Source organism: Hippichthys cyanospilos, chromosome 3 (assembly GCF_059441005.1).
Source record: "Hippichthys cyanospilos isolate Australia breed blue-spotted pipefish chromosome 3, RoL_Hcya_1.0, whole genome shotgun sequence".
In the NCBI taxonomy this organism is placed as follows: Eukaryota; Metazoa; Chordata; class Actinopteri; order Syngnathiformes; family Syngnathidae; genus Hippichthys; species Hippichthys cyanospilos.
Window position 1 is genome coordinate 9,377,138 of NC_142371.1, and position 60,948 is coordinate 9,438,085.

Genomic DNA, 60,948 nt, shown 5'->3' on the forward strand with positions numbered 1-60,948 from the left:
CAAATGCTCCTTATTAGTGCACCGACCACAGCCTTGCAACCCGAAGCAACCCACTCTTTTATTTATGGTTTCAATGCTAGATATCTGTTGATCTTTGTCATTTTTTCCCCATCTGGCCTCTTTCATTTCATCTCTGCAACTTGAAAGACTTACATTGTTGCAACTCTTTTACACAAGACAGAATATCAACTTCAAGATGTGATCCGGCATCAGGCCACCAATATTGCAGCCCTTGTTTCATGCTGATTCAACTGAAGTGATTATTCCCATCATGTTTCATAAACAATCTTATTTATTACCCTGTCATGGAATAACATAATTTCATATTTCAAAGTTGGCTTTGGCCTTGAGTGAACACTTCATCTGCAGTGGTCTAATTTCAGTGTTATTTTGCCACTGTCCTTTGACATTGTTGGTACAAATAGAAGAATATGTTGGAGACTTGAAGAGAAACAATTCAGTACAATTACAACCAAGATTTCCAGAAAATGAGGTTCAACTGAAATCCCATCACAATTAAACTTCATGTTAAATTACAAGATTACTTTTTGGCCCTTAATTGACTGTCAACCAGATTATATATTTTGATTCTTCTAATACAGTTTCAATTAATGTACATTTTGAAAATTAGATTACCATGGTATTTTATAAATTATTTCATAAAGCAACAGCAAGGGCGACAACATCAATTTTTTCAATATCTTAATCATACGTTAAGTTTGCCAAACCTGAATTAAACAGCATGAAAACAGGAAACAGGGTTATAGAAAAATTAAGTGTGGGTCATTATTTAGCGCAGTGCCATTGTAATGAGATCCTCTAACAATGTAAAACTGTTTGTCTTGAAAAAACTCCCTGCTTCTTCATGAGGGCATGAACTAACAATTCAGGCTTGCGTGCTGAATGTAGGTTTAATTAGGCTGTGAACTAATGCAAGCTGTTCCTGACCCTAGTAAGAAGGCAGACAGCATGTCATGAGTCACAAGAGGTTCCACTAGATGGACATGTAGGAAAAGCTGTGAACCTGAACAATTTGGCACATGATGTTTCTGTTTTTATCTCACTACACCTATAACAGAATATATTGCTCTCAATGGTCACATCCTGTCGTTCTTGTTGGAGTGCATAAACAAAGGTTAGGGAAAAAACCTAGTGGAAGATGCTTGTGCTCTAAATACAGCTACAGAAGTGTCCATGCACTTTAGTCCATCCATCCATCCATCCATCCATCCATCCATCCATCCATCCATCCATCCATCCATCCATCCATACATACATACATACATACATACATACATACATACATACATACATACATACATACATACATACATACATACATACATACATCCATACATCCATCCATCCATCCATCCATCCATCCATACATTTTCCATAGCTAGCTTGCCGGTTCCTATCCCAGCCGTCTTCTGGCAGTAGGCAGGGGGACATGCTGGACTGGTTGCTAGCCAATCTCTGGGCACACAGGGACAAACAACCATTCACGAACCCAATCACACCTAAACTTTAGTCCATATATATATATATATATATATATATATATATATATATATATATATATATATATATATATATATATATATATATATATTGTATTGTGTTGGTATTGCAAGTCCAGCGTACCCAGCAGTTTTCAGAGGTAAAATGAGCATTGTACTGCTGGGTACGCTGGACTCGCAATATATATATATATATATATATATATATATATATATATATATATATATATATATATATATATATATATATATATATATATATATATATATATATATATATATACAATGCTCATTTTACCTCTGAAAACTGCTGGGTACGCTGGACTCGCAATACCAAAAAATCTATAGGTCCCATCAGGAAAGTTTTAAGTCCCAAAAATGGTGCTACACAAAGGACAAAGTAAGTCCAAGGATAAAATTGCATTTACAAGACATGAGCAAAAATCATCAAAAGATATTAACCTACACGGTAAAATTATTATAATAATAAAATGAACTTACGTGTAGTATCCGTCATCAGCTTCTTAATATCACAACCACTGAAAGAACAGTCCAATTTGGAAGAAAAATCCGCTTTTTACTTTGAGTGTTCATTTGTCTATTTTGTTCCTCTTCTTGAGCCTCTGAAGCGTGTTGTTTTCACTCTTTACTTTTTGGCTCATTGTTACCTGATTGTGTATTATTTGACTTGTCACTGATACTAAAAAGTAATTTGCCAAAGTTACTTTCAGCCCTAAAGATAGCATGTTTTTAGAAGGTATTTCAGAAGGCGGGGGGGGGTTAAAAAACATATCCCAGAATCTTTGTAAGGACAAACAAGTCCACTGTGCAATTTGTCTTTGAAATAAATTTGAATGGTTTAAAAATTTTGCCCACAACTTGATGATAGGGGAAAAAAAAACAAACAACAAAAACACTGCACCATCCATAGGCGATACCTGTAAATTAACACAAGCTTACTCAAAATCATTTGCGATGCAGAGCCAACAGACCTTAAGCAGCATTGTTTCATGCTGTTGAAACTCACAGCAAATTCCCCCGACAGCTCGTACAGCAAATTAAAACAGTTGTCTTAATACAAAGAATAACGTTACCTAACTTGGCATGAATTTAAGACAAATGTATGTTGTCCAGATAGCAAGGACTTAATCTCATTGCTCGCTGCTTTATCCCTGCTGCAGGCAAATCACTTTCTGATATCCATCTCTGAGTTACATTTTAAGTCAATTCAAAATTAAATTTTCAACACGTTGTCGGCTAAACTGACTGGTTTGCCTCTCTCTCTTGCGCTCACGGAAGTATGCAATATCATCCTTAGTTGCAACATGTGAATAAATTACCACAATAATTATCCTTGTGCACATTGTTTATGTGGAGTGAATACATTAGCATGAATATGAATTATGATACCAAGTAGTATGTGGCATGTGTGCTCTTGAGTGGTGAAATTTTTATCGGGTCACAGTACTGTAGCATGTAGCCCAGTGAAATCTCTCTGGCGATGCGGCTGGTTGTAGAGGACAGACAGTGACAGACAAGACAGTAAAAACAAACAATGCTTCAGAATAAAACATGGGATATTAAGTAATGTATGAAATGAATTGCATTGGTACACTTTTATTTGGAAGTTATTCCTGGGAGCAAAGTCGTGACAACGATTTAGTTGTCATCTACTTGACCATCTTTATCTCATGCTGTGAGCAGCATTCAGTGTAAACAAAGCTGTGCTCTTCTTGATTGACGTTCCTTTTACCACAGGATCAAAACAAACATGGTGGACAGAATTGCCAAACTTGTTCATAGGTCCTCAAGTTTTGTTGAATAAAAGAATAGATAGACCATGATTAATATTTTGATATAAAATAAAAAACGATGCATCCGATGGATGTAGGTTGACTTGAAAATATGTGTCTATATATATATATATATATATATATATATATATATATATATATATATATATATATATATATATATATATATATATATATATATATACTGAGATAGATTCCGTGAGATATATATCTATATATATATATATCTATATATATATATATATATATATATATATATATATATATATATATATATATATATATATATATATATATATATATATATATATATATAAACATACATCATCAGTACGTGTAATCTAAAGTGTGTTGACACTTCTGTTGAGAGTCAAGACGGACGTTTGCTCCTTACTAATACAGTAAAATCAAACTTTTTATTGGCTGTTCAATGTGAAAAGTTTGTAAAGCAAATCCAGGTCATCGTATCTTTTAAATCCTTTCAGTTTGTTAGTTTACCACAGTCATTCTCTATGCCCCATTTTTTTATAGATAAAACTGTGTATCTATAGGTACCATATGCATTGTGAAGTTTCATCATCTGGGTGTCATTTGATTTGGCCATCGAATATATCTTTCTAGGAAACACAGAAACTTTGTGTCTTACTCATTCTAGAACTTGGATGTTTGGTATATTGGATTCAGTTTGTTTAATATGAGCAGATTTTGAAAAGGTTAGATTGCATATTTTTGTGTTGTTTTAAAGAAATAACGTATTCATGCTCACTATTGCTACTGAACCACATTATTTGACTCTTGCTGTTATTTCTTTTACCTACAATTATTTTCTTAGTTCGGTCTTTGTGGTATTGCAGCTTCAAATTAATTTTACGTAGGTCAGTTGTTTAAAGTATATATTTGTATATGGATTGTTTCGTGTGCACTTCCCGAGGAGAAACAGCTGGGTGGCTGCTGAAGTTGTATTGAACTGCTGCCCTTTAGGTCCCACCCTGCAATGTTGTGGTGTAAGTCAACCAGAGCAGTTCCAGCCCAGCTGCAAAGGCTGGGATCTGGATATTCAGATATTGTGGACTCGAGAGACTTCTTAGGCCCCAAGGACGTTTTTGTAGAGAATTCATGATTAAGTTGGGAGGCCTTTAAAAATGTTCACCAGTACTGCACTCTACCACCTGCCTTTACTGCAACCCCCAACTCCCACCCCACCAAAAACACACAAAAAATAGTACATTCAACTTTTATTTTGACATACAGTACATAGCATACAGAGGAAAAAAATTGGAGTATTGGAATATTATTTCAGACTTAAAATACCTTTGGTCATTTTTCTGATGAGAGCTCTGTTGCTTAACTCACTCAATGGTGCAAGTGAAAGTGTACTCGTATAGCTCTTGGCTTCGACTTTTATTAGCTGTTCCAGAGTCTCAAAGTACTTGGCCCAACATGGTAGTCCCCACTCTTTTCCGACTAATGAAGTGCACATTCTCATTTGAGTGCTTGGCTAGCGATACCTTGCTCATCCTTTAATGGGAATATCCCCTGTCTTTCATCACATTTGGCTACCTCACACACTGCCATTTCACTCTGGTGTGTTTGTCTATGTGTGTGATTGATCCTTTTAAATGTCAGCTATTAGCCAGAAGTATATTCAATTTATGAATCTTCACACTGGTTTGCCAACTGTTGACTGAGGGCGGAATTCGTTTAAGGATTGCATGGCTTTTGTGTGGCGCTAACAAATAATTTGTGATATACAGAATTGTGTCACTCACTGAGATACAAAGCAGAATGCATTTCAGTGCGCCAGTAGTATTTGTGCTCATTTATACAGCCATCCACGTATCCCCACAACTGTCACGGGCATGCCTGTTCCAGCTTTTATTTGGGCAGTAGGCAATGCTGCTACCCAAGAGCAGGGAGTCTAAACACAAACAACCATTCAGACACATAGATACACATTTAAGGATAATTCATAGTGTCCAGTATACCTACTATGCATGTTTTTTTAATGTGGAAGGAAACCGTAGTACCCACAGAAAACCCACATATGGAGAACAGGCAAAAGCCACACAGGAAGGTCAGAGCGAACCCACAACTTACGCATTGTGAACAGGACTTGCTAATAAGTCTTCCACCATGCCACCTGTGTGTACTTAAATCAGGTAATATGCACTTGATGGAGAAATTGCCCACCTCTGATAAACAACATCAAATTCACTAACACCAGTGCCAATAGCCACACATAGTTTGAGGAGAACAAATGGAGTAGATTGAAAGCTGATGTAAAGATAGCGCTCCTCAGTTGAAATCATTTTTGAATGAGGAGACGCATAGAATAATAAATGTGGCACAGTGCTCCAATATACAAGATATGTCTTTGGAAATTAAAGCATGTCGTCTGAAATTATTTTCGGGCCAGTGGTTATAATGCTAAGTGACATGTGGTATCCATAAGTCTCACAGTTGCAGAGATCCAATTTTTTTTTTTTTTTCATTTCAGTAAGTTGGTGAAAGACATCATGTTAGACCATAGTACTTCAATACAGGAGTATTAAACAACCAAGGAAATGTAAATTGACAAGTGACAGTCTCAGTTAATGCAACAATTCTTACTTGTCAGTTGTGCTTCATCTAATTTGTCACAATGTCTCAGTGCGAAGTGAATGGAAGTTTTGACTGCACATAGGATGAGACAGACTTCATCCTCAAATTAACCTTGAGGAGCCTCTGCTATCTGCATTTATGAGGAAAATCACCAGGGAGATAGAAGCTGGGAATATACTTTTTGACAAGGGAGGTCATGCGAAAGTGGCTAAATCTGGTCTGGCTGGCCATTTGACGGTAAGCTTGACTCCTTTGGGCTTCGACTATTGAAAAGTCAACATAATAAAAAAGGTCTCCCTTGGGGAATATGACAAATGATCATTTTTGTCTGCAGTGGCTTTATTGTGACTGAATTGACCTTTTAAAATATTAGGCAGATGATATATATATATATATATATATATATATATATATATATATATATATATATATATATATATATATATATATATATATATATACAGACATATATACATATATTTTTTTTTAATACGCAGTCTTTACCTGCATTATGCATTCAAACAATGCAGTCAGTTATTTAATGTTCCATTTGATCCTTAATGATGCTAACCCCAAGAAAATACAGTGAAGAAAAAGCTAATACATATTTCCTTCATGTATTTCAACAATATTTGAGAAGACCTGGTAACTAGTCATTGAGAATAAATTACTTTTCCACTCATGGTTTTATCATTATTGCTTTTGTCTAATGACTATATTCCTGTGTGGAGGACCAAAAAGACACTTTAGTTCCCTGTGGACAACAGTAGTCAAATATTTTTAGTTCATGAGTGGTTCTCTCTCTGTTTTGTTTTTTTTTGTGAAAAAAAAAAATAGTTCACAGATACACAGTATTGTATATCTATGAAAAATTCCACAAGATTGACAAACTGTAAAGCTTACTCTGAAGTCAAGGTCACTTCACTTCAGTTTGACCACTCTATGGCTGATTTTGACCTTTAACCTCTCCACTGAGAAAGCCACAAGATGAAATACCCTTGGGAGACCACATGCCATAATGATATCCTCAAAAATATGAGGCAGGGAAAGAAAAAAAATATTTTAAACTGAAAGCACCAAATATTTACAGACACACTGTGCCTGCTGCTGGTGTCACTGATTAGGTGGCCCATTGTCTGTAGAGCATAAGTGAGTCATTACTCACCTGGCCACACCCCATTGCTTTTTGGACTCTTATCGTTATTTAAAAAAAAAAGAAAAAAAAAGCTTGATTTAAAGGGATTGTTAAAGAATGTGACCTGCTTGAACGCTATTTGGCCTACTGTAGACTGAGCCAAAGAGAACCACCTGGATCAAGCTGGGGTCTTAGGAATGGTGTTACGCTTTACTGTAACATGGTGCTTGGAGTGTACTGTATATAGTTCAATAAATCTCAAGAATTGAGGCAAAAATATTGTTTTTTGCATGATTTTTTTGTATGACAGTCAGCAAATGCTCATTGGGATTTCTCGTGGCAAGGTTGTAAGGGTTGAGAGAAAGACCTGACAGTGTTTTATTCCGATCTGTAATTTAAATGTGAAAACTGTGGAAATTTCTGAAAATACCATAGTTGTTGAGTTAAAGGGTGGCATACTAAAGATATGTCACTGAAATTCTTTATGGTCATCATCTCACATACTTTATTCCTAAACAAAATAATTTATGCTGTAGAACAACAACAACAACAAAAAATGGCTTAAATTGGAAAAAATCTCTTGCAACAATACATACAATAAGTAATAAACAGATGGCCATGCTAGAGATCAATTGTGTACCCTCTTCATGTGGTGGACGCACTTGTATTGAGCTTTACTGTGGTCTTTTATCCACATGAACTCACTGAAACACTCTCAGCATGAGCTTTTTTATTAGATCACCCAAAGTAAACAGCTCGAGTGAGTGTTTTTGATAAAAGCAATTTGCTGCAATTCTCTTTTCCAAGTTGCATCTTGTGTTCAGCCTGTTGTAAGTTAATTTGCCAGATCAACATAAAAAAAAAAAAAGCAATCTAATGAAAAACACTACGCTGGCATTCACACTGCATACCAGTGGTTGTCGAAAGAATGGGAACTCTTTAATGTGGTGATTGCATGGCTTTGGTTTGAAAGTTAGTTTCCGTAAAAAGAACACACTCTTCTGTTGTCTTTTGCTCTCATTTGTTACTGAAAATCTCAGTTTTTCCAAGGTTCTGATTCAGGACTGTCACTAAGGTACGAACTCTTCACCAGCATACTTTTTCATCACATTCAAAAGTGTGAAAACGTGTGGCTGCAGTTGGCATCATTGTGCTGTCATCATTGCATCAGTGCAGCTGAAGTACAAGACATAAACGTCCATGAACAGTGGGAGGGAATTGTGGGATTTGGGCAAAAATAAGAAGTCTTAGGAAAATCAAAGACCATATGGCACCTGTGGGACATGTTCTCTTAACCATAGTTTTCATTTATGGCTTGCAACAGCTGGTTCGGAACTGGATGTGAGGTGAATATGGCAAGCGCCTTTGTGTTTTTCTCTCAGTATGACTGAGGCAACGGTTTCCTTCCTACAATAAAGTCTCTAACCACGTTTTGGGGTAATGGGCGCGGGGAGGTGGGGGGTTAGATATAATACATTGCATGCCAGTCCATTCAAATACATGGTTGTCACTTTTGTAGTGTATCCAGGCTTCGCTCAGACACTTGGCTGGTTGTGGTACCTCTTAACGTCAACCTTTGCCAAGTATGAGTTCACAAGGGTGACATATAAGTGCAAGTGACGTACTTGGGTCAGGTGGCCAGGAAGGGCAGCTTGTTCTGGTGCTGCTAATGCTTCAATGTTTAGGATGATGACATACTCCTGCCATGAAAAAAAAAGAAAAAACCTCATATTTTTGGTTGGGTGGAATACTTGCACGTTAAAAAACATCTGGATGACATTTTTCTGACATGGCACCTCCAATTACTGATTAGTCAAATAGAAAAAATACATTTGTTGTCATGTGAATGTTATTAAGGTTGTGAACGTCCCACATTTTTTGTAAGATTGTAAGATGTTGCTGTTAGGTGCCGATAACCGGGGCTAGATTGATATGATCCTTGGGTTTTGGATCTTGTTTCAAATGAGGAAGCTGTGATGACTCTTAAACTAGGTGTGTTCAATGTTTTCCTTGGTCTATTTGTATTTTTACATAGAAACAAGCCGGGTGTCACGCATTTATAGTGTGCAGGTAATTATTTTACACACTTGAACACAATTTTAAACACCTGAAAAAACACAATTGATCTGAAACCACTGTCATATTTACATGTGGAGAAATATGTTACTATGCCTGTTTGTGTGAGTGCGTGTTTGTGTATATGTGTGTACGTGCGTGTGTGTGTGTTCATGTACACAATTTAAAAAATGGCAGCATAAATTGTGATAAAACCAGTTCAATAAAAAAGTACCGTAGTCTTTGTTGTAGCAGAGGTCTCTACTTTACAAACACAAGAGAGGACAGGGAAGATCAACAGTAACACACAAGCAGATTATTTGTGAACTGTGGGCCTGCCTGTGAAGCCCTTTGAGACTTTTTTTTTCTGGTTAAGGGATATATAAATAAACTTGACTTGGCATAACACACAGTCAGACATGTCCCGGAAAGGACTTTTAAAGCAAAATTGTATGGTACTATTCTAAATTAAGACAGGTGTATCCACATGAGTAGCAGTCGGAGGCCCATTTCTCCTTTTGTTTGATGCCATATCACACGTAAATATGTCCAAACGTTTAACTGGTTTGTGTATACTGTTCATATATCATATTTTTGGACTTTAAGGTGCACTTGAAATCCTTTGATTTTTTTCAAACATTTACTGTCCACTTTATATATGGGTGTTGAATTGAAGTTGAAATTAAAGTTTGGCTAATTTATCATAATGTCCAGTAATGCGCATTTATAGACCGGTGTGTCTTATAACACAGCGTACCCATTTTGGATTTTTCCAAAACTATTACTGTTCATCGAGACTGTGCCTTATAAACCACTGTATTTTTTGGCCCCCAAAACACGGAGCAAATCAAATGTAAGTAGCTTGATATTTGACTGTTTTTCTCAGTTGTCGTCTTTGTCTTTATTTTGTCACATGAGAAGGAAGATATGAATCCCGAAGCAGGCAGGACAGGACAGTGAAAAAGAAAGGCTTTATACACAAAAACTCAACACACCCACAGCAAGCATCGGAAGCTATACTCAGAAACGAGAACCGGTAATAAACTCAGAAAACTGACTCGGAAACCTGACTCAGAAAGAAAATAGAATGACAGTTGGAGAGCTTGACTAGACAAATATATGACAATAGCAACTGCATAGCAACTGATATCACAATGGTTTTCTTTCGTTGGTGTAGGTGTCTGTTTGGCTCAACTTTATTCTTGTTTTTATTCCAGGAAAAATATGCCTTATCAGGAAGCCCAGTAAAAGTCTTGCTTTAACGTGTCCAGGGCCTCCCGGCAAAGTTATTCTTCGTATTACGGGGATGAAGAAACTTGTTTTGGACAGACAGTTGCCTTTGATAAACAGAAAGTAGAACTTTCAATGACCATTTCGGACCATGTTAGCCGTGATGATTCCCAGAATCAATTGCAGCAAATCGTTATGACACCAAAATAACATGTTGCTACTCTGAGGGATGGTTGTGATGGATCTGCTAAATGTTCAACCCTAACTGGGCAAAAGACGATGTTCTTCTATTTTCTTTTTTCCCCTGAATCTGGCTGGGACAGACATTGACAGGCACCCACAAGTAAATGTTACATTTCATCAAATTCATCACATGCTTGAATCAAGACGGACAGAGAAAGTAAAGCTTCCATCGTTTCTCCTGGAGCTTGTGGTTCATAGTTATTGTTATTCGAGAAGACAGCATTTTCAGAATATCGGGTGTATCTATTGCGTTTTGCTACAGGCAGTCTTGGCCAGGCCACAAAACCCTTTCACTGTATGCTGCCAGTAGAGCCATTTCTGCAACAAGTTCAATAAAGTATTACATGACTTTGCTCTTTCAAGGCTTCAGAGGGAAGGAAATGGCAGATTGAATGTAAACAAGATTAGCTTCCCTCCCGTGTTGCACGGCCAGCTGCCGCTTCAGTGCCGTGCCGTAAATCTGCCGGACAAAGCAGTGCAGCATCGAGATGTTCTGGAAAGTGAGATGTTACTGTCACATTTTGGCAGAGACTGCATGAAAATGAATGATGAATTTTACCATGTTCACCCTTCACATAAATAAGGCTTCCTGACACCAATCTCCAGAGTTGGTGGAACATTGTAATTCATTCATAAGAGTGTTACTGGAAGCATATGGTTTGCATCCCTTGCATCACCTTTGCAAGCTGGAGCTACTTTGTCCTTCCTTCCTACTGACATCGGCCTTGGTTCCTGCTGCTCCCTCAGCTATCAAAGCCTAAATATAGCAGATTTGTTGCTGCTTCAGAATATTTTCCAACTGCCAAAATACACAGGCCCTGCTTTCTTAACCTTGTGCAGTGATCTGTGTATTTGTAGTGGAAATGCAGTGAAAAGGGAAGCTGTGGTGTTCAACAAGGCTGTCTTAAAGTGTGGTAATGACACTGTCTGCTTGTGTTTTTGGAAGCTGTGAAACCACAGTAGGGAAATTGCCATAACTACTCCAATGTAACTCCATGTTATAATTCACATCAGGGATAGCAAGACGGCTGCTGGAATTTACGCCCGCTATTGAGGCAGCCTTCATACTTCATAGACCTTCCATATATTGTTCTCAGGAAGATTCTGCTTTCACTCAATGGGAAAAAAAACCCTACAGTTATAAGAGTTAAAAGAAACTAAACAAAAACATATTTTTTCTTTCTATAAACGTTGTAACATCAACATCATTTACATGGCATTTTCAAAAACATGCCTTTAATCCTTCTTGTGAAAAAGGTATTACTATAATGCTGTTTTGAAATTCTAACATACCTTTAAGTTCTTCTTTCATGCTAAAACTAATATGAGAGGATAGTCTTAACTTGACCTCAGGCAAAGGCATCATGCAAGTAGAACTGTGCTGCAAATCTGGAGACATATTTTTTTCTGGGGGAACGGCGTTTAAAAAAACAGCCACAAAATCAAAACACATGTAACATTAATCTTTTGAGGGTTGCTCCTCTTAACTGTTTTATGAAATGCTGGCATTGGTCAAATTCAATGTGAGAAGAGATAGGTGCAGATGCATACAAAAATGTATATTTTTTTGTACGTTACTGTAACTTTATATTACAGTTAAATGTCAGTCCTCTGTATTTTCATTTTTTATAACTTCCATTTATCTGAAGATATTTTTGTTTTTATCGTCTATTTCTGATTTACCTTTTTCTCGACAAACATAGTTTGTAAGGACTCAGATAGCATCTCTTACTTGCATTGTAATCAAATGAATATGTCAAATACAATTGGCTGTATTTTTCATTAAATAAGGAAATAAATAAATAAATACTGCATCACTCCATTCCAGATGCATCATCTTGTTCTAATCGACCATTTTTGCTCTCTGTCTTTCTGATCATTTCATACTTTTCTTCTGTCAGTTATTTCATCGCATCATTGCTATTCTGTCATTATTTTTGTTCTTACCTGTGTGCTTTCTGTCCTCTTAAAATAAGATAAATTGCGAGGCTAATTAGGATAAAATAGCTTGAAAGGGTGAACTTGGCATTTACAAACAAGGTTTCAGCTAACCTCTATTAAGTTTAGGTGGCCATTTGTAACTGGTAGAGGGAATATAAAACATGCTTTACCTTCGCTTTGCTTGATCTGCACCGAGCATTCAATTAAACATGGAGGGATAAATAGTAGAAAAGCTGTGAAACTAAAAAGTTGAAGCATTGAGTGCATTCCTAAGTAATTGAAAAAAAGAACACATTCTACTTGCAAATGCACATTTGTGTTTCAACGTTTGTGTATTTGCATTGACGTGTCCCAAAAAATCATTAGATAAAAATGAATTTAATAATACAAACCAAATTCATACCAAATCAATGCAATCTGCTTCATCAAGTATACCTTAACAATTTTTTTAACTCAAAGGGTTCAGCTAATAATGGACGAAATAAGGAACAAAGTACTAAAAACCCACTGGGGTCCTGTGATTGCTAATGTTAGATAGGACTGTCAGGCTGATAAAATCTTGATAGCCTTCTCCCACTTTGATATAATGTCCCTGGAGTGTCTTACACACCTGTTTAATGCAGCACAACTAAGAACTTTGCATGCTCCATCTGCTTCTGGGTAAACTTGTTAAAGACTTGTTTCTGATTTCAGGATCGTCTGTCTTGAATATTATTAATCAAACCTCAGTAAAAAGAGGTGTTAGTTATTGGCAATGCTCATCATCAGCACTTGTTTAAGAATACCACCTTGAATCTGGATAATTGTACTGTTACCTGTCCCAGCAAAAAATCTTGGCGTGATTTTTGTCTCGATTCTTTCTTTTCGAATGCATGTTAAGAACACTACGAGAACTGTGTTCTTTTTTTCACGTGAAATTGCCAAGATTTGCCCAATTCTATCTCCTAGTGACGATCAAACATTAATTCATGTGTTTGTTGCCTTGATTGCTGTAACATACTGTTTTCTGGACTTCCCATGTCTTACATCAAAAGCCTGCAGTCAGTCCAAAATGCAGCAGCGAGACTCTTGGCAAGGCCGAGAAAGTTCAATCACCCTGAAGTGGTTGCCAGCCAATTGCAGGGCACACAGACGAACAACCATTCACGCACCCAATCACACCTAAGGACAATTGAGTATGTCCTCATAAAGTGAAATCTAATTTAGCTGACACTGGTGGAACCTATTTAGCAAAACAAAATTGAAGATCATCCAAACCCAAAGACATATTCCAAGAGCCAGGAGTCTTTAATTATCACAATATGCATGTTTTTGCATTGTGGAAGCCAGAGCACCCAGGGAAATCTAGAACAATTCCAGCCCAAAATGCAAACTCGTTGGAAAAAAAGTTCTCATTTTGATCATGTACATCCATTGCACATGATTAAAATGTGGTGAACTGATGTAATTTTCCCCTCTTCTTCTCAAAAACAATAAAATAAAATATTCCAGTTTACCACATTTTAATCTTGTGCAACCTATTTACACATGTTTGAGTAAGGTACTGCATTCATAGTTCTTTTTACATTGCAGCAAAGCTATTGTTGAGATTCAAACCAAAACCTGTTGACAACAAGGCGAAAGTGCAACCACCATGTTGCCGTCAATCGAACAATTGTGTTTATTAGAATTCCAGAGTTGTCTCTGGGGTATAATACTGCAATAGCTGATGGGAGCAAATGCGCTGCAACTGGCAGAATGCTACAAGAACAGGAATGAGACATACAAACAACAAAAAATGGAAACTAGCAATAAAATGCAAACGATCGAAAAAACTGCAGTAAAAAACGATGGCATGACGATGGCAAGATTACAACTACGGCGGCCATAATGCTTTGCACTGCTGAGTTGACTGAGAAGCCTATTTCTTTGTCACTCCTGTTAATTTGTACACAAACACAACATTTTATTTTTTTTAAATTGAGCTTCATTGTTAGTTTGTATACGGTATCGTGAGCTTTTTTTATATAGTCGACCCAGCAGACAAATTGTTTTGTATTTCAATGAAACATATTTTATCCTGGAAGTGATGGCCCTCTCTGTCAACTTCCTTTTTCTTCACTCCAGTCTCCATGTTAGAAGTGTGCTGGAAAGGGCCGCACAAGAGTTATGCAACCCTTCACCGTTCACTCTGGCACCTAAACATGACTTTGTGGGTGAGTGTTTGGAAAGGCAGGTTGTGTTCGGAGAGCATTACTAAAAATACCTTAGCGCAATGCCGCAGGTCAGCTGCCATCTTCTGGTGAAATATTAGATAGTTCGTTTGCAAATCAGTATTTTCTACTTTATTTAACTGTTTTGACAGGCCAAAAAAGATTAATTCTATGTTAGAGGCTGTTGGCTGATGGAAAATTGAACACGGGCTGCATTCAGCCCCCGGGCTGGACGTTGGGCATGCCTGGCCTAAGGTATTTTACAATGCTGGTATTGATGTGAAGAAGAAGAAAAAACTGACTATGGGGTGAATGCATGACTTTGAAAATAATTTGTTGGTGTTTTTTTTTTTTTGTACATTTGCTAACAACAAAGCTTATTTGTGACAGTACAGATTTCCTTTTTTTTTTAACATACTGCATTGAACCACAACTATATACCCAAGGTATATAACTGTAGGCATACGGTAGAGAATCACATCGGGGAAATATGATGGGCGACATACGATGAAATGAAGTAATTAAGTTCAGATTTAAGAAGGAAATATGAATTGAAGAGGAAAGCAAACCCATGTGAATAATCTTTTTTATAATTATCTATTATCTATTATCTATTATCTTGCAGCATTTTTATGTTCATGTGATATATTTTTAACATGGCGATTGTTGTCATCTTTGTGTGTTTTTTTTGCACTTGCTTTGTTGAAAGTTTGCTTCCTTTTCATTTTTGTGATCAAGTCATTTTTTTGTTGCATTTTAAAATGTGATTTGCCTTCTTTTCATTTTTGTGATCATATCTTTTTTTTGCCCCGCCATGAGCCATTACCTTATTGTGGTGGAGGGGTTTGTGTGTCCCAGTGATCCTAGGAGCTAAGTTGTCTGCGGTTGCATGCCCCTGGTAGGGTCACCCATGGCAAACAGGTCCCAAGTTAGCAACCGGACTAAGCACAGTTCATAGATCACTTTTGATGAATACTTAAAATGGATGGTGTTTACCCTGTGGACCGTTCTGGAGAGGGGGCTGTCTGGGGGCTGGGTCTGCACCAATGGGGTCTGGCCAGGCACAACTTGGGTCCCCCACTCCCATGCGCTCACCACCTGTAGGAGGGGCCAAATGTATTAGGTGCGGACAGAGCTGGGAAGCGGCCAATGGCGGTGAGCTTGGCCGACCGACTCCGGGTACAGAAGCTAGCTCCTGAGCTATGGAATGTCATCTCTCTGGCGTGAGCAAGCCTGAGCTGGTGTGCAAGGCTGAGAAGTTCCGACTGGATACTGTCGAACTCGGTACTAGCCCTCTCAAGAAACATTGGACTCACTTCCAGCTGACCTATACTGACTGGCCAAGCAGAGTGCAGCTGCGGTGGTCACTAAGGCAAAAACCCGGGTGTGGGAGGAGTTTTGTGAGGCAGTCGTTTTGAGGTAATGCAAAATGGCTTCTGGACGGCTTTAAGGACATTCTGAAATTCCACCATCTGGAATCTCAGGAGGTGAAAGCACTGCACTTTTAACACTGTATACAGTGGAGATCGGGTGTCTGCTGACCGCAACTCGAGACGTTACAAGCCGGTGGGCAGAATAGTTCTAAGACCTCTCATTTCCACTGACATGTCTCCATCTGAGGAAGCAGTGTCTGGAAACTCTGAGGTGGACTCTTCTATCTCTGGTGCTAAAGTCACAGACGTGGTCAACAAAGTCCTTGGTGGCAAAGCCCCCAGGGATGCTTGAGATACCCCAGAGTTCCTAAGGGCTCTGGATGTTGGAGGGCTGTCCTGGTTGACACCCCTCTGCAACATCACGTGGACATTGTGGACAGTGCCTTTGGATGGACGGAATAGGGTGGTGGTCCCCCTTTTTAAGATGGGAGACTGGAGAGTGTGTTCCAATTATAGAAGGATCACACTCCTCAGCCTCCCTGGTAAGGTCTTTTCAGGAATACTGGAAAGGGGGTCGTCAGGAAGTCGAACATCAAATTAAGGAGGAGCAGTGTAGTTTTTGTCCCGGCCGTAGAGCACATCAACACCATCAGCTGGATCCTCGAGGGTGCATGGGAGTTCGACCAAGTCGGAGTTTGGTCCGCATTGTTGGTAGTAAGTCGAATTTGTTTCCTGCAAGGGATGGACTCTACCAAGGCTGCTCTTTGTCACCAACTCTGTTCATTACATTAATGGACAGAATTTTTGGGCGCAACTGAAGCATTGAGGAAGCCCAGTTTAGTGGTCTCAGTATTGCATTTCTGCTTTTCGCAGATAATGTGGTGTCATTGGCTTCCTCAGACTGTGACCTCCAACTCTCACTGGAGAAGTTCACAGCTGAGTTTGAAGCAGATGGGATGAAGATAGCAAGTTCAAATCTGAGAACATGGTCCTCAATCAGTGGAGTACCCTCTGGGTTGCGGATGATATCCTGCTCCAAGTGAAAGAGTTTAAGTATCTCAGGGTCATGTTCACGATTGCGGGCAGGATGAAGATCCACAGGCGGACCAGTGCAGCATCCACTGTGATGCTGTACTGGTATGTCGAGTAAAGATGAAGCTGAGCCCAAAGGCGAAGTTCTTGTTTTACCGATCACTCTATGTTCCTTTCTTCACCTATGGTAACGAGTCGTGGGTTGTGATCAAAACAACGAGATTCCGGATACAGGCAGTTGAAATGAGTTTCCTCCGCAGGGTGTCCGGGCTCTCCCTTCGAGATAGGGTGAGAAGCTCAGTCATCTGGGAGGAACTCAGTGTCAGGCTGCTGCTTCTTTGCCTTGAGAGGAGTCATTTGAGGTGGCTCGGGCTTCTGGTTAGGATGCTTCTTGGAAACATCCCTGGTGAGGTGTTCCGGGCATGTCCCATCAGGGCATGTCCCATCAGTGCGTGTGCTCCAGTGAGCCACAGTAAAATACATAATAAAAATACTCTATTAAAGCATCAAAAATAAACTATGGAATATCTTTTTCTAAAAATATTAATCATAATGCAAGGAGAAAAAAAAATGCTAAAAAGTGCACAAAGTTTAGAACAAAACACATCTTTTTGCATTCTCCCTTTTTTTTCTCGAGTTGGTGTGTCCCAATCTGTCATTGATTTCATGACAAAAGCCCCCTAACCCACATGGTTGGCTCTCACTTTCCTGAGGGAAGTTTGTTATTTTGTATTATATTGTGTGCTGGCCCTTAGATGTTGGTGCCAACACCACTAATCCTGCAGGCCTGAAACTTACTGCCAGAATTTGCAGTAAGTGGACTGAGCCACCTGATGAGACGCAGAGTGGAGTTCTGGCAGAGGATGGACCGTTTTAGCAGCTATTCAGCACATGTATCTCATGTATTGGGTCATTCAGAGCCACATGACACCGGAGACTTTCGATTGGATTATTTTTATTTCAAATGGCAACAGTGTATGTATATGTGAGCTTCTTAGGAGACAGGAAGAAACCAGAATGAGGGGATGAGGAAATCGACCTTGTAAATTATACTCAAACTCATGTTATGTTATCTGACCAAGGGGCCATTTACAATGGAGCATTTTCATTCTGAAACGAAAAAATAAACTACGTTTTGTAGACTAGTGTGAACATTGCTGTCCTTACGTGAGATATTTCAAAAGGCAACATTTTTACAAGCTCGTTTAAAGAGTGACTCTTTCGAGTATTGGGCTCCTTGTTCTTTTCTTCATTCATAGTCCTCCTCAACTTCCTCCCTAATTCCTTTTTTCCCCCTATTCCGAATGAGCATGAAGCCAAAGAATTTCTCCCTGCAAGTGTTTAACATGCTAGTCTTTGAAGCATGGTCCAAGAGACTGCAATGTCTGTACTTTGTTGTTGTAAAATCACAGCGCTTGTGTGCTCTACAGTCTCCAAACCTTCATCTCGAAGGAGGAAGTCATGTTCTGCAGTTCTGGGGATGTTGAGAGATATTTTTACAGGCTTTTAATACAATACTAATAGGTTTGTGGCTCAGTAATGTTGTGTTAATGCTGTAATATACGCACATTTATGTTGCTCTTGGAGATGTTTCCCTCTGAGACAGGAGCTGACTAAAAAGAGCGTGGGCTGCCTTTTTGTCACGTCCAATAACTGGTGACTCACTTTCTCTCCATTGTATAATTGAAGCCAGAGTACATGTTGCCAAGTTGGAGATGCGGAGAAAAGTTCTTCAGAAGATATAGCGGAACACTTGTCGAAAGATGGTCTCACTTCCAATAATTGTGGTGGGGGAAGTTACTTATGAAGTCTTACTTTGATTTTAGGTGTTTCATGTGGTCAACGAAACATAAGATTTACGCCCAGACCTTAGCAGAAACAAATGTTTTACGGGTCTTCATGATGGCCTATACAGGATAATGTCACAGACGGAAATTTAAGTATTCATCATACTAAATTTTAACTGCACATTTAACATTGTTCGTGGAAAGTAACAATAGGTTTCTTTGTATTTTTTCTTATTTTTTTCTGCAGACAGCATTAGAAAGTTAGTAAAAATGGAAGGACTACTTAGGAGTGGCAGTAAACCAGGCAGAGGAAACACACCTTTCTTTTACAGCCACGGAATAAACAGACAGTAGTTTATGGGTGGTGTGTGACTGTCATATTGCAGTTTGTACATTTGAAGCAGATGTTTCAATGGAGTTTTTTAATGATAATATTTTCTTCCTCCCCAGTCCCCGCAGACGCATTATGACATAGAACCTTATCTGCATGGATCAGTCCACTCTTTCCCTTTTAAATGATGTTTCATGCGCTTTCAAAGAAATTTTGTTGAACGAGATTAGTTCAATTCACTTCCCCAAATACCGTACCATCACATTTATAGCGCGAATTTTACTGCTTGTAAAAATATTATGACTTGGTTGAATATGTTTCTCTTTAGCTACATTCAATTTCCTTTGCATTTACTTCATTATGGTTGGAAAAAATATAGCTGTTCACAATAGCCACACAAACTTTGAAAAGCGTCAACAACTGTCAGAGGTCTGAGAAAGATGAGCCCTTCTTATCAGCTCCCTCAGTGTACAGCCTTCACCTCTGCCTCATACAGACCTCTTAAATAGCTATCTGCCTCAAGTCAAATAGCCACCCTAATTTTATGGCTTTACCACCCTTTGTGTGCGATTCTTCACCTGTGATAGTGTTCAAAGGTGCATCCATCCAAAGATAACAGTTTACAGTAGTTAATTGGTGATTAAACGACAAGATGTCCTTGTAAAATGTCGCTACCTGTGGTGTAGCGTTTAAAAGAGTTTTATTTTAGGATGTAGGACATTTCATTGGGTTTTAAAAGTAAATGTTTGTTTTAAGTTGATTTATTGGCTCATTTTGCAATGAAAAAACTTTAAACTGATTGTGGTTTATTGGACGCCGTTGCATAGCGTATGGACAAAAAGCATTAGTGCTGTTATGGAATATATTTTGAGTTGATTATTTTATAGGTCATTTCATCAACTAATCAAATAATTGAATAACATTTCATTTTGCGTTAAAGTGTACTAAAAAACAGGTTTTCTCATTTGGATTTATTTACTAATTTTTGTTGTTTATTTTGTGTTGTACATGATTAAAAAAACAATTGGTCATTATTACAAAGGAGAGATTGGTCATACTCACTAACCTTTTTGAAACGGATTCAGTCAGGTTCAGACTGGTTCAGTCATTGTTTTCCCAAAAATAAGATCAAATGTCTTATTTTGATAAAGCATAGTCGATAAACAACTTTTAGGAAGATCTACAGAAATCAGGATAATTACTCTTGAGGGGCTAAATTTTCAGGCTTTCGCTAATTTTGAGTTAATCAAAAGGTCTTAACAATTTGAATTGATTACTCAAATGTCAGTATAATGTCAGTACATGTCTATATATATATATATATATATATATATATATATATATATATATATATATATATATATATATATATATATATATATATATATATATATATATATATATATTCGATTAATTATAAATTAAATTATTAATTAAATTATGGCGAGGAGACGCACTTTGGAGATTCCCTGCATATCATGTATTTATTGGAGCTTCTTAGCAAAAGCTTTTTCAAAAGTATGCACTTGAGTGTGTCTAAGTGACATTAAAGTGAATCTGAAAGTGAATCTGATCCGATGCTAAACAGTTGCTAGACGATGCTAGACGAGTTAACTGTAAATGCACATGCCACGGATGTTGACCTACTTGCAGTACACATATTTACTTAAATCTTAAAATATTAAACCGTGTACAACAACTGTATTGTTATCCCTTCTCATTTCCATCCCTTAGCTGTAGTCGGGGACACGGAGGACCAGAGCTGCCCCCATGTTTGGTCAGCTACTGGCTCCATTCCAGTTCGACGTCTGAGGGCTGTTACTCCGAGGGCAACTCTGGTCCGCCGTGTTTTCCAACTACAGCCTTGGGATAGAAACGGAACAGTTACTGTATAAGGTTTAATAATTTAAGATATAAGTAAATATGTGTACTGCAGTAATCTTTTTCTCAAACATGTAGAGAATAATGTAAATACTTTTCACTTTTAAAGAGTCGCTGAGTAAGATTTAGACCGTTTTTCATTAAAAAGGAATAAATTAAATGATTACAAATTTCAAAAACTTGCAAATAAATTTGTTCTTAACAACCAACTGTATGTTTTAAATATAATCGTTGATCAAGTTATCATTAAATGACATTACTTGGGGGGGTGGCACTTCTCCAGAGGCTGCCATGTTTGTTATAGCTATGGATAATGGTAAATGCAGCACCTCCTGCTGTCTGAAATGAAAACCTGTCAAATCTTACACAGTGTCCCTTTAAAAAAAAAATCTGCTGCCTACATACACATGCATGCTAATTCCTGGTGAGGGCTAATTTGCACATTTCACTTTTCTCGAGGGGTTTTTCGGCCCCCAATAATTGTGAAAATGAAGGAACGCAGTATATTGTATATATTACAGATTGGACACAGGTCATTCATTCAATGCGTTTATTTTCATGACTATTTGCATACTAGATTCTCACTGAAGGCATCCAAATTTTGAATGAATGTGGGTTTATTTACTTAACAAAAAAGGAGAAATAATTGACAACATTTTATACTTATTTTATACTTTAGTTTTTTAAAAATTGCTACCCTTTGATTTGATTACTGCATTGCTTTCTGCGCTCTTGGTATTCCTGTGATGAACCTTAACAGGTAAGTCACCTGAAATGGTTTTCAGTTCAACGGTTTTATTTATCAGGGTTAATTACTGTACCTTCTCGCTGTATCAGTTAGGTTTTGACCATCAGTCGTGTTGTGCATAATAAAGTTTTATTATTTCATTAACTAATATGGACAACTGTTAAAATTAATATTATGCCAAGAATCAATCTGCAAACTAAAGAACAATGAGTGGCCATCATTATTTTAAGAAATATTGTAGTTCATTTATTCATCATCAAAGACAGGCAATAAAAAATACTGCATTTTTTTTCTTCTCATGTTCTTGGAGAAGTAAGCATTTTTGCAGTACTATTACTCTCAAACTATATTTGGATTTCATTCTTGTATTTTTTGTACTTCATTCAATTGAATACATTTCATTGTAGAAAAAAATAGTTTTCTATTCCATGCAAATGTAATAATCATGTCCACAATATGTGGTCTCTCCCTGGCTGTCATCTTGCGCGTCATTCAAAAAGTACAGCGGGAACTGGTCAGCTATTGTGAGATTTGCAGTCACCCTAGCCTGAGCCAGTGTTCTAAACCCATGTAATTACATTTTAAGCAGCACTGGCTTGTTGAAATACCTCCAGTAATTAGTTTTGTTTTTCCACCCTTCATATAATCTTCTCCTTTTGCGTGAGGCTTGGACCACATGGTGGAAAAAAAAGGGGGTGAACCGAGCAAGTCAGAAGGTAATGTGGAATTTCAAAAAAAAAAATCTGACGTAGTTGGATGTAATAATAGAAGAGTACCCCGCAATCCCCCGCTCTGTCTTCCACCCACACAAACACATTAACAGAGACCACCTGTAATGTGTTTTGGGGGTTGTTTCCTTTGATTAGGAATGTTATGGGAGTACTGCATAAATAGAAACGCAGCCCAGACTGTTTTATTTTGTTTATTTGTGCATCCACCTGTGTTTCCAACCAGAAGAATGAACTTGTGATAGAGATGAGAAACATCTTATCGTGCAGAGGAAGTCAAGTGGGCTGGTCTTGAAATGACTTTTCTGTCAGAGATTGCAATCAATTAAAGTGTAATCATCCAAGTCCCATTTCATGTTTTGAAGTCTTTTAAACTGAGCATCAATGGGCTTTAGCCCTTCTACATCTCTTTTCTCTCCTCACGGCTCTTCCCTTTGTCTCTGTCAAATATTTATAGCTGATGTGAGATAAGATTATTTCAGCTTCGAACCTCTCTGTGCCAGCTGCCACTGACCTTTGCTCACAATAAAGACCGTGATGTGTTCTGGGCAGGACGAAGATTGTTTTATTTGAAGCTCATCTTAAGCCTATCTCGATAGGAAGGTATAAAGACAGAAAGTTTGTGTTCTTAGCATGCATCAGCAAGGTGATCCAATATCGATAGTGTGTTTTAAGTTAATCTTGCAAGGTTTTCAGTTTCGTCAACGCCTGACAGTTTTCTGTGTTGGACTTTTGTGTGAGGATTTGTTATGACGCTCGGTATCAACATAGTGAGACTGTTTTTTAGGATTCATAAAAGACATATGGTAGTGTCCCATTATACAATCAGAGACATGAAATGGTGCGGCCAATGCGGCTGAACACATTACAACCTGTCATAGTTGGACCGCAAATAACCTGCTTGCCAGTCATCGTCATGAGTGGAAAATCTTGTTTAATAAAAAAAAAAAAAAAAAGGAACACCATCTGGGCTTTTCCGATTGTTGCAATATGTGCTGATTTGTCTCAAATTATATTTTTGCTAACCTCAAGCAACCTTCAAGTTCTTGCGGCTACACACTTGAACACTCTGAAGCAGATGCACGGCACAAGATAATGATAGTGGCATTTGATCAAGATGTCTTTCAGCTGGGAGTAAATACAATAAAACTTCAATCCTGAACGACTTCAATGCGTATGCAGCGCAGTCAGCACAGTAGTTTCTCATCGTATCTTATAGTTTTATCATACATCTTTGTTTACTGTCCTCAGTCAGAGTTCAGCCTGATAATGTGAATGTACTGCATCTACCTGCACACAGAAGCAAAGTTAGACAAAAATATGGCATCCATGGACTCAAACATGTCAGGAAAATTGCATATTGTTTTTTTTTTTTTTTATAACAAGAAGAATTGGAAGGTGGATAGTGTATTGTAAGCAGATTTAATAAAAAGTCCTGCGTTTTTAATGCATTGCTGCCTTGACTTTAGCGGTGTAACTACAGCAGTAGTGCCACCTAACGGCAAATCAACCAAAAAATAAAAAAGCAAAAAGTAGTGTGAGCTTATCAGGGCTACTGTCTATTTATTTCTCAACTCGAGTGACTTTGAACCGTCACACCAATTCCCTGATTAAGAACTCATGCACTTGCATATAACGATAAAATAAAATGTCCCTCACTAGTTGACGATTTATGAAGTGTTATGCCGCAAATAACAAGGCATGATATAGAAATAAACATGTATTATTTAATCAATTGTAATAGTAATGAACAGTTCTATTTATATGAATGATTCTACGGCAATACCATAATAAAGTACCTACCAATATGTTTGCCTTTTTTTCCGCCTCACTCAAACAGCCTGTGATTTCTCAGAGCAACAACCACAAAAATGAACTAAGATTAAAATGTGTAAATGCCTAATGACATTAAATTTTATATGACTAGTTCATTTCATTTGAGTTATTGAATGCCGTTTTATTTATAATAACATTAGGGATAGTAATAGTATTATTAATAATAATTGTAATGATCAAATCAATCAATCAATCAAATTTTATTTATATAGCCCTAAATCACCGAAGTCTCAAAGGGCTTCACAGAATGAAAAGAGGTCTTACAGAGACATCTTTTCAGTATAGGGTACACAACAGCATCCCCTGTCAAAGCTCCCAGAAGGGGAAGGAAAAACTCAAAAACCCCAATTTGGGGAAAATCAGAAACCAATGGATGATAATAATAATAAAATAATTACAACCAAGCAATTGCTATTAATTGCTATAAACCCTTGTTACCTTGAATAGATCGACATCCAATTGTAAGGCACAAACAGACAAATAAGCAAGTGTGCTCATAATCACAACTATGGACTATGAGACTGACATAAAAAAAACAAGTTTTGAGAATGTGGGAGGAAGCCGCTGTACCTGGGTTTAAAACTCCCAACTCCAAAACTGTGAGCCTGATGTGATGACGTAAATTGTGCTCTCTATTAACATTAATACTATTGATTAGGATTATAGTATTATTGTCATTGTGGTGACTAATTAAACATGTTCTCTATACACTTGAGTAATTCTAGAAGTGTTCTACAAAATGTTGACTGTTACTCAGACATAATACATTAATATTCTATACCGTAAAGAACAGTATCAGTTATTCACCTTTGTAATTAATGAACATTAGAATTTTAAGATTTGAACTTTGGTCTGTTTGGCATGATACTACCAAAACACCTGTGAGAAAAGTCCCTCTCCTGTGTGCTTTTATGTTGTAACGGACCAACAACCACATTGCCTGTCTGGAGCCAGTCCTCACTGCAGTCTGTTGACTTTCTACCCCATGAGTCTTTGCTCACGCAAGATATACATTTGAAGGTGTTTGTACAGGAGTCTCCAAATGCATATACAGTATGTATTTTAGTGCATATTTATTTGTGTGTTAGTGTAGAAAACTCTCATCCGCATGTGGCAGGATGGCTGCCATTACGACCTTTCAAACAGCACCGTTTGGGAGCATAAAAATGAACTGATTGCGAGCATAGCAGGGCACCAGTTCCTCACTTCTAGCAGATGCCTGTGATAAGATAATGATAGAACGGTTATCAGGCGTCCGCATCGACGTGTTGACCGTGGGATCACATAGTCGCCAGCACCCTAAACTGATGACAGTGTAGCAAACAGGGCCATTAGAGCAATGAGGCCTGCAGGCAAGCAAAGTGTAGTTTAGAATATAAAGTGCACTTAACTACTCAGGGATGTTGATGAAGCTATATAATATTGATTGCGATATGATAAGGATGGGCTGTTTTGTCAATAAACGGTCCAGCCCTTATCTTTTGCATGTCACTGTCAATGACTATGGAGCGAAAGGATTTCTTTCTCACATGTGCCGTTCAAATACTTTCCATTTTTTTCAACACAATCAAATTTAGCGTAAAACAATCACCGCTCTCTGTTGATTTTAGCTGACTTCTGTCAAAGGTTGTGCTAATCCTTCACTCATCTTTGCTATTGTCCTCACTGATACTCATTTGAATTGCCCAGTACAAAGGTGAAGGGTTTATTGGTGCCATTCGCCATCTTCTAGAGGCTCTGGACAGCAACCGAAGGAGGGTATTACTTGGACTATTTTAATGCCTTGACAACCAGCAACCAATTGTGCATGGAAATGTCATATTATCTATGAAAGATAAGTGCAAGGGTGCCTTTAAGCTCAAAGGGTATTCAACGCAGAGCCCTCAATATCAGTTCACTTGATGTGATCTTTATGTTTCAGTGTTGTTTTCTTCTTCTGTTTATCGTCTCGGTGCTGCAGCTATGCCAACGTTTATCTTTGCCGTCATGGAAAATGCCCTGCATGATGTTTGCGCTTTGGACATGATGCCATGATAACATGTTTATGTACGGTATTGAAGTCTATGTTTATTTCAACTCTTTCAAACTTTTGTAAATAACATGGCCTTTAATTATAATTATAATTTAATTATAGTTATAATAAAAAAGACAATGCTACATTAAGCTGTGCTTATTGTCTTATTATGGTGTGCTTATTCATTTGATTGAAGGTCAGTATTCTATTTTGGTACCTTCATCTTAAACATAACAGCAAACATTTTAAAAAAAAGATTTCTCTCTATCACTTTACTCTTGATTATTATTGTAATTGTTATTATTATTATTATTATTATTATTATTATTATTATTATTGTAGGGGGCAGAGTAGTGGACCAGTATCCAGCATGTTTTCCTCACATTTTTTTGGTTCTGGGTTACACCTCGGCTCTGAGTTTGTATATATGTAGATCACTACGAAATGATGATGTTAGTGAAGACTGTAAATTCGCTAACAGTGTGAATGTAAGTCTTAATGGTTGTTTGTCTGTGCCCTGTGATTGGTGGAAGAAACACCTTGGGAAGATTTCATTTATCTATTTTTAATTTCACACTGTGAAAACGTATTTTAGGCAAACAATTATTTGTGTAAAATCTGGTCAAATTTAAAATACCTCCAGATTAGTATGAGTACAGTATATTTTGATATTTGTCTCAGTTTTGCATGGTTGAGGAACCAATTTCAGACAAGCTTGTCGGCAAGACCAGGCAGCGGTGGGAATGTCAAAAGAGATTGGAAAATTACTTGTGAAAAAAGCACTACCCACTTCCAAGCCCAGATTTAAAACAAAACAAAGAAAACAGTGAGTCATAATGTACATATATCTGCTAAAATATTGTATTTATGTTTTCCTAGTGAATTACATATTGCTGTTGGAAGATAACCAAATTTTTTAAAAAAGGGAAGTGCTGTAGTTGTACTAGTATGTACCTTTCCCAATTTCATCTAAATTATTTTTATTAGGTACATATATGACATATAAATGCCTCTGGACTTGGGAAAAAAATGAATAAATTAGTTTGTTGGGGCAAGGGCTCACCTTAGCTAACAACCTCCGTTGCTCAATTGTCGCTGTGTCTGTTCACCCTGAGCCTTGGTTGAGCCTCTGTTTGTATTCTGGCGAGACATCATCTATAATGAGCACTGATTAGTTAACTCATGTAGAAGCCTCCTACTATTTTTGTCCGCTCCGCTCAGCCATCCATCAAGGCACTCACCCACCCTCCCAGACGGGTGGCATTCTTCAGAAGTGTCTATGCTGCAGTAAGAGGACTGCTACGCAGCCAGTTCAAGTTCATCTGTTTGCAACATGCAACTGAGAGCGTTTGCTGCCTTGTTCACATTCTTCCCTTTTACTCAATCACCAATGCCAATTTTCACACTCACATCAGTACTTCAACTTATAAGTAACTATGAGCAACATACAGTTATTTTGCCTGTCTCTCTTTCCTGTCCTCTCATTTCCTTCACACTCCTTTTCAATTTTAACACTGCACAGATGTGAGGAGGTGGTGTCAGCCCTTGACAGTCACTATGGGGCTTAGCCCTTCTACATCCACCTACACCAAGTGGACCTCACCCTCAGTCTGTTTTTCTTTCCACTGGGGAGGTGAATAAATGTTAGAAGGTCACAGAAGGAGTGTGCCTTTTTAGTCGTTGAGTCTGGTTCTGTGATGTCAGCTTGTGTTTATTTGTCAGACTTTTGAACAGGGCAGAATCAAACATTTTCGCATCAGCCTGGTAAAACAAGTTGAAGTGAGAAAGGGGTCATGTGCTTGGGTGTAACATAAACTCGTTCAAAACAGAGCGCGCAAAAGGACTGCTGTGTGCATTTTAAAATTGCAATTTCTGTGGCAATTGCAGTTTTTATAAACCACACAGACACCAAAACCGTGGCATATATAAGGCAAGGTCTTATATTTGCAAACATCAAGTATTTTCCTGTGTAATTTTTATGGGTTTTGCAGCAGACAACGGGCCTAACCTCAACATGAGATTTTAAGAGAAGAAGAAGAGAAGAATATCCACCAGAAGTTACACAAATGTAGCAGAGTCACATAGAGAACCCTCAAAATCGTGACAATGTATATTGGCACATAGAAGGTGAGACGTGTGAGGTATGACTTGACGGGGAAATGAAACACCTTCACATCATGCCTTTGGAAGAGAATTTAGAATATGTTCAATCAATTGAAGTAACTTGAAAGTTTTACCTTCAAGTAATGTAACCGATTAAGCCAAAGGAAACCCATTAGTGTTACTTGTCTTACTCTAAAACAATTAAGTTGGATTCATTAGAACATATAAAGAATTCTTTCAGTTTAACCAGTAAAAAGTTCATTTATTTAAACCTTTGGAACAAAGTATACATTTTAATCTCATTGTCATATATTTGAAATGGACATTATAGTCAAGATGAAAAGTGACTTGAAATACATTTGGAATGATAGGCAAGGTAACTTTATTTACACAGTGCATTATTACAAGTTGTCAGCAAGGTTAGCACATCGGGCTTACATGCAGAGCAGCATGTTTGATTTTGGGCTTCTAGTCTGGAGCTTGCATGTTCTCCCCATGCCAGCGTGGGTTCTCTCTGTGTACTCCGGTTTTCCATATTACCAAAGACATGCCTGGTAGGAATATTTGAGGCTGCAACTTGCCATTAGATGTGGTTCTGAGTGTGAATGGATATTCATCTCTGTTTGTCCTGTGATTGGCTGGCAACCAGCTCAGGGTGTACCCCGCCTGATGACCGAAGACAGCTGGGATAGGCACCAGCAAGCCCGCAAGCCTTGTGAGGACAAGTGGTTCATCTTTTTTTATTAACTATGCAAAAAAAACAAAACAAACTTAAGAATTGGTTCATAACAGCTTAGTCATATAGGCATGAGGGACACTCAGCGTAGTTTTTATCCTAAGCGAAACTTGTTCTGGACCCAAGTGCTCCTTCAGTGACTTTTTGAATGTCTTTGGATTGCTGTAAGAAATCTTTGTCAGCCTCATTTTCTGATAATTCATGAGAAAACAAAAATGCAATGTTTACCATTGTAAAAATTCAATCTACCAGAAATAATGATAGGAACGTTTACCTGAACGGAACAAGCTAATACATTTAAGCAATTTGAATGAAAAAAAACAAAAAAAACTATTTGAATACTTTTTTTCAGTGTAGGAAAATATGTGTGCACTTGTTTTGGGGGCCCGTCAAGAAAGTGTGCCTTCCACAAGCTGAGGACATTGTGGTGTTTGCAGAAATAATAAACTGTCTTTTATCAGATGGACTGTGCTACATGCTGGCCATTACGGCCTCCAGAGAGTCTTTAAGCAGGCCACAGATAAAAACTAAGAAGTGATGGGTTCTGCGCGATGCCCTTTTGTGAGAGGAAATTTAATGAAAGTGACTACATTGGTAGCAGATGGAGCAGTTTCCTGGAGCTCAGTCTTGGTGGAAATATTAGACTGCACCACACACACACTCACGAACACACACGTACACTTGCACTCTTAAACATCCACAGATCCCAAGCCTCTACAGTTAATGTGTTCACCAGATTTACAGCATGATAGCAACTAAGAGATGAAATTGGGAAGTGTTTATTTGTCCAGTACATAGAACACCATTGGTTAATATTTTTCTGCTTGTTTTTCTGTCCTATTGCTTTCTATGTCACTCTGCTTTGTCCTTATATTTTCTTTACACACCCTTCTAGGAGCCTTTAGAGACTATTACTTCAGCCTGACAAATATGGTGACTTGTTAAAGAAAGGCTGCGGTGACAAAAAAAGATTTGTTTGGCGTTTTATCGACTGTGTGTGCCTGTATTTGTTTCATCCGGCGGTGTTCATGTAGACGAGGGTGAAAATAGTCATTTGTCTTGAATACATGCATGTGTTAGTGGGGCCTGAGAGTGTGTGGATGATTCCACTGAGGGTTGAGTGGTTGAGTGAGATGACAGTAATAAATTCTTTTACTTTATGGCCTGTTGCTTGCATCATTAATCACAATTATTGATAACCTGTTGCCTTGAATACCCTTGAGTCAGTGTTATTCCACAAGAATAAAATCTACAGAGCACAAAAATGTTGGTATTAAGTTACATACTACATTAAAAAAAAAGGGTTATGTTGGAATGAAAGATGAATATGCAGCATTCAACATTTAACACACAGCTGAGAAAAGTGAAGAAAACCAATTGTTGGTAATCAATCAGTTATCTTCTAAAGTAGAGATTTGACTTAAAAGTGTTTTTTTGATAGGTGAAGGGTCTTTTTGTTGTAGCTTCAGTCCTGCAAACATTAATTCTGTATGTTCACTCTAAAAGCAATTAGGTTAAAAAGAATGCAATTATGGGTCAAAAAAGGACCGACCCAATTTTTAGATCAGTTTGGCCCAGGTTTTGGTTTTGTTTTACCCAAAGCAACACCAATTTTTTAGGTTATCATTTACAAACCAAGTAGGTTTTGGTGGTGTTTTGTGCAAACCAACCCAGAAACTAGGGACAAATTGACCCAAGTATTGGTTTGGTTCATTTTCTTAAGCCGTTTTTTTTTTTGTTTTGTTTTGTTTTTGTTGACTGTTTTCCGATTGTTATGTTTGGTTCTGCAATTCCAACTATGATTAGCTTAAGTTTCGTCATGACTTTTTACTCAATTTTGTATGTTGGGGGGCAGCACGGTGGCATAGTAATTAGCATGTCTGCCTCACAGATGTGAGATCCTCAGTTCATTTCCTTGTTTGGCCTTCCTGTGTGGAGTTTGGATGTTCTCTCCGTGCCAGTGTGGCCTTGCTCCACAAGCCCAAAAACACGAATGGTACTGTAGGTGGATTGGACACAGCTAATTGTCCTTAAGTATGTTTGTGTGTCTTTGTGTGCACTGCGACAGACTGGCAACCTCCTTTCAACATCAGCAAGCCTGAGCTCTGAGTTCTGAGTTGCTTGTGAGGACAAGTGGTTGAGAAAATGAATGGAATAAATGTAAGTCGAGCCTGTCCACCAAATATAATTCTCATTTATAAAAACAGAATGCAACATGGCTTAGGTTAGGACTGTACCCACCTGATGCCTGATATGGATGAATGAGAGTATCCATAATTGTAAAAACAGAGTACGATGGCATTTTCATAAGTTCCCTGATTTAGCCAGACAGAAACACGGTTTAAAGAAAGTTATTGACTAAAACACAGGAGCAGTTTTGAAGGAAGCCTAAGAAACTCCGCGCAATCAAAACGGCAACTATTTTAAGTGGTATAAACATGTCATTTCGAACATGTTTATTGTTGTGATATATCGATCGCACTTAGAGAACTGTCTTATCACATTTCTAGGGTGGGCCTCAATTTTATTGACTAGTGCTTTGCGGCATTTGACCTACAGCCATCAGCACTTCTCTCCCTCTCCTTATCTCTCTTCTTGCTTCTGCTCCCCATTCGTCCTCACTCCCCTCACTACATCCTTCACTACAACCCACTGCTTTCCTTTCACAGGACCACCCCCTCTCATTCCATACTCTTCTTTACTGTTGGGAATGTGTAAGTCTTTTGGTGACCTCGCTGGAGGTCATAAATTTAGTGATGAGTAATAGTACAAGCGACACACAGATAGAGATTAAATGAAGAGATTGCAGCCCAGGTCATCCATCAAACACTGTATAAATTGTAGAGCTGGTAAATCCTTCCAAAAGTTAATATAAATATTAACCTTTTCTCCCTCACAGATTAAAAATTCATCCCATGCAGTCTTTGCACTACATTCAATAGGCGAGAATACCTTCTTTAATATGGGATACATGACTAGATGAACAACACACTTGTGAATCAATGGGACAAAATAGTTTTGAACATTGCAAAGAGAACAACGGCTGGGACTCTTCCAACTCTTCAAGCTCAGGCAAACTGTTCTGAGTTGCACATGTATGTATGTATTGATGACATAAATAAATAAATTAATTATATATATATATATATATATATATATATATATATATTTTTTTTTTTAATATTTTTTTATTTATTGATTTATTTATTTTCCCCAAATCCAATATGCATTTGGGGCAAGGGCACCTTCAAACCTTATTAGAGTTTTGCCTTCCTCTCCTTGGGAACAGATGGGTCTATTACTGAACCCAACAGATGAACCCACATGGCCAAGCACATTCTATGAATGACTTGACGGCTTGTTGCGTATGAGCGTGCGCGCCTTCTTTAGCTCGTGTGAGAGTCTGAAAATGCAGACGGGCCTGTACGTAACACAGTGGCCGGCACGCTGCACACCACGGTTCAATCTTTCCAGCCCATATACATCACAACTCAGCGCCATCCCTGTTTGCTCCCAGATAATGCAATCAGAGCTGATAACTGCCCCTGACCCCCCCCCCCCCCCCCCCCCCCCCCCCCGACTTCACCCCGCTGGCATCCCCACGCTCCCCCATACCGAGCCACAGCTTAGCTTTTCAACCTTGGACTCTGCAGGGTGGATGCGGAGAGGGAGCATTACGTCCCTCATCTGACCGCCACTCTGCTATCCTTTAACCCTTGGCTCTGTCTGCACAGCTTGGGTGCAGAAAGATCGCAACATTAAAGCACATGACCACGACAATCCAACTCAATGTGCCACTGTCGGGCAGCGAGACCCCCGAAAGACGCGAGGTATTTTCCCTTCCCCCTCTCTCTGATGTTTTCATAGCTGCTGATGTCATTCCATACATTTTTCTCACAAATTGCGGGACCGAAATTACGTCTCGTCAGAAGGGAGCTTAATCCTTAATATCAAAGTGCGGCCGATGGCTTGAGTATTATGGGATAGGGCAGCTATTGCGGGGAGTAGGGGAGGAGACAGTCGTTACAAATCACCGCATGATTGAGGAGAGCAAGTTAAGGGCAAGGGAGGGTCAGGCGTGATAGTTCTGGCTGGTGGCTTTTGTGTTGCGGGGAGAAGGGTATAATGCTGGGAGATGATAAGATTACCACGGGTTGGTGGCTATGCAAGAACGTTTGAAGGGGGTGGATATGGAAGCTCGGGGTGCATAATAGGGGCATCCCTCGGGTTGCCTGGAAACTAGTGTCGAACAGTTATAAATATAGCCCCTTGCATGCCAGACAGCAACCTATTTATGTAAATGGTATTTACTGTGAGTGCAAACTCTTAAATTGATAAATCCTGAAAAGCGGCAGACAAAATGATAAAAACTGGAAATATTTTGTCAAGAAGCAAGCGGCGGAGCGATAACAATGGTTTACATATGGGGGTCGACTTTTCCCAGAAAGGCCAACCAACTCCCCCAAGTGCCTGTAATTGTGGTCATCTCCGATATTAACTTTGTCATTTTTACAGCTTCTCTAGAAGGTTCTCATGAGCGCCCTGCCAAAAAAGTCTCCATGCAGTTAATAGTTTCAGGCGTATAGTCTATTTGCCCTGGTGCAATGTCATTGCCAGAACTGCTTGTCTGTATTGCGTGTCTGCTGGAAATGACCGGCTCACTTATTATCGTGGTAATCCTGAAATTGGAGACAGTATTAGACTTGGGCATGTCGTTCAAGGGAGGGATCCCGCCTGTGTATTGACTACCGTCGCTTCCAATTAGACAAAACATTTCCTCAAAGCCTTCTAGATTGAAAGGACTAACACATTCCTTTGTGCATTTTCACCTCAGATAAAAAGGCCGTTACTGGCTAAATTGGATGATTCCAAGAATACAACTTTGTCCTCTCTAACCTCCATACTTTTCCAAGCTCTTCACATCTACCCCCTCTCTCATCCTCACCTTTGGCCTTGCCGTTGTTTTCCCATGAATCCTTGTGTAATAGGTGTGGATATTAGCCCGTTTCGGCCCAGTGTCGGGTGACGGCGCGCTCGACTTTGGGTTCTAAACGTAGGGCTGTCACTGCAGCCCCTCTAGACATTGCTGATGGAGTCATTTGTTTTTGCACATTAATTCAATTCTGTCCCCAGACCAGGGTCGGACACCTGCTTTCCATTGCGGTGGAGAGGATGGGGGGGGGGGGCAAAAGAGCTGGTGTGGAGTGGGCCACCTGCCAATGTTATTACAGTAGTGCAGCACCCAGACGAAAACACTAACTCACACAATCAGAAAGTTCTTTGCCTCGTGTTTCTTATAAGTAACACAACCTACATGCAAGGTCCAGGTTGTGTCCTCATCATATATTGAATCATTTTGTTTTTTCTAAAAAGTCTGTTCATGCTCGCACGGATTTGGTTGATCTCGTAATTGAGCGTACAGCGGTTTAACTCTTCCAGGTGGATTGATTGTAGTGGTCACTCAGAACTAGTCGCAGAAATTCTGAGTGATTTCAACGAGTGGAGGTGAGTAGATCGCCGACCCCAACACTGTATAACAGCCACTCTATTGTTAGATGTGCTCAATCATGTGGAGGGCGGTGGGTGAGGGCGCTCAGCTCGACAGTGCACTGCCCCCCAGCGCTCAACACGTCCCCTTACTGGAAAAAACAGGAAAATTAAATCATGGGCCTACTCACTGCGGCCCTAAAAATTCAACAAACGTCTCTAAAATAGCATGTAACACTTCCAAGCACTTTAAAGTCCTTGAGCATTTCAGTAATACAAAGCAGCGGTAAACACACATGCATCCTCGTAGTTACACATAATTTACACATTAACATCCACTAGATAAAGATCTGCTCATCATGTGACCTGCAGCTTGAAACCCAATTCTATATTCTTAAATACGCACATTTTGTTATTGCTTTAAATCTACCTGGCTGTGTGTGCATGACTGTGTGCGTACAGTTCTCATTATTTACATTAAATATAGACTAACCAAATATTATGATTCAGTTAGAGCAGTGGTCTTCATAAAACAGCCCCAGGGCCGGATGCGGCCCACCTCCACATTTTGTTCGCACCCCCCCACCCCCGGCCACCCGAAAGATACCACAGACGCAGTATGATTTGTTTTTTTCTAGCAGTGTGATTAAGACTTACTCATGCATGAATGCATAAATATGTTATGAATATATAATAAATAAGCTTACTTTTCTGGCTTGTCTTATTTCATTAATATAGTTATGCATTACAAACAGCATTAAGACACAAACAGTCTTTATAAATATTCCAATACTGAGTTTTGACAAATATCTTAACAATACAGTATATTGATTGTTGCAGATGTAAAACGGTACTGCATCATATCGAGAGGTGTTTCTAATGTTTAGTCCCTCTTATGTAGCCAACTGCGGTAACAGTTCTCATTATACAATGCGGTTCCGCACCACTGAATAATTGCTGCAAATGGAGTAATACCAGGTGCATCTATTGTACATGAAGATTTTGAGTCGGCATTCCTTTTTGTCGTAAATACCAGCAATCAGTACAGAGAAAAAAACAAAACAAAACAGATGCTTAGCCAAGACTTTTACTCTGTTTTTCTCCATGACCAAATAGCACCCCGCATTGTTGAGATATTCAATCCAGACATTACATTAGGAGGCCCTTGCAACATAATTTGTTGCCTCGGCGAATTGTGTAGTTACGGTATACATTCAAGGTCATTGTAGTCTCCTGACACAGTCAATACTCACTTTCAAGCTATTACAGTACATATACAGTACAGTATTTTTTTTGTGACATAAGGTAAATAAGAAACCAAAATCCGATGTAATGTGTTGCCTGCTTCGTAATCAGCTCACTTACTGCTGGGACGGACCCAATCACTGCCTGCCTGTCAGCCAGCCTGCCACCCAGATGTAGCCCCTGTCTTAAGCTCATGCTTGTTTAAGAAATCCCTGTCCTGGAAGTAGGTTTAGCAAACGATTGCTTCCCCTGGAAATGACCAATTAGGAAGTAATATGGACCTAGTTTCCTCTATGCCAACTTGAATCTGTGCGCCGGTGCTATAATGAGATATGATCTGAGAGATACATGGGTGGAAGTGGTTAGAAGAAGCATGAAACGGCTCTCCTACCCGCACACCCCCCTCCTGCCGTCCCTCCTTCCTCCATCTCCCCCATCCAGAACTAAATTAGAGTGCATAATTCCTGCAGAACCATGTGAGCATAATTGATTACCGTTTCCCTTCAGCCACTGGCAGGGGATTCTGCGTTTGAGCAAATATTTAATGACCACACATCAAGTTTAGCCTAACTTCAGTCTCAAGCAACTAGAGTCAGACGAAATGGACATTATGTCATTTTAAAAGAACTTTTCAAGATGATATAAAAGTCAGTGACATTCAATGATTTTAAACACAAAAGTTAAAATAGTACATACGCAAACCGTTGCAGTCAACGGTGGGGGGTCTCTTTGTTGTCACTGGCCGTAAGGGAAATCAGCTGTAAGTTGTTACCACTCACAATCACTGTGCACAAATATTGTACATTTGACCTGAGCTACCTACAGCATCTGGCATCATTTATCATCACACACAATTCATGGAATTCCATGTAAATTTAATGATACTGACCTTAACCTCAATAGCGTGATAAACAGTAACCTGAACAGTGCACTGAAACCGGATAGCACAGGTTTAGATAGTTGCCGTCAGACTTTTCCTATTCTTTTGTTTTAGTTTTCAATAGTGGTTAGCAAGACCTTTTTTGTGTGATTGTTAACTAGGTCACTAGAATCATTTATTAAGTCCAAAAGGCTATAGTAAAATCAAAACGTGGTCACAGAAGATGGCGATGAACAGAAAATTACTATTTTTATTTTTTGGATGATCCAGTGTGACAAAAATGGCAAAAAGAGAATCTAAACTCCTTATTTTATTATTTCGTTAGTTTGTTTATGTGGTGATTGTGCTGCTGGTGGTTTATACGTGATAACTAAATAAATAAATACCATCCTTGTCTGTTTGCATGGTTTGCTTCTAAATTTATTACAATTATTACTTTGAAAAGAATCCTATCAAAGGGTTCAAAAAAAAGGTGCTTTAAGTGGGCGAATACACAGAGGTACAGCTGACCAACACGTCTCGGTTTTAGCCTCTAGCGTCCTGGGACTTTTTACAGCTTACTGACACTTCATATGAGCCCACTGTACCCTCTCTTGTTATATTTCTCTCTTGCTTTTCATGATACTCATACAACTCAGCCAGAAATTCACAATTCTCCTGCGTTGGCACCGCGATATGTACGTTACGCGATATATACGTGTATGTTGACGTCTCACAATGTGCATGACATATGAGGTGCGTTCAAATGCATTCACACATTTCAAACGGCAGAATTGATTCATTTATTTTGTTATTATTCCTGACTATATGTTATCGATGCATGTACTGGTTAATACATTTAATGGATCCGCTGTTACCCAATGAATGATTTACTAGCCAACAGTCAAATAAAGAGAGTATCGGCACTTATTTTTTCACACACAGGACAAAAATAGCTTTGCACTTCTAATTTCCTTGCGCGGGTTGTTTAACTACAATTAAAGATACTGCAAAAAAAGTTCAAGACAAGTAATTGGACAACATTTGAAACAAATAAAGAGTAAAAATGGGTAATGGTGGTGTGCGCCACAGCTGAGCTTGGAAAACACAACACATTTGTTACCATTCTCATTTGGTCGTCAAGATAGTTTATCAAAAATGTGTTATATTTTTAACTGACCCTAATCGAACCCTAATCAGCATCCAACATAAATAAGTCATGCTACCAACATAACAGCAGTTGCTTGTATCTGGTGCACGTCACATAGAGTGCATGTTAGTCAAGTAACTTGGGGGGTGATGTGGAATGAGGAAACGTGCAACTCTTGAAAACGGCATAGTCCATCTTTAATGAGCACTGTGTTATCTGCTTGCTAGACAGTGCCTTTAGTACTTTACTCTGGATATGCTCTGCATTCTGAGGAAAGAAGACAACATTCCTCTAGCCATAAGTTTATGCACTTGTCATTACTACAACAAAATAATGTTTAATGGTTTGACCTGTGCCGACAGCGGATACATTTTTTAATACCAAAACAGAGAAACTCAAACAACAAAAAATAGGTGAACAGAAAAAAAAGGAACCCTACTACAGTACAGACTGACATGACACAAGTGGATAATTCAGAGTAATACTCAATTAACCTAACATGCTCATTTTCAGAATGTATGTGGAAACTGCAATGACTGGAGAATACAATCCAAGCTGGGGGTGTACATTAAGGAGAAATTGCACGCAAGAAGGCCTGAGCTGATACTCCAACATTGAACCTCTTGACCGCGACGCACACATGCTTGCTCCTTACAAACACAACTATTAATATAGCCATATGTTTGAATACTTATATTAAAATCATTTGCGGTCAATGACTGCCTGAAGTCTAACTTGAAAAGTAATAATTCCAGCAATTATGAAGGTCAGTTGAAATTATAACCCGCAGAGAGCGATGATGCCGAACCATTACAATGTTACACAAGTGCCAAACCTATCAGGGTTCCATCACTTTGCTGTGGCTTCAATTCAGCAGAAATCTGCAAAGAATTAAACCTAATTACTGACGTCTAATGTGAGCCTGCGAGGAAAGAAATATGGCATACATTTCTCTTCCTTCCACAGTTCCTTAATAACATTTCAGGCTTCTGTTCCGACAGCATTCTGGTAAGGACCCCCGGCCTGCAGCACCCGGCATTGAGCCCAACACGAAGGGAGTTCGATTGGTAGCGAACGCAATGAGGCGAATCTCCCCCTCCATCTCTCTTACACTTAAACACACAGTCATGACATGCACAGTGATGCATGCATGATTTCGCTTTCGGTCCTCTGCGCACACGTCTCTATCATTAGCCTGTGGAGTGACCTGCTCATTTTTAATGAGGGATGAATGTACCGTCAGTGTAGACTTACTGTATCATCCCCTAAAGAATTATAATAATGACTTTTCTAGTGTTGATGGATTGCTCAAGCTTCCTGTAACTAACTTGCGGTTAATGTTACCACAATGACGACATCATCAGGTCAGCACCATTCTCCCCGAGGTGAAAAAAAAGAAATCTACTTTATGAATCTCATCAGCTCGGCCCCACACGGCTATTACTCCATTCCAGTTTTGTTCTTCCCATCTCCTCGGAGATTATTGGGCCACATGCTCAGATCAAAACAATTTCACTCGTGAGAAAATACCCCCCCTCCCAACTCTCTGTTCTTACATCCAGGCCCAGACTTAATCCCGCATATTTGTCACATTTGACACTTGAATATCAAAAAAGCAAACTCATGTCACACTATCCCCCCCACCACTTGCCTGCAGCACATATTGTGTTTACAGGGGGGATCCTTGTTTCTTAACAGCCTTTCACTGTCTGCCTCTCTTAAATCGAACCAGACACTCAGCAACAGCAAATTGTTCGAGCTGCTGTGCAGTCAGACCCTTTCGCACCCTCAATGAGTTTCCATTTGAAGTTGGATCCAAGCCGCTTAATGTCCTTTAAATGTTTTTTCCGAAAGACAGCAGCCGTAGTCCCCTCTTTGAGAGCAATGTCTAACAGCTGTCGCCAGAACCTTCTTCTTGAGTGAAAATCCTATTGCCCTGGGGTGAGAATGTACTGGAGCGAGACCGCATGGGGCTTCTTGCAGCGCAGGTGTTAATGTAGCCAATCGCTTGCTAGCTGTGGCTGGCCTCAAGACAATACGTGAAAAACAGGGAAGATGATATTGTTATGGTATTGCCTAGTTTGGTCATCCAAAGGTGTCTAAATGCTTTTTTTGATGAAAAAAATAAAGTTTGAAATAAAGATCTAAAATCTGGTAAACTAGTAAAGTACAACTGCTGGGGGGGGGGAATCAATGAGGTAGATTTAGATCAACCCCCCCCCCCCCCCCCCCCCACATTATAATTTGTAAACTGCATTTTATATATCCTTAGGTTGTCTCATTGTGTGATTAAGATTTTATCCACCCATTTTCTATAGCTGCTTGTCCTCACTAAGGTTGCTGGCTTGGTGGTGCCTATCCCAGCTGTCTATGGGCAGTAAGGGGGGGGGGCACCCCGAAGTGGTTGCCAGTCAATTGCAGCGCACACAGGGATGAGCAACCATTCACACACCCAATCACATCTAAGGACAATTTAGAGTGTCCAATCCACCTGCCATGCATGCTTTGAAATGTGGGAGGAGAAAACCCATGCGGGAACAGGGAGAACATGAAAACTCCACATACTGTAGAAGGGTGGTTTGATATAACATGTGTAAAAGAAAAAAAAAAACAGAACAAATACTTTTTGCCTTCATTCGAGACAGTTTGATAGTTTTGCCTGGAGGTGTGATATATATATATATATATATATATATATATATATATATATATATATATATATATATATATATATATATATATATATATATATATATATATATATATATATAGAGAGAGAGAGAGAGAGAGAGAGAGAGAGAGAGAGAGAGAGAGAGAGAGAGAGAGAGGTTTTTTTTTATCATTGTTAGGTTGCTTGGTTCAATAAAAGTTCAGAAGCATTGCTTTAGAGGAAAAATTACATTGCAGGATTTAAATCATCTCAGGCGAATCTTATGAAATTGTTTCGGAACTTCTGATCTCATGAGAGCCAAGGTTCAAGCCATTCAAAGATGGAAACATGTCTGCTGTCTTTCCACAGGCCGTTGGTGTTGGGATTGAGTGAGTTTGAATAACTGCTGCTTCAGTTCTGTACAAGTCATCATCTTTTTGGACATTATGTTGCTTTTGGAAGTTTAAATATTTTGTCAAAGAAAATTGTAGGTGTGCGCCGGCGGTTTTGTAATACTTTGAAAACACTTGACGGGTGGGTGGGAAGGGGGCAGTTCAACTACCTACCAGCAGATGTAAGTGTTGCACCATGTGATTTTAATTGTTTGCCCTGTTCTAGCTGCTTCCCTGCAATTGTTGACAAATTGACAACAATCTCCGTGTCTACATCGTGATGTCGTTTAATCATATTTTATGATTAAATATTTGGGGGGAGACGGGGGAAATGGAGAGACCGTTAAAGATGTTTTTGTTCAACCTTGTCTAAAATGTAGAATGTTTCATCATTTTGTAAGTAATGCACCGAACGCCGCATGCACCAAATTATTATTTGCCAGCAGCCAAGAGGTTCAAATTGTAATCGAAAAGTATGAATACAAAGGATGAAAAGACAATGCACAATGCGAAGGTGTTTTTTGATACGACTAGGTAGCCAGCGTGTCCATTGTGAAGCTGCCTCCAAACGACCCGAAGTTCCTTGCTTCTAAAATCATTTCACAAACGCTTCACATAAATGCACGAAACAACCAACAAAAGTCGGAAATATAATATCCATAAACATAATGTGACCCTCCAGTACAATATCAGACAAAAGCCAGAAGCACTACATGGCTGTCCATTTTTTCGCAACAAGGATGGACTTGCTCTTCTTTACCTTATAATCATATCCAAATATTGGCGAATAATCCAATTGTAGTTCATTGTCAGTTCTTTGATTTCTTTCTATAAAGAGCCTATTTCCAGTTTGAAACGTGAAGGTGAAAAATATAATTATGGTGGTCATTGCAAAACCACTCTCCCTGCCCAGATGCAAACAGTGCATTTTTGGAGTAGGTGATTAATATTGAATAGTGTAATGTTTACGTATGTATAATATTGCAAAGATAAACAAATAAATAAATACATAAATGAAGAAAATCAAAACAAAACTGTGCTGAATCATCAAAATGTCATCAAAATTCTAATTTCTTTCAGTGGCCAATTACAATTTGTCAATTATAATATTTTGCTTTTCCGGTTTCATCCTATATGGAATGATAAAGCTTTTCTAATATTGGTTGTATTATATGTCCTTGGGTGAAATTCTGAGGGCTTCATAGGTTTTCTGTGACACGCTCTGCACCAAGGGGTCATCAAAATGGTGCCCATGGATATAACCCTAACCCTGAAGGAGTAAATGAGTATACTGTATGTGTGTTCTAATACCTATGGCTCACCAGTGATGGAATATAGCAGATTTCTCCATGTACAAGTCGAGTTTTTTTTCCCCATTTCAACCCCCAAATTGGAGGGGTGGACTTATACCCGCATAACTCAGACAAATTTTCTCCACATATATGTGTTTGAATAACATTAATTCAAATGTGAAATAACTAAAATCATGCCATTAAGAAGGCCTAAAACTATTATATTTACCTCTAATTCGATATAGTATGCATCCGTTTTAGGTGGATAAGTTTTACGCCGGGCTTTGCCCATTATAAAAAGGAAAAGACAGCTTGACTGGTCTGTTCAAGACTAAAATGCGAGAGCAGTGGCTAGCGTCACGTCTTTTCATTGGACAGCCATGATATGTGTAACCACTATAGTCAGGAGTGACTAAAATTCACACAAATTGAAATAAAAAAAAGGGGGGGGGGGTTGACTTATGCACGAGGTCCACTTCTACATGGTGAAATACATTAGTTTTCGGGGGAAGATAGATGTGTAGATGTGATCATTTGAAAATGTATAAAGTTACAGCATTTTAGAAATGAAGTATAACTTGTTATTTTTCTGAATTTCCCAGCCTCGTTAAATCATTGTTGATACTTATTATGTGAAATCATTACCATTATCAATATTCACACTGATGAATACCAATAAACGCTTTACAGCACATGAATTTGTTTAAATTTGGTGGCATTGTGTGGATTTGCATAATTGTGTTCATCCAAGTAATTTCTGGTATACTGTTTCTTTTTCCTCGTGTATTTTTAATGCAGCTTTTTGTTGATTTGTGCTGAGCATCATTAGCAGCATAGTGCCTCTGCTCCTGTGTGAGTCATTGTTTGAGCAGCCTGTGTTAAATGGCTGTGGAAATAAATTAAGTGAATGTTTCTGACGGTGCAATTTGATGGCCTGCAGAATAAACAGCTTAGAAACAAAGCTGATCTACAGCCCCTAGCAACTCCCTAACCACCAAGAGACAACACAATACAGCAATCAGTGGAGATTTACCTCTATGTGAGCCTGGGAACATGACTCAGGGAATCAAAGAGGGGGACAGTGATGACAGAGAAATACAGAGTACCGAGACAGGCGGAAAAGCAACAGGACTGGACCATCCACTTTGCTGAGACTTTGCCATTGGCTTTAAACTGAATATATATGAACTAATGAAAATGTGCCATAAATGCTGCTCATTTGGGAAATCAGCAAGCAACAATCTACAAAACTAAATTCTCCCATCTTAGGTTTTATACACACAGTGCTTTCATGTTTTGAAAGCCTTTCAATGGAGACATACTTTTTGTGATCAGATCATGATTTTTATCTACACAAGATTGAATGAAGTGACTACCAAGGCACCGTGGCTGGTAAGAGTGCAAACCATCAAGGGGTGAAGATTGGAGCGAAACTGTTTAAAGCGAAATATTACCTTGTTTCTATATTCATTAAACATGTCTGATGACTGCAGAAAACATTCAAAGACTGACAGTTTTAGAGTATTGAATACTGAAACCGTTTTGTGCTATTTCAGTTTTTCAGATTGTATATATGTAAATGTATATGTCCTCTACGCTAATTCCTACATTTTTGTATAGGTGCTCCACTTCAATATTTAGAATAATTGAAAATAAAATATAATTGCGATGGAGGTGGCACAGTGGCAGATTGGCCAGCACATCCGCATTACATGCAGACATTGTGGGTTTAATTCTGGCTCCTGCCTTCCTATGGGGAGTTTGCATGTCCTCCACCGGAAACACAGGTGGTGTGAACGTAAAATTACAATCATGCAATGCAAGCTGCCATCACGCAGTCATAAGCAGGGTTTTAAATAAACACCTGCCAAGCCGCCAAACATCGGTTAAAATTCAATTTGCCTGCTTTTGATGAAAATTGTACCTCCCGGACTGACCCCATCCCCACCCTATTAGATGTCGGAGGTGCCGTCATAATTTTGATGTGTGTGTTGAGGTGCAGCCAATACCAATCCGGTCCGAAATTCGTCAGTCATCAGTGCCCCGCTCCACTTACATCATCGTCAGTTTGCCTTTTTTTTCACTCTGAAAATTGTAGACGATGGCTGGTCCATCGGCAACTTCTGCTACCCTGCCAACTACAGCTAATTTGTTTTTCCAATTTTGTACTTACATTTACATTTTTACACAATGTCTGTAACTCTACTGTTATACTGCACTTGAAACACAAAACGGAATTATTAGTGTAACATGAAAACAAAGACAAGTAAGGGCTTTAACCTTAAGCTATTATACACCATCTTGTTGATTAACCCACACCTGACTGTATGTATGTGGGATGAGAGTGCAATTAGAAATCAAGTCCAACAATGGATGGCATGATCATGCTTTACATCATTTTCAAATGCTGGATGTCGGTTCTCTTTTATAACTGCTTGGCCAATTTCTGTAGATAAAGGTTTTCAAAACCTTTCATTCAAATTTGTCTAAATGTAATCTGTCACATACACTACAAGTGAAACAAAGTATTGGGGAGGTTGAATTTACTCCAAAACGTCTTATATTAGAGATTTAAAACACTTCTATCTTACATTTCCTGGCCAAGAGCCACCCAGAGAAAAAAAATGCAAATTTGGTCTACACCCATTGGTTACTTGAAAGAGTGACCACCTTGCAGTGGACACGTATCCCAGAATGCTCTTATCAGCAAGCAATATCTTTATGCAAAGCATATTTAAAAAGCAAAATAACACAAAATAATATATAATATTATTTTATATCAATTATAATTAGCATATGTACAGTATGTTCTATACCAAGCATGGGTGTGTCCATAACATGTGCATTGCAAGCACACATTGTACCATCGGCTAATCTGTTATGGATTACCATATTGACTCACTTTTTTCAGTGTATAATTTAGACTCTGGTGAATTTATTTTCATGAAATTTTCAAAAATGAAAGTGACAAATTATTGCCTTACCACTTGGTACAGGTAAGGGGAGTCCAATAATACAACGCAGGCAAATGGCACAGACTGTGTCTGATGTTATTTCAGTCAATGCTACAAGATGCTTTGGAACCAAAATCAAAATTGTCACATATGGTGTGGTAGGAACCAGAAGCAACTTTCATCCATCCATTCTCAAGGACTTAGAGAAAGCCCTGTTATAACCGAAGCCAGCAGCAGCTGGTCAACGCACCGTAGGACTTGAACTGAAGTGTGCGTGATAATGCAGTGATGAGTTCGGCTAACCAAGTACAGCTAAGTATATGAAGCAATTAAATTCCTTATTATTTATGCAAGATTGGAGAGCAAGCATCCTAAGCAGTCATGTCTCGGAGAATACTTGTCGTATCTGACAGATTTCACAGAAGCAATTCAATTTACGTATATACGAGTGAAAATAAAGTGCTTGATGACAAATTGTCACATGCATTCTTAAATGGTATTCAATATCAAGGCTAACTGATATAGAAGCCTTAATGACATCCTAGTTCAAAAGCTCAATGACAGGCATTCCTTAAAAACTTTTTGTGATGCAAATTGTGACATCTTGCTTCAAACTGCTCAATCTTTGAGCGATAATACATTGTTTTTATTAACTGGTCAGGATTGACTTCTGTTAGTTCCTACGGTTGTTAACTGGCTTAGGATGCAGAAACCTCTGATTGAAAATAGTTTCCTGTTCTGGTCACTGGCTGAAGCGGTATCCTTTTCATGGATGCTTTCATATAAATGAATTAAAAAAAAAAAGAGAAGGAAGTGAGGCTTTAATTCAATTGAACAAAAATCCTTGACCATAAACATTTGGGGAATAATTGGAACAGTCTTTTTTTTTTAATGGGTCATGAGCATTGGTTCAGCTGTAAAAACGTTATGTAGAATACTTAAGCTACTTTAGCATAATGTTGTAGTGCAATGTCTCGAGACCAAGGCCAATCTCAAGACCATTTTTTGTGTTATGAGGACGGCAGGGATGGGGACCCAATTGCAAGGGAAGCAGGGGAATCAAGGCAGGATTGCAGGGTGAACTGAACAATATTTTGTGAACAAAAACACTAGTAATAGTCCTGTGATAGGATCAAAATACAAAATCAATGAAAAGAAAATCTAACTAACTCATGGCAAAAAAAAACAAAATGGAAAACAAAACATCACTTGAAGTAACAAAGACTAAGCAAAGATAAACAACAGAGACAATGATCTGACAGACTGATGGATAGCAGGTAACAAAGTAGCTGGTCGGACATTGGCTGTTGCGAATATCTACATGAGGCTTTCTCTTTTTCAACTGATGACAGATTGCAAGCAACGGATAGGTGAATACCGCCACCTACTGTACGAGAGTGTAGCACTTAAGGCTATCTATCAGTCTAGTTGACCTCCATTGCACGTCTGGCTCAATAAGCATATCCTTTGTTCGTTATCGCGAGATCTCATCTGGCAAGATCTGGTCCCATCCCTAATAGATACAGTCTTGGTTTTGTCTCAGTTTCGGTTGCCAATATTCTTGGTCTTCACTCAGTCTCGGTACTCTTTTGTCTCAATAATTTCTTAGTCGAGGTTATTGGGTCTTGACTACACTACTCAAGCGGAACAAGGAATTTGTGCCATAAAACCGCCACAGAAACTTGTTTTCATTGAACTATATAAGTGCTAAAATGAGAAGTGAGGCAACAATGCAGCAACCGTTGCAACATATTGGAAGTAGAAAATCTGCAATGCATGAACGGATTCTCACTGGTCAATTTAAAAATGAAAACATTGTAGTCTATATAAGAGTTCATTGCAATTTGTATATATTATACCATCCATGCATATGTTGGGACTGTGGGAGGAGACCGGTGTACCTGGAGAAAACCCATACAAGCATGGGGAAAACATGCAAACTTCACTCAGGAATGCCGAAGATGGGAGTGATCTCAAATTTGCTAACCAGTTAGCCCATGCTAGACAATATTGATTAAAAAAAAAGTGTGCCAATTCAGTTCTATACTCAGTACTTCTATACAGAATACTCTATATTCAGTTCTTCTGTCTATGCAGGGAGCGCATAATTATTAGGCATGTTGTATTTTTGAGGATTAATTTTATGATAGAACAACAACCATGTTCATAATGAGCCCAAAACACTCATTATTATTAAAACTGAATATTTTTGGAAGTTGGGGTGGGGCTTTTTTAGTTATAGCTATTTTACAAGGATATCTGTGTGTGCAGATGACTATTACTTGGCGTAATTATTAGGCAACTTAACAAAAAACAAATCTTGTATATACCAATTTCACTGATTTATTTTGTCCAGAGAAACCAATATAACAGCTCAACATTCACAAATATACATTTCTGACGTTCCAAAACAAAACAATAATGAATCAGTTACCAATATAGCCACCTTTCTTTGCAAGTACACACAAAAGCCTGCCATCCATGGATTCTATCAGTGTTTTGATCTGAACACAATCAGGTTTGCACGCAGCAACAACCATAGCCTTCCAGACGCTGTTCAGAGAGGTACTGTTTTCCCTCCTTGTAAATCTCACATTTGATGAGGGACCACAGGTGCTCTATGGGGTTCAGGACAGGTAAACAAGGAGGCCATGTCATTAGTTTTTCTTCTTTTAGACCCTTTCTTGCCAGCCATGCAGTGGGGTACTTGGATGCATGTGATGGATTATTGTCCTTGAAGAATGGACACTTTTTTCCTGTACCCCTGCTTGAAAAAGGTGTCTTCCAGAAACTGGCATTAAGACTGGGAGTTGAGCTTGACCCCATCCTCAACTCGAAAAAGCTCCACCTTTGATGATAACAGCCCATACCAGTACCCCACCTCCACCTTGCTGGCGTCTGAGTCGGACTGGAGCTTTCCGACCTTTACTGCTCCAGCCACAGGTCCATCCATCTGCCGCATCAAGACTCACTCTCATTTCATCAGCCCACAAAACCTTAGAAAAATCATATTTCTTGGCCCAGTTTGTGTGTCTTGCTCAGTGGGGGTCGTTTTTCAACCTTTCTTACCTTGGCCAAGTCTCTGAGTATTGCACACTTTGTGCTTTTGGGAACCCCAGTGATGTTGAAGCTCTGAAATATGGCAAAACTGGTGGCAAGTGGCATCTTGACAGCTGCATGCATGACTTTTCTCAGTTTATGGAAAGTTATTTTACAGTTTGGTTTTTCCACATGCGTCTTGCGACCCTGTACACTATTTTGAGTGAAACGTTGGATTGGTCAATGATCACGTTTCAGAAGCTTGGCATTTTTAAGAGTTCTGTATAGAGAATGCTATCTCACTATTTTTGACTTTTCGGAGCCTGTCAAGTCCCTCTTCTGAACCATTTTACCAAAGGAAAGGAAGTTGCCTAATAATTATGCACACCTGATATAGAGTGTTGATGTCATTAGACCACAACCTTTTCATTACAGAGATGCACATCACCTGATATGCTTAATTGGTAGTATTGAAGAAAGACAATATGCATAAAGAAGGTGAAGTGGTCAAAATACTCATTTGCCTAATAATTCCGCACTCTGCCTGTTTTCAATTTAACCTTCCCCCAATACACCTGAGTTAAATGATTAAGATTGTTATCAGGCGACTGTAAACTTGCTAATTAGCTGATCATTTTGATTAGATGTGTTGGAGGAAAGTTGCATGCACAATAGGCTGAATAGGGGCTCTTGAGGATTGGACTTGCACCCTTGATTTAAATCATCGTGAGTCTCAGTGGTAACAGGGACAAGTCCTGTTAAGGAGTAATGAAGTCCTGAGTGGCTCTGTCCAAAATGACCACATGGCTTACAAGTAGCTGCTTGAAATCTTCATTTGTATTAATCATGGTTTAAAAGCAGTGATAAATTCAGTCTGAATTTCAAGTCAAAAGCTTCTCGTTGTTCATGAGATCATTTATGTTTCTGAAATGAGCAATAGAAGTGTGTTTAGGTCTAAAGTGCTTTTAATGGGAAATCACCTTTGATACGATATATGATAACCCACAGGTGTCAAACTCAAAGCCCGGGGGCCAAATACGGCCCACCACATCATTTTATGTGGCACGTGAAATGCTAAATAGGACTTCAAGTTTCTTGCTAAATACCATATTTTCAAGTTGTCTTCAACTTTTACGTTTTTATTCAATAATAATTGACCAGTTTTTAGTTTCTTCTGATTTCAAATTGTGTGACAATTATACATAAAATGTATTTGACTTCACAGTCATACCTGCCCTCCCACAGAAACTATTTCTACTGTGTGGCATATGATAAAAATGAGTTTGACACCCCTGCCTTAACCTGAACAAAGCAAAAAGATTTCAAACATGCCATCAAGTGTCTGATTTATTCAACTTTAGAACCTTTCCAACTTAATGTGTATTGGTCCACAAAAAAAACAACATAAAGTGTCTTCTTTTGGATTACAGAAGTGATCTGTTATCAAAAAGAAATAACTTAATCATTAATAAATATTTGTCCATATAAAGTGTTATCAAAAAGAAACAACTTAATTTTTAATAAATATTTGTCAATATAAAGTGTCAAACCTTTTCTCAAAAAGAAAACATCATGACTAAATATGTGTCCACAGAAAACTATTGAACATAAAGTGTCCTCTTTTGGGATTACAGTAGAGATCTGTTCACAATAATAAAAAAAAAAAAAAAAAACTTCATATTTTTTTAAATAAAATATATATTAATAAATATTTGTCCCCCCCAAAAATCAACAAAGAGTCAGAAGGTTTGTCAAAATTAAATAATAATTAATAAATATGTGTCCACGGAAAATTATTCATCTTAAAGTGTCCTCTTTTGGGATCATAGTAGAAATCTGTTAACAAAAATAAATCTTTAACTTGATAGGTAACGGAAGGTGGCACGTGACAAGTTGGGTCAAACCATTCTAGTATGGGGGAGAATCTGGCCTTTTAAAATAATTATATTGAATAACCTAATGGACATATAATTTATTTTATGAATTTATATTTTCATGACACATTTCAATTATTCAATACTTATTTTTATAGGATTTTTGCATGTTTGTTTCATTTAAAATCCTGAGTCCTGAGTACCCCCTGGATTCCTTCAAGTACCCCCAGGGATACCCGTACCTCCATTTGAGAACCAATGATATTGAGCATCCCTTATTATATGGGAGCAATAAAGTGGGTGTTCTAAGTCAAAGGTGTCCTCTCTACAGTGGCAGCAGTGAGTTCAAAAGACTTGCCGTCAAGGGTTCTTACCTCGGATCTGTTCATTATCTTTGGCCAGTTGTCAAGTGCACTCTCTTACGCTCTCTTCTTGGAGGCCTTGTTGAACTGCTCGCACATCTCACAGCTAATTATCAGTAGGATCATCTCACCTTTATGAACAAAATCATAGAGCAAAAAAAAGTTTCGAGGGGAAATCGGCAGGGCAGCACCTGAGGCAGGTGTCGGCAACCGGCAGCTCTGGAGCCACATGTGGCTCTTCCATCCTTATGTTGCGGCTTTGCCTGAATAATGAATAATCCTAGTATCAAACCAACAAGCCACGCATTTGAATTGCAGTCAATGGCGTATGCGTGATAGGGCAAAACATAACACAGATGTTACGAATGTGCCGCAAATACTGATCTCTCTCTCTCTCTCTCGCTCTAATATATAACATAAAATGTCATATACTGTACTTATGAATAGTTGTAGACATACTGTAGAGTTTGAAATGTAAACTTAAAGTAAAACTGCCTTAGTTTTACAAAATGTGTACTCATAGTGTACTTCAACAAACTACTTTTAGTTAAGGGACTATCTTTGTGTTTTCCAGACACTGGCATTTCACCAATTGACACTCAAGTGAAAAAGTACGCACAAGCGGAATTGAATAGGGAGCATTATCATTATATTGGCGAGGATAAGCTGTTTGGACAATGGATGAATGGAAAATGAATGGACAAAGGTGTGACAGGTAATAACATACTCTGTAGGAGTCAGACACTTATTTTCATTGACATATACAATAATACTAAACATATTTCACAAAGCACAGACACGTTAATATATGTATTTAAATAGATATTATAGATATATATGGATGATACATAATGTATATTGTATGTATATGGGAATAATAATTTGAACTACTGTAACCCACTCCAGACTCTGATTTTTTGCATCCTGTGGAACACTCAAACAACATATTTTCCTTCTTTCAAATGTTTGGAGAAGTCCAACTTGAGATGATTGTGCTCAAGCTTTCGTTCTTATGAAAACGCTCTGTGGGTGGAAAGCTGTGGCCAGTCAGCCAGAGCTCCATAACAGAGTGTTTTTGGTTATAATGGGAAATTGACATGGTACATAAGCCTCTTATGTCATAAATAGCCACAGCGATGGTTTGCAAAACACTTGGAATGCATAAAGCTAACTGGGGTGGAAAAAGCAATATCCATTCATATTTTTATATTAGATTACTCCGTTGACATAAGATGTCCCCTTGTCACTGAGGGCCCTTGTTTTTTTTTCCCCACTCAGGCTCTGCTTCGGCCAACAGAGCGAGGCATAAAAAGAGGTGGTGCGTGAAATCCAGTCCACTAGTTGTCAGTCTAATGAAAGCTGGTGTAGGTTTGCCCTAACAGATTGTCAGTAAATTTTTGCTATAAAGCACTTTTTACAGAGGGGACTCATAAAGTGCTTCACAAAGTCATAGTCCATCAATTTTCTATATGGCTTATCCTCATTGGATTCACGGATAAACTGACAATCCCATCTGACTTTAGGTGACACCCTTGAGTGTTTGCCAGCCGATCACATGGCACGTGTGAAAAAAAAAAAAAACATACTATGCACAATTTTAAAGTCTTCAATTATCTTCAGATGCATGGTTTTGTAATGTGAGAAAACCAACACAAGGAAGATCATGCAATCCCCACGCAGAAGGGCCAAAAGCCAACCTGAGAACTCTGAGGCCTGGTCCGTTAACCACATCTGCATTGTGCTGTATGATTAAAGTCAAACATAAATACAGATGACTAAAAAAAATGAAACCGGTCCTACCAAAATACCTAAAAATATATCTTGTTGTATTGGCACTTAAAATTGAATGAGCTGAATTGTACAAGGTCTTCTTCCACCTCCTTATGAATGTCCTCACATCATTTCAGGTGGCCGAATTCCCAGTGCGCAATGCTTATCGAGAGAAGAATCATTCCAAATTGGAGAGCATCCAGCTGATGGATCATCAAAAAGATCTCACCGGCACCCACGGATGTTAAAAGGAATTTCTTCTGTTAAAGGAAGTGCAGAATGGTAGATCATTAAAATGAAATTTCATACTCATATAAAAGAGAAGCTTAAAAATAATAATAAAATAAAAAGGGCCATAATTCTGGGAATTGGGAACTGATTCCTTGGGAACCGTGATCATTGCAATGATGGCACAGGTATGCTATAGCTCAGATGGGAAATAGGCCTTTTACGATAAAAAAAAAATCTGGTTTTGATCAAATGAATTCTCTATAAAATTAATATCCCCGAGGGACTGGAACAGACTGCTTCTGGATAATCGCAGATAAATTTACGTCCCATTGATGTCACATTCAAACTCTCCTGTGGCTGTGACGAGTTGCTTTTTTTAGGAGCTTCTTTATATTTAATCACTTATATTTTTCAAGTTGGACTGTCCTTAGCTTGCGTTCTCTGTATTGAACCATATTTCACCTTTATTTTAAAGATGATTGTGGATAAGAGCATAAACCTAGGGGAAAACATTATTTTTAATAACCTGTTACACTATAATAGACGGTCGATGCATTTGCTTTTTGAAAATGTAAATCTGAAGTGCATTCAAATCCACACAAATAAAAAACAGTTATAATTCCTAATGATAAGAAGAGCAGTAGTAAATAATAATAAGCAAACCACTATCCAGCACTGTGAATTATTGCTTAGCATGTCAGGAGCTAAACTTATGGGGTTGGAGCTCAAATCTTGGCTGTGGCCTTCATAGCGTGTGGAGTTTGCATATTTTTCTCCTGCATGATATAGAGTTACATTAAATAGTTCAATAATATTTATACACAGTATATTAAATGGATAATATTTCTTTTATTTTGTTCAGTCTCGTCAAAGGAGAAATGAGGCAGGAAGTCATGCTGGGGGAGTTCTGCAAGACTCAGATAAGACATCCGTGTATTATCCTATTGCTTTCAACTCTGCGCCGAGTCTTTCTGACAAAAGGCACAAAGCAAACATTTTATCATTGGCTGGATGTTTGCCGCAGCTTCCGAGGAAGAACTTGTAAAATCTGCTGACCCACTCCTCACACATTTGAACCCAAATTCTCTCGCTGTGAGCCAATAGTGCTAACCACTCTACCACTGCGCTTGAAATAAGCAGTCCTCTGTCAACCTGGCTTATTGTAGCGGGCATGCAGTGAGCACATTTAGGCAGCTGGGAGTTGAGACAAGATTTAATAGCATATCGATTCCTCAGACTTGATTAAGATCAGCCTTGTTTCTCCTGCTACTTGTTTATAAATTAGAGCTCGTGAAGTGACTCATTTGGGCAATGCATGGATTGAATGTTGTAGATGTAACATTGCACTTGTTTATTTTGAGCTGTGTGCGTGTGTGTGGGGGTTACAAAATTTGAGTCTGTATTCATTAAATCAACACTTCTGACATCAAACCCAAATGTATTTATCTATGTGAAGGCATTACGACTGATGTAGGTCTTGTATCGGACATGATTGGTCTTGGTCTTGTTGCTGTTAAGCGTACATTGTACTGAGTTTTCTACTCCTAGAAACAGTAAAGTATTAGATTTTATGCTGATCCAATTGGCTCGATCGTGATCTTCCGATATTCGCCATATCATGCAAGATCAATCATCGGCTTTATTGTCATAATTTGCCAAGCAATCAGTGATGTCATTGATCCGTTTTGCAACTATATACTGTATGTTGTATGAAGGTGGTTAGGGGCAACATTATGGATTTTATTGCACTTGTGTTCCTTTTATTGGGTTACAGCAGTGCTTCTCAATTATATTTTGCAAAGCCCCCGCCCCCAGGAAAGAGAAAGCCTTTCGCGCCTTCACTTTTTACCCGACCATAAATAACGTTAGTATCTATACCTAAAACTGTATCCTTTTTTTCGACACAAGGAAATTAACTTTCAACAACTGTTATAGCATTTATACGGGTTAAAGGTTTGTCTAAGCAGAAACAAATCCAAGTGCATCAAAGTGCCTGAAAAAAAGATGACAATCCTTATTTTATCACAATTACTCTTCACATGGCAAAAGCAAATCCTTTTCCATGAGGTCATCCGTGTCCCCCCCAAGTCTTGCTGAAATAAGGCCTCTTTTTCATCTTTCTAATTTTCTTGTTTTCTTGCCTTCTGCAGAGGCTGTTTTTCTAACACTGAATGACATGCACCTTTTTTTCTTTTTTCATTTTTTCTTTACCTTTTTAAAACATGTTGCCTCAGAGGTAAAAACAGTTAAACATATGTTCACATAGAAATGGCCATTACCATTCACCTCACATAAAGTTTGTTGCCCGCCCACACTCCACCCCACCCAAACACCCGCCAAAAAAGCAATTATCTTCCAAGAACGGCGAGTATGTAAGCACCATTATTTGTGCATGAAAAGTGTCTTTCCATGCATATGTATATTTTATGCTCCCCAGCATGCATGGAAAGAGGTTTCTCGACCTGGACATATAATTCTTCTCAATTATACAGTTGGGCTGCTGCAGGCGTCTCGTCCTGAGGAGAGCCCATTGTTTTGATTAAAAACAATCAGGATAGGATACTGTCACGAACTCTCAGTAAGTTTCCGCTTGGCATGAGGGGAAAGGAGAAAGGTGGCTGATTGAGCCTGGTTACATTATGGGATTCAAAAGATAAAAAAGATTATGGGGGTTCAACATCCCCATGCAGAGTTATGTATTATACTGAATTATACACCAGTGGCTGAATAATTAATGTCATCTCCGTGCAGTTATTTGCAGCTTGTAATAAAATAAAATACAACTCCTTGAAAAAAGAGGAAATTATTTGATTTAAATTTATAGTCATTTCACGATGCTGGACAATAGTGGAACATTCTCTATAATGATATGCATGTTTTATCCTTCTTCTAAGTCAAAATGAATCAACAACAGGGAAACCTTGTTTTATTAGATTCGAAAGAGGAGACAACTTTACAGTAATAGTGAAAGAAACAAAGAAAGAAACAACAAAGTACTGTAAGATATACTTGTGGAAAAAAGTTATGAATTTCGTTGAGAATGTGTGGTGATTGACTTTTTTTTTTGGAGTTAATGCTGAAAACGGTAGGCTGGAAAACAGCTGAAATCATCCAACAATCAATCTCCCAAAGGCATTTCTGGGTAAATGGAGCAGCCCATTAAAGTTAGTACAGGCAGATATCTATCTCACGCTAGATAGCATGTCAATAGCCGCAGCGCAACAGTGACAGACTGCGCCATTTTGAAGTCAATAATCCTTTACAACAGCCTGGAGGGTGAGCAGGCAACTGTGCAACGGATCTTCCTTAATGAGCCTCTTTTTATGCTGGGGACGCATGGGGTGTGACTGTTATTTATTTCGGGTTCCAGTGGCATTTTATTACAGGACATACACATTCAACTCACCTCATCTTTGTTTATATAGCAAGAAAAGAGTTGTGTTTTTTTTTTTTTCAAGTTGTGACCTCAATGTATACAATATATTGTTTCATTGTCCAATGATCACATTGGATCACCCAATCCATTAATAACCACTGTATCTGCATGCCTTGCAGTGAAAGGAGCTTCCTTACTACAAAAACAATCATGTGACGTCTCATCAATTGCAGTTTATTTTGGTCGGCTTGTCAAAAAAGTTACACAGATTGTTGCTCAGCGATCATTTTTTACCACATAGAATGACAGTTATATATATATATATATATATATATATATATATATATATATATATATATATATATATATATATACACCCCACACACACCTGCACGTTTTTTTTTTTTGTTTCTATGTGTAATCCGGCGGGTTTTTGTATTTCTGTGTATAATCCGTCTCGCTCCCACATTTCAAACGCATGCATGTTCAGTTAATTAGAGAGTCTAACTTGTCCAGAGGTGTGAACAATGGCTCACGCTAGCACAGCAGCTCGCCCTAGATCTTAATAAGGACAATCAACATACAAAATAGATAGATGAAAATTTTAATTTTGCGCTTCAGAGATCAGGATCATCATAAGGATTTAAAGTGACTTATTTTTAGCACGGTTTTATTTTATTCTATTTTTTTTTTTGCCATAATTCCAGAATTTGTATTTCCCTCAATTTCAAGGTTTATAAGATTTAATAAAAGTGCAAGAGAAAACAGCAAACAGCATGGATTCTTTGTGTGATAATTATTTCAATGATTTTAATGAACCAAGTGATTTTTTGGTCACCCAACAGGTTTAGAGAGATGAAATTCCACAATAACGTATTGTGACAAAAGTAATGACCTTTTCCTCAAATGACGGCATTAATATTTGACAAGAATTCACTCAATGGAGTATGACCCTACAGAGTACTACTAATGTGACATTCGTGAATGAACCGAGTCTTTTGAATGGCTCTTTAATGTGTAACGATGGGAGTCTTAGTGTAATGTTTATTTTACGAGTAACTCTGGTGCTTTAAAATAAATTGAAAAAAATAAAAGAGCCGTCTTTTGAATGACATTTTTTGTGAACAGTTCATGAATTATTTTTTCCCTTTAAAGAGCAGAAAGTCCTATCACCTGTTATATTGAAGAACTGAAAGGAAACAGGAAACTAAATACACTCAAAACTAACAGCGCAAAAGGAGCACCTGGACAAGAAACAGTTGGAAGAGGGAACTGATTGGCCAACATAAGGGAAGCAGGTTAACACGAACAAGTGAACACAATCCTACTGATGAGGACACACACAAGGGGAACAAAACATCAACTTAAACACATGAACAAAACCCCACAACTCGAAAACACAATTAAGAAATCAGCAAAAGCCCAAAACTGAAAACGGAAAACGCCGATACAAACCCACAGAACACAAATAAAAACAGAGCATAATATCACTACGACAGACTTTGATTTCATTACTATTCATTTTAATCAAGATTCACAGATGGCATGTGACGTATACTGTATTATGCCTACAGTGTTCACCTTTTCGAGCTGCAATCTGAGGCTGTCTCAAAAGGGTAATTTGTTCTGTATGAAAAGTGTGTAAGTGGTTTCCAATCCATTACAAACATGACAGATGATGAACTGCTTATGGTAATAAACTTTGTTGACCTATAGCTGTTCCAGCTCTGGAAATGTCATTTGGTATGCTTCTGTTTTTTACATTTACTCATGGCTGATTACCAATCTCCAGGATAAAAGTATTTATGGACACGGGAAAGTAATTATCCTGTTATTCTATGGTGTCCAATTATTTATTGGACACTATGACTGACCACCAAGGTGGATGAGCTCAGCTACTAAAGACTGATTAGTCCTGACATTTCTCACTGTACTTTGACCTTTATTTGAACAGGTGGCTCAAAATGTGGCCATCTAGTTGAGATCACTCTACATGCATGCAAAATGTAGTGTTTATTACTATGACATTTTATTCATGGCTCCGATTACATTAGGATCTTAAGCCTGATTAAATGTTAGTGTTTAGTAGGTGCTATAAAAGAGGCAATAATTTCTTGTTCTGAAAGGCAACTCTGACATTTATAATTTATAGTGATTTCCTTTGATGTCGTTTTGTCTGAATGAAATAGTGAGTGTCCTTGTGCTTACAAGAAGAGCTTTGACTAAATACCATTTAGTCCACATCTACTCAGACACCATACTCAGTGGTGTGTCTTGAGTCAAGCGGCACCACCAGACAGGGACAATATCATGATTCTGTATAAAGCAAAACCTCATTCTGGTCTGATTGATAGAGTACGGTTTGCCCTGACATTCAAAGCAAAGTGGGTCTTCTGAGAAAATATACCAACTGTTCATCTCTAGCTCTACAACTGGAAGAAGCTTAATTAATGATGACCTTTGAAGCAAATTTCTGTGAGTGTGAAAAGGTATGTTTAATTTTAGTGCAATGAACATCCATGAAAAATAATGAGGCATTTTCAGTGATTCAGTTGTTTAAGCTCTAACAGCGGGAAACCGGTCATTTATGCAAGGAATATTGTTGTGACATTTCAAAAGAAATGATTCACAGAGGGAAAGTAACCTCCTCATTGAATGGGGCTCGGTGAGAGCATCAAGGGAATTACCTCGAAGGTGGGTTGCCGATAGCACCACAAAGGTCAGAATCCAAATCCTCATTCACACATATTCAGTCATATTCTGCATGCGGTGAAACGCCACAACCAGGAGTGTTATTTTGAGCCCTCTGCGTGAATGGAGCTGGAGCTGACAGGCTGTACAGACAAGGAGTGTCAGTTATGAGGCAGTCTGTCACCCTTTTGCCTCTATTGCTTGCTCCATCTATTATATTCCTCTTTCTGTTCAAAGAAAAGAGACAGGCAAGCCATGGCTTCTAATGTTCTTTGAAGATAAAGACAGCACAACCCTTCACAGAGATGCAATAATTAGGGCTCGGGCAGTGTCCATTAATCATACGTTTGTCACATCTGTAAGACAACACATACAGTACATACGCTATTAATGTTTTGATGAGTTTGGGCCTAAATACAGCAATTCGACATTTGAAGTTGTTGGATCTTTCACATTTGTTCGTAGTTTCGATTGCGGGCTCAATTGAATAATAGTATATTGTTTACATACCTTTGTGAAAGATTCCTGCGCGTTCGGGTATGAGCCGGCATAAACACACATGCGCACGTTCATCGCGTCAACAACACTTCGAAGATTTATTATTACCAAATTGTCTAATGCAGTTTACAAGACAATTGTCCAAAGCAGAGATCTCTGGATCATTCCCGTGTCATGGTGAGAATGATGCCGGTTCCTCATCCGCCGCCCTCTTTTATATTTCCACCGAATAGGGGTTGTCACAGGTCTATGTCATCATGTTGGGTTGTTTCCTGTCCTCTGCTGCCCCCTTTCGGTTGGAGGATTCCAATCCAGACATTTCAGCAACTGTGTAGACGCTTTTGACATACTCATTGAAATACACATTAGAATGTTCTTTTTTGCACCATTATATAGCCCTGACTTTTATTGTTACATTCATCCGATCTTTTAACTCCCCTCTCATACGGTACGATATTTCAGTATTTTATTGTTTGCGCCCGTAGGCGTGTGTGTGTGTGTGCGTGTGTGTGTGTGTATGTGCGTGTGTGTGCGTGTGTGTGCATGTGTGTTTGTGTGTGTCCCCACCGTCCCAGACCTGTGGACGCCAATCACCTTTGTGTATTCGAGGTTGATCATCAAACAATGCATTCTGGAGGACTTTAGCCCCACTCCTATCTTTTGTGGCGCCCCTCTTTTGTTATTGCCGGCAGTAAGTCCCTGTTTTACTGACCGCATGACAAATGATCGCACCAGGTGTTGACCTCCCGGGCCGGCTCCACGGAAAGTTGCTACTCTGAATTTTTCTTGCCAATCAACCTACTTGAAACTACATTCTTTCAAAGTCAGGAAGAGACCAGTATACGCCATTTGATTAGGTAAAAAACATCGTCGTTACGTCAGAGGCATTGGCGGGACAGTTTCGGCTGATTCAGCACGTTGAATTGGCTGTTAGCTAGAGAATCAACGCATATGACAGAAACAGGAAGTGACAAACGCATATACAGTAAGCCAGTGGTTCTTAACGTTGGTGGAGGTACTGAACCCCACCAGTTTCATATGCACATTCACAGAACCCTTCTTTAGTGAAAAATAAAATATGATCTCAAGACATAGGTTGTTTTGTTTGTTTGTTTGTTTTAATAGTGCACAAAATGAACCATGTATGAGCATCACCTTGTCTAAAGAGCAAAACCAACATCGTGCATAAACTCTCAATAAATTACTTGGCTACAAATGAATGTGCCTTTTGCCGTTGCCTTTGGAGAGACCAGTTCACCTTGGGAAGTGCCATGGTCATTTTTACAACAAAGTCTGTTCCATTACTTGGTTTTTACGGCCTGCATCCTCAAAAATGGTTGGTCAAATTTCAGGACCAACAACTTTTTTTTGCTATAATAGTTAGTACGGATTAACACGCAGGAATGCCCAGCATTTGGCTTTTCTACCTATGAAGACCATCGGAGAGCCGATCGGCAGGAAGGATTTTAGTTCTAAATCACGTGCGAATGTCTAAAGAAAGGTGAGTGAGGTGTGTCATCACAATTTGACACAATGAGTCGGGTGCGTCTTCACCCCTGCAGCCAAGGCTTCACCAAACCCCTGAGATCAACTCAATGAGCCTCTAGGTTTTGATCAAACTCAGGCTATGAACTACTGCTCTAATATTTGCTGTGGTTGAAGTCGACATAAGTGCGATAGATGCTCACATAAACTTTGCTCATAACTGACCACATTTTTATGACATTGAGGGGCGTGAAGGTTGTTGACATGATGTGTCCAGCATGTGGCAGTCATAA

The 60,948-nt window shown here is 38.6% G+C and overlaps 1 long non-coding RNA gene across 1 annotated transcript; it reads right to left on the bottom strand.

Annotated features, from left to right (window-relative positions):
- Window positions 1–23,585: 23,585 nt before the first annotated feature.
- LOC148425701 (uncharacterized) lies at window positions 23,586–59,361 on the bottom strand. The gene is made up of 4 exons (XR_015865164.1): window positions 59,183–59,361; window positions 58,669–59,028; window positions 50,617–50,735; window positions 23,586–23,901 (listed from the first exon to the last, which is right to left on the bottom strand). It is a non-coding gene; the product is annotated as an uncharacterized LOC148425701 (long non-coding RNA).
- Window positions 59,362–60,948: the final 1,587 nt, after the last annotated feature.